Source organism: Mobula birostris, chromosome 9 (assembly GCF_030028105.1).
Source record: "Mobula birostris isolate sMobBir1 chromosome 9, sMobBir1.hap1, whole genome shotgun sequence".
NCBI classification, from domain to species: domain Eukaryota; kingdom Metazoa; phylum Chordata; class Chondrichthyes; order Myliobatiformes; family Myliobatidae; genus Mobula; species Mobula birostris.
In genome coordinates this window covers 53,207,361-53,269,854 of record NC_092378.1, presented here as the reverse complement: position 1 = coordinate 53,269,854, position 62,494 = coordinate 53,207,361, and the positions used below count along the sequence as shown (strand labels likewise).

The following is a 62,494-nucleotide window of genomic DNA, read 5'->3' as shown; positions in this document are numbered from 1 at the left end:
TAGCCCCTGCTCACCTCCCTGTACTGTCCCACCTAGGAAATGGGTCTCACATGGCAGACTGCTGTTTATAGATGTCAGTTCAACATTCAACACAATCATACCCCAGAAACTAGTGGGAAAGCTATTCTTGCTGGGTCTCAACACCTCCCTCTGCATTTAGATAATGGACTTCTTAACAGTAAGGCTGGGCAGCAACGTCTCTCATCCCATCACGCTGAGCACTGGTGCTCCCCAAGGCTGCATGCTCAGCCCGCTGCTGTTCAAATTGCTGATACATGACTGTGTCACAGATCCAGCTCAAACCGTGTCGTCAGGTTTGCGGATGACACAACAGTGGTTGGGTTTATCAAGAACAATGATGAGATGGAGTATAGCGAAGAAGTAGAGCTGCTGGTGGGTTGGTGAGAGAAGAACAACCTCAGCCTGAACATGGAGAAGACAAAGGAAATCATTGTGGACTTCAGGAAGGAGTAGATGAACCATCCCCCTCTGCAAAAAACATGGTTCCTCTATAGAGAGAGTTAAGTGCACCAAGTTCCTGGGAGTTCACGTCATGAATGACCTCACCTGGTCCCTTAATATCACCTCCTTGAAAAAGAAGACACAGCGGCACCTCCACTTCCTAAGAAGACTGAGACAAGCAAGGCTCCCATCCCCTAATCTTAACTGCGTTTTACAGGAGCACTATTGAGAGCCTCCTGACAAGTTGCAAATCCATCTGGTATGGGAGCAATCGAGAATCGGACTTCAAGTCCCCACAGAGGGCTGTGAGAACAGCTGTGAGAATCATAGGAGTCTTCCTACCATCCATCGGGGACACTTATCAGGAGTGCTGCATGGCAAGGTCCTTAGTATCATTAAGGATCCCACCCACCCATCCAGCATCCTCTTTGACTTTCTACCATCAGGCAGGAGACTACAATGCATAAAAACAAGAATGGTCTGGATAAGAAGCAGTTTCTTCTCCCAGGCCATTAGGCTTCTGAATTCCTGCTGCATTGTATTCAAATTGTCACTGGTTAATCTGTTCCTTATTTTCCAATGTTTAAAATTTATGCACTTTAGTTTGTAATTTATGTGTGAGTCATCTGTAGGTTTTATCTTTACCTTCATAAGTTATCGTGTGTTATGTGTACTACTGTGCTTTACACCCCGGTTTGAAGAAATGTTGTCTTGTTTCCATATACATGTATATAGTTAAATGACAATAAAATTGATTTGACTTGAAACTCTTTCCCATACAAACTGATTCACACCCCAAACCAAACTCAAAGCTTCTCTGTCAATCTGTGTGTAGTTTTTCTCTGCAATGGTAAGGGGCCAGATGCAAAAGCTATGGAGCATTCACTTCCATCACTCATAACATAATACCTGTACATGACTGCACCTAGCCCATAAGAAGAGGGGTCACAGGCAAGCTTCACTGGACAATGGGGATTATAATGTGGGAATGCAATGTCTGATGTCATCATTTCCTTTAACTTTTTGGAAAGCTATTTCACACTGCTTTGCCCATTGCCATTACTTCCTGATCTGTAGTAATGAATTCAAGGGGTGGAACACAGTAGCCAGGTTTAGTAATGACGAACTCAGGCTAGTGAACCCAGGCGCGGTGTGACGGAGTCCTGAATTACCCCTATGAAGTGCTCGTTTACCTCTATTAACTGTGCTTTTGAAAAGAGAGAGAGAGAGTTATTTAACACTGACATGTTGTTTTGAAAGAGAGAGAGAGAGAGATGAAGACTGCTCACAGGTTGTTTATACTTTCTTCAAGGACATGGCATGCTGGTGTATTTCTTACACAGACAAAGGAAGGAGGAGTTATTTGAGTGACAGTTGATGCTCAGCACGGGAAGATAAACTAGAAGGTCAGAGGATAGACCTCAGGCACGTGTTTGTGGACACTGAATGAGCTTTGTTGTGCCCACAGAAAAAGTGGGTTTTTGGAGGATCGATCAGTGGCTCTTGCAGTGAAAAGGAAAGAGGTTGACTGGTGGGGAGTTGGCCATGTGTCCACCCTTGCCTGGGTGATAGCTCCACCACAGAAAACCGGTCCCCTTTGTTGTGGTCACAGTCGGTGACTTTTAAAGGATTTCAGAGGACAACGAGAAGATCGAGGGCATCAGCTCACCTGAAGACTCAAATCTCTCCCTCTCTCTCCATCACTGCTCAACTCAATACCACAAACTGAACTGAACTGAACTTTACTTGTCATCATAAGACTGTATCTTTTTACCTTAGACTTAAAGAAGCTTGGTTTTTCACATATATTTCCACACTTACTGACTTACTTACTTATATACAATCATTGCTAACCTGTTTGATTTATCTACATTTATATTACTGTATTGCATAGTTACTAATAAATATTATCAGTTAATAGCAATACTGGACTCCAAGATGTTTTCTATTTCTGCTGGTTCTTTATTCCCGTCACGGGGTACGTGACAGTGGAATAACCGGAGACTCGAGTGTAAAACATGGATGAGAGTTTATTCAGAGAAGAGTCGATGAAGATACACAGGTCACTCGAAATGAACATCATTATGGAAAGGCTAGTTCAAGACTGAGCAATGAGGTAGTCACTGTTTATGAACCCATGAATTCATCTGTTTTCTGCCTTTTTTTAAAATGTGACCATTCCCCTCTGTCCTTCCAAAGAGACACCATGCAGTGCTGCTTTTTTTTACTCAAATGTCTCACTGCACTTCAACAGATTATCTTAGTTTCTTTTAAAGCTTCCTCATCACCACTGTTATGCTTTGTAACTCCAAAACATAAAACTAATTGAAAGAAAAACATAGGATCCAGGACAGCATGTACTCTTAGTTTCATTTTGACTTTAGTGATGCGCAAATATGACTTTAGTGGCATCATGATGTATGCCATTCACATACCTTTACATATAACCCGTAATGAATACTGTAAACAACAAAGAATGCTTAATCAAACAACACAATTACAATATTACTCAAATATTACTAAAATATTAAATACACAACACCCACTACCTCTTTGAAGTAAACAAACCAACGCCCTTGTGCCATCACAACTACTTGGAGCTGAATGCTCTCAAATCCTGGAGATGCATATCAACTGCAGGAGAAATACATTTCCTCTCCACTCAATTGTCATCAACAACTCTACGGTTAACACTTTCAACATTTGGGCGACGTTTTGCAGACACCTCACAAAACTGCGAGATATACTTACTGTGACCTGCTATCGCTGCAATCCACAGACTGCAATTTCCCTTTAAGTAATGTACTTTTGAACCATCAAAATGAACTAGCAATTTTACAATCTCCTGAAGGATTCAGTTGACTGGACCCTCAGTAATGTAGGTACGGTACCTTCAAGCGGGCGAATGTCCATTGCCATGGCCAGAAGAGAGGTTGGAGGGGAGGACTACGTGCCAGACCACAACGTTGGGGTGTAAAACTTCCTCTACTCGGTACAGTCACTAGAGAGCAAGATTGAGGATCTAAGGGCAAGGTTGCTGTGTTGGAGGGAAATGAAGAATTGCTGCATTATCTGTTCCACAGAGACATAGCTCACTCCAGACAAGCCAAATACAGCAGTCACACCCAAGGGCTTCTTGATCCACTGGACGGACTAAACCATTGTTTCAAAGAGGGCAAAAGGTGGGGTCTGAGTTTCATGATAATATCTTTGTGGTGCTCAGACGTAGTGGTCACGTCACACTCTTGCTCTCCCGACCTGGAACATCTATGATTAACTGCTGTCCATTCTACTTACCAAGAGAATATTTCTCCGTGATCCTGACCACAGTTTACATACTCCCAAAGGCTGATGTTAAGTAAGGGTTTTATGTAACGAGTGCCACGATTAGCAAACAAGAAGCAGCCTACCTAAGCGCTTTTCAAATTATTGCCTTCAATCAAGCTTGCTTGAAGAAATCTCTGCCTAATTATCAACAACATATCACATGCAGTACCAGGGATCTCAACATACTTGACTACTGCTACACCACCATCAAGAATACCTACTGTTCCTTTACTAGACTGCATTTTAGTACACTGATCCTGATTTCAGAGGTTGTCCTCCTCCTACCTGCATACAGACAGAGGCTGAAGAGGTCAGGACAACAAAGATGTGGTCGAGAGGGCAAGAGGAACAGCTACAGGATTGCTCTGATCGGTGGGCTTGGGCATGTTCAAGGACTCAGAGGATCTGAACAAATCTGCCACAATTGTCACAGAATTTGTAGAGTCAGTGTGGACGCATGTGTCCCTACAAAATCACTCCGAGTTTTCCCCAACCAGAACTCCTGGATGAACTAAGAAATTAGCAATCTGCCGAGGGCCAGATCAGTGGCATTCAGGTCTGGTGACCAAGTAAATCGCAAGAGGTCCAGGTATGGCCTCAAGAGAGCCATCTCACAAGCAAAGAAGCAGTTCTGGACCAAACTTAAATCACAGAAGGATGGTCAACATCTGTCACAGGGCATGAATTATATCACCTCCCACAAAGTACAACCCAGCAACGCACAGTATGTGACAACAAGGTCAGCATTGGTCCTGGGCCCAGGAGCAAAATACAAACTGATATTTGGCCATTCCTGGAGCAGACTTGGGGCCAGATCAAAGTGGCAGGGCCTGGGGACAAGAACGAGAAACAAGCCAATGTTTGGTGGATTTAAGCACCAAGCCAGATTAAAAAGATCAAGGCATCATGAACCAAGGGTGAGGAAGTTGAGCTCATAGGTTTGTTCATCTCAACGCCGAACTGACTTCGTAGATGTGGCCTGCAACCATCAGCACTTTCTTCAGTGCTGAACTGGCTCTGTGACTGCGCCCTGGAGCCATTGGACTCCTGGACCAGCTTCACTCGCTGTCGACTCACCCTTGAGGACTCTGCAGTTACTGCTTTTTGCTCACTTTTTTATTGTTTGCTCTTTTTTCACACGTTGGGGGTTTGGTGGTCTTTGTCATGTGAAGCTTTTTTAATGGGTTCCATTGTGTTTCTTTATTTTGTGTGTGGCTGCCAGCAAAAAGATGAACCTCAGGATTGTATGTAGAATCCATACTTTGATATTAAATGTACTTTGAAGATTTCACTCCCAGCTGAGCTCAGTGCCTTTTATGGTCACTTTTATCCAACAAAACATGGTCTCATGGCACCATGTTAAACATGGGCAAGGAAACCTCCTGCTGATTACCACTTACCGTCTGCCCTCAGCTGATGAATCGGTACTTCTCCATGTTGAGCAGCAAGGACACAGAATGGGGATTTCAATCTCCATCACCAACAGTGGCTCGGTGGTACCACCACAGACTGAGCTGGTCAGGTCCTACTGGACACAGCTACTAGACTAGGACTACAGCAAGTGGTGAGGGAACCAACAAGAGGGAAAAACACACTTGACCTCATTCTCACCAACCTGCCTGCCGCGGAAGCATCTGTCCATGACAGCATCGGTAGAAGTGACCACTGCGCGGTATTTGTGGAGACTAAATCCCGTCTCCACAATGAAGAAACTTTCCACCGCATTGTGTGGCACTACCACCGTGCTAAATGGGATAGGCTTCAAACAGATCTAGCAGCCCAAGACTGGGCATCTATGAGGCACTGTGGGCCATCAGCAGCAGCAGAATTGTACTCAACTACAATCTGTAACCTCCTGGCCTGGCATATCCCCCACTCTAGCATTACCACCAGGCCAGGGGATCAACCCTGGTTCAATGAAGAGTGCAGGAGGGCATGCCGAGAACAACACCAGGCATACCTCAAGATGAGGCGTCACCCTGTGAAACCACAATACAGGATTACTTGCATGCCAAGCACCATAAGCAGCAAGTAATAGACAGAGGTAAGTGGTCCCACAACCAATGGATCAAATCTAAGCTCTGTAGTCCAGCCACATCGAGCTATGAACGATGGTGGACAATCAAACAGCTCACTGGAGGAGGAGGCTCCACAGATATCCCCATCCTCGATGATGGAGGAGCCCAGCACACCTGTGCAAAAGATAGGGCTGAGGCATTTGCAACAATCTTCAGTCAGAAGTGCTGAGTAGATGATCCAGCTCGACCTCCTCCAGAATTCCCCAGCATCCCAGATGTCAGTATGCAGCCAATCCAATTTACTCCACATGATATCAGGAAACGATTGAAAGCACTGGATACTGCGAAGGCTATGGGCCCAGACAAAATCCCAGCAATAGTTCTGAAGATTTGCGCTCCAGAACTTGCTGCACCACTAGCCAAGCTGTTCCAGAACAGCTACAACACCGGCATCTACCCGGCAATGTGGGAAATTGCCCAGGTATGTCCTGTACACAAGAAACAGGCCAAGTCCAACCCAGCCAATCATCACTCTCAATCATCAGCAAAGTCATGGAAGGAGTCATCAGCAGTGCTATCAGGCAGCACCTGCTCAGCAATAACCTGCTTACGGATGCCCAGCTCCTGACCTCATCACCTCCTTGGTCCAAACATGGACCAAAGAGCTAAATACCAGAGGTGAGGTGAGAGTGATAGCCCTTGACATCAAGACAGCATTTGACCGAGTATGGCATCAAGGTGCCCTAGCTAAAATGGAGTCACTGGGAATTAGGAGGAAATCCCAGCGCTGGTTGGAATCATTGGCACAAAGGAAGATGGTTGTGGTGGTTGGAGGTCAATCATCTCATCCTCAGGACATCACTGCAGGAGTTCCTCAGGGAAGCGTCCTAGGAGCAACTGTCTTCAGCTTCTTCATCAATGACTTTCCTTCTGTCATAAGGTCAGAAGTGGGGATGTTCGCAAATGACTGTACAATGTTCTGCACCATTCGTGACGCCTCAGATAGTGAAGCAGTTCATACCCAAATGCAGCAGGACTTGGAAGATATCCAGACTTGGGCTGACGTGGCAAGTAACATTCGAGCCACACAAGTGCCAGGCAATGGAAGAGAGTTTCTAACCATTGTCCCTTGACATTCAGTGGTATCACCATCACTGAATTCCCCTACTATCAACATCCTGGGGGTTACCAATGACAGGAAACTGAACTGGTCTAGCCATATAACCACTGTGGCTACCAGAGCAGGTCAAAGGCTGGGAATCCTGCGGCATGTAACTCAGCTCCTGACTCCCCAAAGCCTGTCCACCATCTACAAGGCTCAGGTCAGGAGTGTAATGGAATACTTGCCACTCGTTTTGTTGAGTGCAGCTCCATCAACACTCAAGAAGCTTGACACCATCTAGTACAAGGCAGCCCATTTGATTGGTACCCCTTCCAACAAGCATCCAATCCCTCCACCATCGCCAAATAGTTGCAGCAGTGTGTACTATCTGCAAGGTGCACTGCAACAATACACCACAGTTCCTAAGGCAGCACCTTCCAGACGCATGACCACTACCATCTAGAAGGACAAGAACAGAAGATACCTGGAAACACTACCCCTTGGAAATCCCACTCCATGTCACTCACCATCCTGACTTGGAAACATAATACAGTTTCTTCATTGTCGCTGGGTCAAAGTCATGGAATTCCCTCCCTAACAGCGCTGTGGGTGTACCTGCACCTCAGGGACTGCAGCGGTTCAAGAAGGCAGCTCATCACCACCTCCTCAAGGGCAACAAGGGATGGGCAAATAATGCTTGTTTAGCTGGTGATGCCCACGTTCTGTAAGTAAATTAATAAATAGAATGTCCCCAACAACCCTATGATTTGGAGTCTCTGAGGCTGACGGGCAAGCAAGGAAAGCAGATGGGGTACCTAGCTGAGTACTGAAGACCTATACTAATCAACTGGCTGGAGTGTTCACTGAGATCTTTAACTTATCGCTTCAGCAGTCTGAGGTACCCAGCTGCTTTAAGCTGGCCCATGAATAATATGGTAACCAGCCTCAATGACTATCATCCAGTAACACCTACATCCATGGTGATGAAGTGCTTTGAGAGGTTGGTGATGAAACACATCAACTCCTGCCTGAGGAGTGATTTGAATCCGCTCCAGTTTGCCTACCATCACCACAGATCAACAGCAGATGCCATTTCATGGCTCTTCGCTCAACCTTGGAATAGCTGGACATTGAAGATGCATACATAGCATGCTCTTCATTGCCTACAGTTCTGCACTCAATACTAAAAAAAACTCTCAATAAGCTCTGAGACCTCGGCCCCAATTCCTTCTTGTGCAACTGGATCCTCGATTTCCTCACTTGCAGACCCCAGTCGTTTGGATTGGCTATTACATCTCCTCCACAATCTCCATCACGAAAGGTGCACCATAAGGTTGTGTGCTTGGCCCCCTGCTCTGCTCGCTTCATACTTATGACTGTGAGGCTAAGCACAGCTCTAGTGGTCATTTAAGTTTGCTGGCGACATCATTGTCATTAGCTGTATCAAAGGTGATGATGAATCAGCATGTAGGAGGGAGATTGAAAATCAGACAACAGCCACCTCTCACTCAATATCAGCAAGACCAAGGAGCTGATCATTGACTACAGGAGGAGGAAACCAGAGGCCTATGAGCCAGTCCCCATCAGGTGATCAGAGGTGGTGAGGTTTAGCAACTTATAAAACTACATGCCATCTTAAAAACTTTCTTAACACAGCAAGTTAATCTGCGCAGCCATTCTAGTTAGCCCACCTCACTCTGTCTATCACCTCAGTGACTGCACTGAGCTACAGGATTGTATTTACTTTAAACCACTTTTTATAATGCTGTTTACATAGTAAATACTTGTTTGCAGTTAGGTATTTATGCAAACTTGTTCCATATCCGTGCTTTAACCGCTAATTTTATCTTCTATGTAACTCTTTATTCTTGTAATGCTACGCTGTAGGTATTTTCTGCAAAGGCAGTGTGACCTGCTGGTAGAATGTTTTGGTTTCAGCCAGAGACAAGAGCCCTGCTGTTCCACTTAGGAAGGCTATGTCAGCCAGTCAGGATGGCGGAAGCGGGAGGGAGGTTTTGGTGACGGACTGTGTGGTTTGCGTGTTCTTTCTGGCGGGACCTGAAGTGAGGACAGGAGGGCGGATGGTTGAGGATGCCATGGGAAGGAGCGTCCTTGCTGTGTGAAGTGCTTTGTCCAGATGGATAGCTCCAAGGAGGAAGGGCCAATAATCCTGAGAGAGTCCGTTTGTTCAAGATGGATTTCAAGCGAAGTTCAGAATGTGGTGTGTGCTTTCACGTGGAGTGTGGGTCCAGCGCATGAGTAAAAAGGCAACTCCAGGATGAGCTCCAACTTTATGTGCTCATTTGGGTTGGTTTAACTGTAATGGAGCCTTTTATTTCTTTTCTTTCTCCCCACTAACTGCTCAATAAAGCCAAAATTTGTAAGTATACCTTCTTTATAATTGTATGCAGTGTATCATCTGTATTTCTTGCTGACTGACAATTGTGTATGGACAGTATTTACAGAGAATTCACTCAAATTGAGGTTTCTTTAATCGGAACAACACAACGTTCCTGTTTGGTGCAACCCCAAATTATACTGACCCTAGACGTATATTGTTTATGAAAGGTGATATTCTCACCGCTGAGTCATGTAGATATTAGCAGAGCTGGGCAACAAGCCAAGTTTTCATACAAGCCGGTGGTGGGGGCAGGGAGGCTACATATTTATAATTGTTGAACGTGTTATTTTTGTTGCACGTCATGCCAACACACCACAGCAAATTCCTAATGCATATAAATGCATATGGTCGATAAAGTTGACCATCAATCCTTGATGTTCTTCATATCCATCTTTATCAAGGAAGATGGTGCTGTTGGAGATTCTGTAAAGGAAGATGTAGTATTGATTCAGGATGGAATAAAAGCTGATAAAGAAGAGATGCTTGAAAGGCAGGCTGTAATTGAAGGGGATAAATCACTGGTTCTAGATCAGGTACATCCTTGGTTGCTGAGGAAATTAAGGAATGGAAATGCAGAGATCCTGACCATGATATTCAACCAGGATACCAAATGATATTCAAATGAAAACAACAGAAACAGGGCTGGTGCTAAGGACTGGACGGTTACAAACATCATATGCAAAACAACATACACTCAGGAACTCAGCAGGTCAGGCAGTATCCATGGAAATGAGATATATTTTCCCTCCTTTTTTTACTCTCTCTCTTTTTTCTCCCTCTGTCCTTCTCCCTCTGTTACTCCTTGCTTGCTCTCCACCCTCCGGGCTCCCCTCCCTGCTTCTCTCTCTCCCTAGGCTTCCCATCCCATGATCCTCTCCCTTTTCCAGTCTGGTATCCCTTTTGCCAATCAACTTTCCAGTTCTTAGCTCTATCCCTCCCCCTCCTGTCTTCTCCTATCATTTTGGATTTCCCCCTCTCCCTCCTTCTTTCAAACCTCCTTCTATCTCTTCTTTCAGTTAGTCCTGACAAAGGATCCCGGCCCGAAACATTGACTGTACCTCTTCCTATAGATGCTGCCTGGCCTGCTGCATTCCACCAGCATTTTTTGTGTGTGTTGCTTGAATTTTCAGCATCTGCAGATTTTCTTGTGTCTTTAAATGAATAACCAGTCAGCATTTTGAACTGAGACTCTTCATCAGGACTGGAAAGGAAGGAGGAAGATGACAAAATAAAAAGGAGGGAGGAATGGGAGGAGGGGGAAGAGGGATAGCTAGGAGGTGATAGGTGAAGCCAAGTGGGCTGGAGATAAATGTATTTAATAGGAGAGGAGAGTGGACCATAGGAGAAAGGGAAGGAAGGGTCTCGTTCAAATAAAATTGTGTAGGGATAAAATAAATAACAGCAGATCAGTCAGTTTAACATTAGTGGTGGGAAAAATTCTGGAAACAATTATTGAGGACAGGATGCACAGTCACTTGGAGAAATGTGGATTAACTAGAAAAATTGTCCATGGAATATTGCAGATAAATTGACTAACTGAATTATCAGGAAAATTGATGACGGAAATTGTCTACACGGACATTAGGAAGTCCTTTGACGAGGTTCCCCACGGGAGCCTGGTTGAGAAAGTTCAGTCACTTGGCATTCAGGATGAGGTAATAAATTGGACTCAACATTAGCTTCATGGGTGAAGCCAGAGAGTGGTAGTAGATGGCTGCCTCTCTCTTACTGGAGGCCCATGACTAGTGGTGTGCAGCAGAGATCAGCACTGGGTCATTTATGTCAAAAATCTCAATGATAATGTGATAAACTGAAATACACTCAGTGGCCACTTTATTAGGTATACCTGCTTCTTAAGCAAATATTTAATCAGCCAATCATGTGGCAGCAACTGAATGCATAAAAATATTCAGACATAGTCAGAAGGTTTGGTTATTGTTCCAAACACCAGAGAAAAGTGACATAATGGACTTTTAACATCATAAACCAACGAGTTGTTTGTTATGTCTCCCCGCTCGCTGGGAAAATGGAGACACCTCTTCCTCCCTTATTAGGGAGAGAGAGAACCTGTGGTATGTCAAATACTGGGTGCAATACAAAGTCTTTGGGGTAACTGCAAGTCTGCGTCTTTGCTATTGCTTTGCTCACTCTTGAGTGCCTAGTGGTAGTGCCGATGCTTTTTTTTTGCAAGTGTGGGGAGGGGGGATTGTTGCTTGCTGCCACTTATGCGCCGGAAGGGAAAGCTGGGGGTACTTCTGGTGTTCCAACATTTAACTGTCGTTCATTCTTTAGGGCACTCCTCTGTTTTCGTGGATGGTTGTGAAGTAAAAGCATTTCAAGATGTATATTGTAGACATTTCTCTGACATTAAATTGTACCTTTGAACCTTTGAATGGGGAAAGAAATGTGAACTAAGTGAATTTTACCATGGAATGTTTGTTGGTGCTATTCAGGGTGTTTGAGTATCTCAGAAACTGCTGATCTCCTGGGATTTACATGTACAACAGGCTCTAGAGTTTACAGAAGATGGTGTGAAAAACAAAAAAGCGTCCAGTAAACAGTAGTTCTGAGAGCAAAAATCCCTTGTAAAATGAGAGAAGTCAGAGGAGAATGGGCAGACTAATTCAAGCTGACAGGAAAGTGACAGTAACTTAAATAACCATGTATTACGACAGTGGTGTGCAGAAGATCATCTCTGAAAGTACAACACTTGAACCTTGATGTGGATGGGCTACAGCAGTAGTAAACCACAGATCTACATTCAGTGGCCAGGTTGGTGCACGTTTGGAACGAACTGCCAAAAACTTCTACTCAAAAGGTTCAAAGGAACATCTAAACAAGCCTGATGCATTTTGGAAACAAATCCTGTGGACTGATGAAGTTAAAGTAGAACTTTTTGGCTGCGATGAGCAAAGGTATGTTTGGAGAAAAAAGGGTGCAGAATTTCATGAGAAGAACCCCTCTCCAACTGTTAAGCACGCGGGTGGATCGATCATGCTTTGGGTTTGTGTTGCAGCCAATGGCACGGGGAACATTTACTGGTACAGGGAAGAATGAATTCAATTAAATACCAGCAAATTCTGGAAGCAAACATCACACCATCTGTAAAAAAGCCGTATATGAAAAGAGGATGGCTTCTACAACAGGATAATGAAACTAAACACATCTCAAAATCCACAATGGACTACCTCAAGAGGCGCACGCTGAAGGTTTTGTCACGGCCCTCACAGTCCCCTGACCTAAACATCATTGAGAATCTATGGATAGACCTCAAAAGAGCAGTGCATGCAAGACGGCCCAAGAATCTCACAGAACTAGAAGCTTTTAGCAAGGAAGAATGGGTGAAAATCACCCAAACAAGAATTGAAAGACTCTTAGCTGGCTACAAAACGCATTTACAAGCTGTGATACTTGCCAAAGTGGGTGTTACTAAGTACTGCCATGCAGGGTGCCCAAACTTTTGCTTCAGGCCCTTTTCCTTTTTTGTTATTTTTAAATGGTAAAAGATGGAAATAAAAAATGTTTTCTTGCTTAAAATCTTAAAGAAGTGTGTCATCTTTAACTTTATGCCTTTTGGAAATCAGTTCGTCTTTTACTCGCTTAGCTATTCACAGTAACAGAAATTTTGACCGGGGTGTCTAAACTTTTGCATGCCACTGTATGAACATAGATGGAAGGGGTATGGTCCAGGTGCGGGTCAATGGGACTAGGCAGAATAACAGTTCAGCACAGACTAGGTGGGCCGAATGGCCTCTCTCTGTCCTGTACTGCTCTATGACTCTGACTGCCAGTGAAAGATGTACAATGTATGTATCTTCAAAAAAAATTAACTCAATGGATCTAATAACAGGGAAGTAACTGGATTTGTCCTGCATTGTGCAGAATTGTCGAGTAGATATCAGTGGTATTATAATATTGGGACAGCCTACCCGGAAGCCTGACTAGTTTTGAAGCACAAGTTTTTATGCAAAACTGTGGTGTCACACTGCTACCTTAGTATCAATAATAATTGCACAGAATGAATTAATTTACAACCACTCCACCTCCCATTGGTAAATACCCATCATAATTTAAAACTGAATGAGGCAAGAATCCAGATTTCGCCATTTATGAGATTATTGAAATATCTATTCCATATTGCTTTAGCTCATTAAATGGCTTTAATCCTGTATTTTGTCTTCCACAGTTGGTTGCCTTACTCTTAGATACATTTGGTCTGTTCCGGCCACAATGGTACACAGTTAGGGGAAAAACTGCCTTGGGTTTTGAACTATTCAAAACTATAGCCCTGACATATTCAAAGCAAAGGGTGCTGTAGGAAGGGTGTTTTTTTTTGATAGGAATCAGTCCTGGTACTCCTTTTTGTAATATATTTTAATGAACTGGATGTGCTTATAAGTAGTATGATGAGTAATTTTGCAGGTGATACGAACAAAGAGTCATGCCTCAAGGATGTGTGCTTAGCCCACTGATGTACCATCTCTACGCTCATGACTGTGTGGGTAGGCACAGCTCAAATGCCATCAATAAATTTGCTGATATCACATCTGTTATTGGTAGAATCTCAGGAATGAGATAGATTATCTGGTTGAGTGCTGTCACATGGGTTCTGGATAGGGCTGTCCCATTGAGGCAGGCAAAGGATGATAGGGTAGATGAACCATCGTTGACAAGAGATTGGGAATGTCTAATCAAGAGAAAGGAGGAAACATTTAAAATTTAGGAAGCAAGGGTCAGTCAAGGCTCTTGAGAGTTGTAAGGTAACCAGGAAGGATCTTAGGAATGGACTTAGGAGAGCTAGAAAGGGACATGAGAAGACCTTGGTGAGCAGAATTAAGGAAAACCCCAAGGCATTCAACATGTACGTGAAGAACAGGATGACTAGAGTGAGGGTAGGACTGATCAGGAAAAAAGAGGAAATGTACCTGGAGTTGGAGGAGGTAGGGAAGGTCCTTAATGAATACTTTGCTTCCGTATTTACTAGTGAGAAGGATCGTGACAAATGTGAGGAAGCATAGAACAGGCTACTTGTTGGAACATGCTGGCATTAAGAAAGAGGATGCACTGGAACTTTTGAAAAGCATTAGGATAGTTAAACCTCCAGGCTTATGGTATATACACCAGGCAACTATAGGAAGCAAGGGAAAGGTAGCTGCGTCTTTGACTATCTTTGATTATTCACTGGCTATAGGAGTAGTAGCAGAAGATTGGAGGGTGGCACGTGTCATTCCTCTGTTCAAGAAAGTTAATAGGGATAATCCTGGAATTTATAGATCAGTGAGTCTTATGTCAGTGGTGGATAAACTATTGGAAAGGATGCTGAGAAACAGGATTTGAGCATTTAGAGGAGTGTAGTCTGGTTAGGGATAGTCAGCATGGCTTTGTGGGGACCGGGCTATGCCTCATGAGCCTGCTTGTATTCTTTGAGGAAGTAACAAAACAGATCGATGAAGGTAGAGTAGTGGATGTGGTGTATGTGGATTTTAGTAAGGTGTTGAAGCTTGCCTGCGGTAGGCTCATTCTGAAAATCAAGAGGCATGGGATCCAGGGAAACTTGGATTCAATATTGCCTTGCCCACAGAAGGAAGGTGTTGGTAGTAGATGGAGTGTTTTCTGCCTGGAGGTTAGTGTTCTGCAGGGATCTGTTCTGGCACCCCTGATCTTTGAGATTTTTATAAATGACTTTGATGAAAAACTAGAAGGGTGGATTAATAAGGTTTCAGATTATACAAAGGTTGGTAGTGTTGTGGATATGTAGCAGGTGTCTTAGGTTGCAATGGGATATTGATAGGATGTGGAGCTGGGCAGCAAGGAGGCAGATGGAGTTCAATCTGGAAACGTGTGAAGTGATTCACTTTGGAAGATTGATTTTTTTTTTAAAAAAGGTTAATTGTAGCAGCATAGAGAAACAGGGATCTTGAAGTCCACATTCATAGACCCCTCAAAGTTACTGTGCATATTGATAGGGTGGTTAACAAGGCATATGCATTGTTGGCCTTCATTAGTTGGGAGATTGTATTCAAGAGTTGTGAGGTAAATCTCCAGCTCTATAAAACTCTGGTTACCTGGAGGCTGCCTGGATCAGAGAGCAGGTCTTATGAGGAAAGGTTAAGCAAACTTGGGCTTTTCTCCTTGGAATAAAGAGGTGACTTGATAGAGGAGTATATATGATAGGAGGCATAGAGAGTGGACAGAAATGGCTAATGTGGGGTACATAGTTTTAATGATAGGAAGAACATAGGGGGATGCCAGAAAGAGGTTTTATTTTAATAGAATGGTAGGTGCATGAAAGTGGCAACACGGGTAGATAAAGTAGTGAAAAAGGCAGGTGGCATGATACCTGCATGGGACAGGGTATGGAACATAGAAGTTGGGATGTTACATTGCAACTTTACAAAACACTTGAATTGTATGTCGTTCTGGTGCAGAGGAGATTCTCCAAGATGTTGCTTGGACTGGAGCTCCAGTTATAGGGGGAGATTGGATAGGCTGGGCTTGTTTTTCCTGGAACAAGGGAGTTTGGAGTGGGGTGGCAGGTTTAAAGGAAAGGCAAGTGGGGCAGCAGTATGACTTGGCAGAGGTATATAAAACAAGCATACAGATAAATAGATTCTATTTCCCATGTGGTAAGAGGAAGAAGACTTTTAAAGATTTGAGGATTTTTTCCCATTGGGAAAGGTTGGTACCTACAATGCATTTCAAGGAAATAGTGAAGTACGATCACTGCATTTAAGAGACATTTAGACAGGCACGTACATAGGCAAGACATAGGATACGGAATAAGGTTGGCAAATGGAACTAGCATAGTTGGGCAAAGAACCTGTACATTTTTGTGCAGTACTACTCTAGTCAATATCAGTAATCATTGTATTGAATCAGCCTTCATGATGGATGGCTAAGTCCCCCCATTCACACTCTATTGTGTTATTGCTTTCTCCCAAGCAATGTTCAACAGATGAGGGTACTGATTCAGTTTGCTCCTTTTTGATCTGATATGATGAGTCTTCATTGGTTCCAGTCTATGTTAAAGATTCCTAAGGTAACACTACCAACTTCATAGTATGATACTGAAGTGAACAGAACACATCCCAGAATAATCATGCAAAGTTTGCTTTATGTTCTAACTGTATTGAATCTATTAAAATGAATATACTGCCCAGACTACTATATCTCTTTCAGACCCTACCAATAGAGATGAACCAAAATCAATTCAATGAATGGAACAAGATGCTATCAAGATACATATGGAAAGGTAAAAGGCCTAGGGTTCTTCTCAAAACTTTGCAATTAGCCAAGGAAAAGGGGGGGATGGGGCCTACCTTCTCTTAGAGATTATTATTTTGCAGCACAGTTGAGAGCTGTGATATGCTGGGTGCAATCCATCATATGACGCTCAATGGAAAAACATTGAGGAGAGAATACTTTCCATCCCCATACGGGCAATTTTGGCTGATAACAACCTACAAAGTTACATAAATACTATTGATAACCCGTGGGTGAAATGGACTCTTAAAATATGGAAAACTATTATAAAAGAACATAAACTAGAGTGACATGGCAATTCTTAAATGGCATGCATATGACTCAGATTTTACGCCAAATAAACAGGATGCTAGATTTAAGGACTGGACAGCTAAAGGAATAACAGCTATTTGCAATATAATGAAAGAAGGAACACTGTTCAGTTTTGAAATGCTCAAAGAGAAACACTTATTAGGAAAACAAGACTTTTACTGGTATTTACAGACAGTATGTTAATAGGACAGTTAAAAATGTAACCAAGGCAAGTACATGTCTGATAGCGCTATTTAGAAAAGCATATAATTCAGACAATGGTAGTAGAATCATTTCAAGCTTGTATAAGGGTTTGTCAAATCTTAAAACACATTCGACTTCATACATTAAAACAAAATGGGAGAAGGAAGGAGGGATAATAATATCTGAGGAAGACTGGACAATAATATGGAGGTATCAACGGAAGTGTACCAGTTCACAGAAATGGAGGGAGTTCGGGTGGAAAAACTTGGTATTTTATTACACCCTCTCAGAAATCCCATTATGATAGTAACCCCCCCTGTTTGCTGGAGAAATTGTGGAAATCAAAATGCAAACCATTATCATATTTTCTGGGAATGCCCCATTATCAAAGACTATTGGAGTGGGATACATAATGCCCTACAAGACGTCTTTAAATGTGCAATACTTTTAGAGAGTAAGACCATATATTTTGGGTAAATACCTCAAGAATGGTTGAAAAGAGATAAATATTTAATGAATGTACTGCTGGTGGCTGGTAAAAAGACCCTTACCAGGAAATGGTTATCACAGGAGAGCCCAACTTTAAATGTATGGATGGAAATTACAATGGACATTTACAAAATGGAGAAGATAACAGCATCTGTTAATCATAAGTTAGAACAATTTTATTCATACTGGGAAAAATGGTTTAATTACATAACACCTCATAGGCCTGATCTTATTCTCACAATTCAATGAATATGCTGTTAAAAAAAAGATCACTCCCTACTCTGTACATAGTTTTCTTCTTTCGATTGTTCTTTCTTTCCTCTCCTTTCTATAAATGTATACCTCAGATAAATATTATGTAGAGATCTGTGACAAATATGATTATATGATATATACGTACACTATCTGAAATACATCTTATGGAAATGTTTGTTTTACGATTAAATTCAATAAAAAATAAATTACAAAAAAAAGAAACAACATTTGATGTGCACTTAAAGCAAAAAGTTTTTCTATGTCACCATTTACAACCTAGAGATTCATTTTCTTGCAAGCTTAATAAACGCATAATAATAACAACCATAATAGAATCAATGAAAAACCGTACCAACTTGGGTGTTCAACTAATGTGCAAAAGACAACAAACTGCAAATACAGAAATAACTAGTAATAAAAAGCAATAAATATCGAGAACATGATAATGGAAAGTCCTTGAAAGTGAGTCTATTGGTTGTGCAAAACTTCCAATTATGGGGCAAGTGAAGTTACCTGCTTTGGTTCACAAATCTGATGGTTGAGAGGTACTAATTGTTCCTGAACTTGGAGGTGAGGGTTTGGAGGCTCCTATCATCTTCCTAGTGGCAGCAGCAAGAAGAGAGCATGACATGAGTGGAGCAGGTCCCCGATGACGGATACTGTAGGATTTTGCTGGAGTTGGTGCCTCCATACCAGACTGTGATGCAGCCAGTCAATATATGCTCCATTATATATCTTACAAGTTTGTCAAAGTTTTAGCTGTCATGCTGAATCTTCGCAAAACACTACCTGGAGGCACCGCCACACCTTCTTCGTAATTGCACATTGTGCTGGGCCCAGAGCAGGACCTCCGGAATAGCAACATGGAGGATTTTAAAGTTGTTGACCCTCTCCACCTCTGATCTTCTGATGTCTGGCTCATAGGCCTCTGGTTTCCTCCTCCTGAAGTCAATGATCAGCTCCTTGGTCTTGCTGACATTGAGTAACAGGTTGCTGCTGTGGACCCGCTCAGCCAGGTTTTCAATCTCCCTCCTCTATGCTGATTTCTCACTGGCTTTAATTCTGCCTATGACTGTGGTGTCATCAAATAACTTGAATATGGCTTAGCCATACAGTCATAAGTATAAAGTGAATAGAACAGGGGACTAAGCACACAGCATTTTGGTGGACCTATACTGATGGAGATTCTGGAGAGAATGTTGCCAGTCCAAACTGACTGGAGTCTGTAAGGAAACAGAGGATCCAATTGCACAAGGAGGTATTGAGGCCAAGGTCTTGAAGCTTACTGATTAGCTTTGATGGGATGATGCCATTGAATGCCTAGCTGTAGTTGTTAAAGAGCATCCTGATGTACGCATCTTGGTTGCCCGGATCTCGAGTGAAGAGCCAGTGAGATAGCATCTGCTGGGGACCTGTTGCTCCAGTAGGAAAAAAAAATGGGGATCCAAGTCACATCTCAGGCAGGAGTTGATATATTTGATCATGCACCTCTCAAAACACTTTACTATGGATATAAGTGCTACTGAAGAATAGTCATTGAATCAGAATCAGATTTATTATCACTGGCATGTGTCATGAAATTTATTAACTTAGCAGCAGCTCAATGCAATAAATAATATAGAAAAGGAAAATAAATCAATTACTGTATACATATATTGAATAGATTAAAAATCGTGCAAAAAACAGAAATGCGTATTGAAAAGGTGAGATAGTGTTCAAGGGTTCAATGTCCATTTAGGAATCGGATGGCAGAGAGGAAGAAGCTGTTCCTGAATCACTGAGTGTGTGCCTTCAGGCTTCTGTACTTCCTACCTGATGGTAACAGTGAGAAAAAGGCATGCCCTGGGTGCTGGAGGTCCTTAATAATGGACACTGCCTTTCTGAGACACCATTCCTTGAAGATGTCCTGGGTATTTTGTAGGCTAATACCGAAGATGGAGCCAACTAAATTTACAACCCTCTGCAGCTTCTTTTAGTCATTTGCAGTAGCTCCCCACCATCTCAATATGAGACTGTAATACAGCCTGTCAGCTCTCCACAGTACATCTATATAAGTTTTTGAGTGTATTTGTTGACAAACCAAATTTCTTCAAATTTCTAGTAATTGCTGTCTTGCCTTCTTTTACAACTGCATTGGTATGTTGCGACCAGGCTAATTCCTTAGAGATCTTGACACCTAGGAACTTGAAACTGCTCTCTCCACTTCTGACCCCTCTATGAGGATTGGTATTTGTTCCTTTGTCTTACCCTTCCTGAAGTCCACAATCAGCTCTTTCATCTTACTGATGTTGAGTGCCAGGTTGTTGCTGTGACACCACTCCACTAGTTGGCATATCTCACTCCTGTATGCTCTCGTGTCACCATCTGAGATTCTACCAACAATGGTTGTATCATCAGCAAATGTATAGATGCTATACAGCTGTGCCAAGCCACACAGTCCATGGGTATAGAAAGTAGAGTAGAGCAGTGGGCTAAGCACACACCCCTGAGGTGCGCCAGTGTTGATCATCAGCAAGGAGGAGATGTTATCACCAATCTGCACAGATTGTGGTCTTCCGGTTAAGAGTCGAGGATATAATTGCAGAGGGAGGTACAGAAGCCCAGGTCCTGTAACTTCTCAATCAGGATTGTTGAAATGATGGCATTAAATGCTGAGCTATATTCAATGAACAGCATTCTGACATGGGTGTTTGTGTTGTCTAGGTGGTCTAAAGCCATGTGAAGAGCCATTGAGATTGCATCTGCTGCATTTTTCTTGAGCACCTGTACAAGTTTGCTTGAAGCAGGTGGATACCTCAGTATGACAAAGTGAGAGGTTAAAGATCTCAATGAACACTCCAGCCTGTTGATCAGCACAGGTCTTCAGTACTTGGCCAGATACCCCATCTGGGCTGGTTGCTTTTCACAGTCTCACCCTGAAGGCCACTCACACATCAGCCTCAGACTGAAATCACATGACTATGCAGGGAAGAGGGAGCCATGGGGGGTTGCTTTGGGAGTTCATGATGGTTCCTTCATGTTTTGACATCAAAGCAAGCATAGAAGGCAATGAGTCACAAGTCCATAAGATAGAGGAGCAGAATTAGGCTATTTGGCTCATCAAGCCTGCTCCAGCATTTTATCTTGGCTGATCCACCTTTCTTCAGCCCCTGTATCCTATGTTCTCTCTGTATTCTTTCATGCCCTGACTATTCAAGTATCTATTACCCTCTGCCTTAAATCTACCTAATGACTTGGCCTCCACAGTCACCTGTGGCAATGAATTCCAGATGCACCACTCTCTGGCTAAAGAAATTCCTTATCTCCATTCTAAAAGGATACACCCCTATTTTGAGGCTGAATCCTGTGATCTTAGACACCCCCACCACAGAAAACATCCTCTCCACATCTAGGTCTTTCAACATACAATAGGTTTCAATTATGTTATCCATCATTCTTCTGAATTCCAATGAGTACAGGCCCAGAACCATCAAATGCTCCTCATATCACAAACTTTTCAATCCCAGAATCATTTTTATTACTCCTGTGCGAAGACACCCAAGCCCCTTTGCACCTCAAATTTCTGAATTCTCTCTCCATTTAGATAACCCTTTTATTTCTTCTACCACAGTGCAGACTATATACTTTCCAACACTATTCCACCTGCCACTTCTTCACCCATTCTCTTTTCTCTACTTTCTCAATCCTACTTGCCCCTCCACCCATCCCTGTATCGTCCACAAACTTGGGACACAAAGCTATGCATTCTATTACCCAAGTTATTGACATACAATGTAAAAAAGCAGTCCCAACACAGAAACCAAGTCCTATTGTCACCTATGTCACTTCATTTTACTTTAAGAGGTCATGGCATTCAAGCCTGGCCACAACAGTTGAGCATCATTCATTGATTAGAGTTGAGACTGGAATTGCTACTTTATCCGTGAGATGGCTTTCTAGAGATCATACTTAGTTACTCCTCCATATTAAACTTGCTTCCTCATGTAGGGCAGGTGCATACAAAGCTGACTGTGCTGAGTGTGACTTTGTCTTTCCAGCTTTCAGAGAGACCATTTCACAGGTTATTAACAGTCATCTGCATTGTTCAGACCATGATGCTGCATTAGCCAACCCTGTGGAAGGTCATCAGATTTCCTTCAAACAGGAAATTAGAATTTAACTTCTACATCCCTCTGGAAAACCCAGTGATTATAATCTGCAGTAATGGCATGATGTTTCTTCGCTTTATTCAATTTTACCAGTTTGGTGAAGTTTTATTTATTAATATCAGCACAGGCCTCTGGATTATCACTATGGTAATACACCAACATAATGCTAGCTCGTTACAGAACTCATGTACAGCATTTTCTGAAATTGTGAAATGGGATAAACTCCTAGCAAATGTTTTGAGTGAAAAATTGTCAATGGACAAAAAGCATAATCTATTACTGGAATTTTTGATAGTTTCAATTGCTAAGTTGCACACATTCAAAGGTATGTGTCTCATGTCAAACTTATATTCCTTTCAGTGAGCAATTTAGCAGTTTCAAGCTCTGTGACCAAATGGAACCAGCTCTGAAGAAACAAGTAGTTACATGAAGTTATTCTGGGATTACTACAACCTTTAAAATGTAACACTAAACAGAACTATCATGTTGCAAGGTGATACTGAAGATTTGGACTTCAGAATTATAAATTTGTCTACTGTAAATTGGTTTCATAAATCCTGTGAAAATATTTTTCCTGCAATCAGACTTTTAGTAATTAGGTAAAGGCAAATTTTCTGAAGCCAAGAACAGAAAATTGTTTCTGGATTTGCACAGAAAGAAAATAGAGGCATCGCAGCAAGAGTGGCAAATTCTTGTGAATGTTTATTCATATCATTGATGCAATCAGAAAGTTACACTGCTAAAGCACATCACCGTAGTTAAAGACCTTATTCTTCAAAATATCACATTAATTCTGCTGTTCCAGGTCTACAGATAGGAGAGCTATTAATTTTCAGATAGCTTGTTCCATTTGAAGCAGTTAGTTCATAATCTCAAAAAGGATAGTCCTTGTGGTTAACACACCTAAAAAGAAAAAAAAAGTTAGAGATCCCACTTTAAAGGCAGGCATATAAACACCAACACATGCCAAGATAACTTGCCTGCAATTTTATTAAGTTTTATACTTTAGCCATAAACATTATTCAGATTAGTGTTCTGCACAGACATTTACTGCAACTCCATTGCCTCAGAACCAGGCACTACTGATAGCCAACTCCAGCACACTGCACACTCCACTGGCCAATGCCCCACCCTTCCTCCAACCAGACCCACAAACTCCAAGGTAAAGCACATGTGCACTGTTCCAAATGATTGGTACTCTTGTATTTCGAATGTAATTAACAACCATTAACATGTACAGCATACTTTCATAATTGCAATTCCTTTCTACAAAAAGCTACGTTAAAAGCTGATCTTTTGTGGATTTCAAGGTAACAGCTTGGAGTCTCATATTTCCTCAACTTTTTTAAAATCAAAATTTTGCTACATTTCCAAGCATATTTTTAGTTAAATTTGGGTCAGAAGCATTTAAGGGACCGGAAGTGTACAAATTGGGCTTGATAAGGATATAAAAATACTCGGCAATTCAGTCAGAGACATTTTTCTCTACAATGAGCTTGTACTTCTGCACATTTTCCATTGATTTTACTTTTGGCTGAAAGGAAGATTGGTTGCCAAAGTGGCAGGTGAAAGGCAAAAATTATGAAATGGACAAGCAACTGCATGTCACAAGCAAGAGAAAGTCTGCAGATGGTGAAAACTTAAGCAACACACAAAATGCTGGAGGAATTCAGCAGGCCAGCTGAAGAGGGGAGAGAGAAACATCAGGCAATTGGTGAAACTTGGAGAGGGAGGGATGAAGCAAAGAGCTAGGAAGTTCATTGGTGAAAGAGACAGAAGGCCATGGGGGCGGGGGGGGGGGAGGGAAGAGGCGCACCAGAGGGAGGCGATGCGCAAGTAAGATGATAACATGAGAGGGCGGCAATGGAATGGGAAATGGTGAAGGAGGGGGTAGAGGCATTACTAGAAGTTTGAGAAATCTATGCTCATGCCATAAGGCTGGAGGCTACCCAAATGGAATACAAGGCTCCTCCAACCCAAGTGTGGCCTTATCCTGACAGTGGAGGCGGCCATGGATGGAAATACTGCAATGGGAATTGGAAGTGGAATTAAAACGGGTTGCTACTGGGAGATCCCGTTTGTTGTGGCAGACAGAGCATAGATGCTCAGTGAAGCAGTCTCCCAACCTACATCAGGTCTCACAGATATACAAGAGGCCACACCAGCCGTACGGAACACAGTATATGACCCCAACAGACTCACAGGTGAAGTGTCACCTCACCTGGAAGTATTGTTTAGTACCCTGAATGGTAGTGAGTAAGGTGGTGTAGGGGCAGGTGAAGCACTTGTTCTGCTTGCAAGGCTAAGTGCCAGGAGAGAGATCAGTGGGGAGGGACGAATGGACAAGGGACAAAGGAATGCACAGGAAGCAATCCCTGCGGAAAGCAGGAAGTGGGGGTGGGAGGAGATGTGTTTGGTGATAGGATCCAGTTGGAGGTGGGGGAGGTTTCAGAAAATTATGTGCTGGGCACGCAGGCTGGTGGGATGGTATGTGAGGAAAGAGGAATGCTATCCCTGGTAGCGTGGCGTAAGGATGGGGTTAGAGCTGATGCGCATGAAATGGAAGAGATGCGGTTGAGGTCAGCGTTGATGGAGGAAGGGATGCCTTTTTTTTTTGGAAAAAGGACATACCCTTCATTTTAGAATGAAAAGCCACATCCTGAAAGATGTGGGGGAGATTGAGAGAAGGGGGATGGCGTTTTTACAAGTAGCAAGATGGGGAGAGATATGGTCCAGGTAGCTGTAAGAGTCTGTTGGTTTATAATAGATATTGGTGGATAAGCTGTCACTGTAGATAGAGAAAGGGAAGGGAAATGTTGGAGATTGACTAGGTGAATTTGAGGGCCGGGTAGAAGTTGGATGCCAAGTGCATGAAACCGACGAGTTCAGCACTGGTGTAGAAAGCAGCACAAATGCAGTTGTTAATGCAGCATAGGAAAAGTGCAGGACAGTCACCAGTCTAAGCTTGCAACACAGACTGTTCCATGTAGCCAACAGGCAACATAGCTGGGACACATGTGAGTGCCCATGGCTACCCTTTTTATTTGAAGGAAGTCGGAGGACCCAAAGGAGAAATTACTTAGAAGGAAAAGTTCCACTAGGCAGAGGCGAATCGTGGAGAGGAACTGGTCGGGTCTGATGTCCAGAAAGAAAAAAAGAGCTTTGAGGCCTTCCTGGTCGGGGATGGAGGTGTATAGGGACTGGACATACATAGTAAAAAATATGATGGGGGCCAGGAAACCTGAAATCCTTGAAAAGATCAAGCAACTGCATGTCATTATCAGATTAAATCCACAAGGCTCAATCAGAATCAGGAAAATTGCACCTTGAATTCAAAAGACAAATCAGATACAGAAAAGCCAAAACGTACAAGAATTTGGTATCAGAAGTTATATGGTGATGCTAGAGGTATTTACACTTGAATAAGCAGCTTCAATGTAGTTGAAAATGTAATTTGTACACAATTTAGTACAAATCTTCCAGCAAGAAGCTATTATTGGACAGAAGGAGGAAACGAGCTTTTGACAACAGTTTCTTTGTTTTCATCCTAAAATTGCAAATATCAGTAACTTAGGAAACAGAAGTTTCACCCTTCGAAGATTTGAAACCTCAAAAGCAATACTCACTGCTCTAAAAGCCTCATTTTAGTTAAATGACAGCTTTTTCAACTTTTGAAGGCAAAATTGGACAGGACAATTTGGCATCAGGGGAGTCAAGGTCACCCACATTAATAAAGAATGGCTTAACCAAAGCTCCATTGAAATATTCCCTTAGTTCCAACTCTGCTGCTGGGCAAATAGAAGCTATGCTCTCTTTCTTTGGACGTCTGCAATCTACCCTTGCTTGGACATTAATTAACCTTTGCCGTGCTACCTCTTCCATAGTGACCACCACTCCGCTTCAAAGAGGATCAGGGTCTCCTTTATCCCCATTTCTGACATTTACCAAGAGCGCTGCTGACAAAGGACCCTAAAGCATTGAGGATCCATCCCTACCACCCATCCAACAATTTCTGACTCAGTACCAACTAGAAGAGGAACAGAAGCATCAGGACTAGGACTGCCAGACTGGGTAACAGTTTCTTCCATCAGGCTGAGTCTAATGAATACTCTGCCACCACCGAGGTGGCGTCACTCATACTTTTGCTGCACTTCACTACTATATTTTAAACTTATTTATAGTACAATATTTTGGTTTGTGCTGTGTGTGTTACACGTGTGGGTGCTCTGCAGTCCCAAGGAACATTGTTTCATTTGGTTGTACATATATAGTCAGATGACCATCAATTTGAACTTGTTTTCTTCATCCCACCCCCTCATTGGTGAGGCCCTAGGTGGCTGAGCTGGAGATGGTCTTGATTCATTCATTCCTAGGATACATTGTTGGCAATAATGACATTTAATGTCATTCCTCAAATGGCCTAAACTAAGTCAAGTTGGTCAGTTCAGAGTCACTTTTTGGCCACGGTGCAATTTTCTCTCCAAAGAGCATTATGGAACTAAGGTTTAAGCTTGGCAACTATGGAGAGCTGAAACTGGAGAACCTCTTCAAAATTATGAAAATATACAAAGTATACTTAGAGAACTAAGGAAGACCTGAGAGAAAGAGCATCATATGGGGAAAATTGAAGAAAAATATTTAAAAACTAAAGGCAAGAGGATAATCAGGGAAGAATAGGGACAAGATAGGTTTGGAGTCAGAAGATATAGGTGATGTTTCAATTAATACAGGTAAGTAATCTAGGTAGAGATGGGCATTGTGGTTGGAGAATGCAAGGAGGTATATCTTGGTGGAATTAAAGGCAGCTAAATCTTTAGGGCTTGACAGAATGTATCCCAGGCTGCTGAGGGGGGCAAAAAGGAAATCTTCCTTCATTCAAGATCAGCAAGACTAAGCTAAGCAATTACAGCCTGGCAAATTTGGTATCAAGTGCACTTCAGATAGAGCCATTACCTTCTAAACACCTTCCTGTACTTTGACATCTAGCCAAGCAAAAATCCCCAATATCCACAACACCAGCTGGAGTGCCAACTTAGACAAATGTGTGTTTTCACAACTAATTATGTAATCACCAGACTTGTGGGATTTAAACTTCTGCAATTTTCACTGATCAACAGCCTTTCCTCTCTACAGTCCAGAGGCCCAGAACTTGACTGGACCAAGAACATTAGAAGGTATAGCTGCAAATATAGGTCAGAAGCTGGATAGCCTCCAACAGAGTAACATCTTGTAACTCAATATCTTTCCAGGTTACAAGCCAATTTATGGATGCTACAGAACATTCTCTATTTACATCACAAGACCAATAGGCTGGTCCTGGACTTATTTCCATCTGGCATAGTGTGCATTTTGTTGTTTGATTGTTTGTGGTTTTTGTATTGCTATATTTATGCTCTGTTTTTGGTTGGTGCAGCTGTAATGAAACCCAATTTCCCTCTGGATCACTAAAGTATATCTATCTATCAATATGGAAGCAGAATTGGGCCATTTGGCCCATCTAGTCTGCTGCACCATTTCAACAAGGCCGATCCATTTCCCTCAGCCTTCACCCTATATCCTTTCATGTCTTGACTAATCAAGAATTCATCTACCTCTGCCATAAATATACCTAATGACTTGGCCTCCACAACCACCTGTAGCAAAACATTCCATAGATTCACTGATTTTTTTTTTTTTTTTTTTTTGAGGATGTAACTATGAAAATGGACAAGGGAGAACCAGTGGATGTAGTGTACCTGGACTTTCAGAAAGCCTTTGATAAAGTCCCACATAGGAGATTAGTGGGCAAAATTAGGGCACATAGTATTGGGGGCAGAGTACTGACATGGATTGAAAATTGGCTGGTTAACAGAAAACAGAGTAGCGATTAACAGGTCCCTTTCGGAATGGCAGGCGGTGACCAGTGGGGTACTGCAGGGTTCAGTGCTGGGACCGCAGCTGTTTACAATATATATTAATGATTTAGATGAGGGAATTAAAAATAACATTAGCAAATCTACCGATGACACAAAGCTGGGGGGCAGTGTGAAATGTGTGGAGGATGTTATGAGAATGCAGGGTGATTTGGACAGGCTGGGTGAGTGGGCAGATGCATGGCGGATGCAGTTTAATGTGGATAAATGTGAGGTTATCCACTTTGGTGGTAAGAACGGGAAGGCAGTTTATCTAAATGGAGTCAAGTTAGGAAAAGGGGAAGCACAACGAAATCTAGGTGTTCTTGTACATCAGTCACTGAAAGCAAGCATGCAAGTACAGCAGGCAGTGAAAAAAGCTAATGGCATGCTGGCCTTCATAACAAGGGGAATTGAGTATAAGAGCAAAGAGGTCCTTCTGCAGCTGTACAGGGCCCTGGTGAGACCACACCTGGAGTATTGTGTGCAGTTCTGGTCTCCAAATTTGAGGAAGGACATTCTTGCTATTGAGGGAGTGCAGCGTAGGTTCACAAGGTTAATTCCCGGGATGGCGGGACTGTCATATGTCGAACAATTGGAGCGACTGGGCTTGTATACTCTGGAATTTAGAAGGCTGAGAGGGGATCTTATTGAAACATAATATTAAGGGATTGGACACGCTGCAGGCAGGAAGCATGTTCCCACCGATGGGTGAGTCCAGAATCAGAGGCCACAGTTTAAGAATTAGGGGTAGGCCATTTAGAACGGAGTTGAGGAAAAACTTTTTCACCCAGAGAGTGGTGGATATATGGAATGCTCTGCCCCAGAAGGCTGTGGAGGCCAAGTCTCTGGATGCTTTCAAGAAAGAGATGGATAGAGCTCTTAAAGATAGTGGAATCAAAGGTTATGGGGATAAGGCAGGAACTGGATACTGATAATGGATGATCAGCCATGATCACAGTGAATGGCAGTGCTGGTTTGAAGGGCCGAATGGCCTACTCCTACACCTATTGTCTATTCACCACTACCCGACTAAAGAAATTCCTCATCTGTTCTAAATGGACATCCCTATATTCAGAGGCCGTGTCATCTGGTCTTAGACTCTACCGTAGGAAACATCTTCTCCACATCCACTCTATCAAGGCCTTTCAACATTCATTAGGTTTTAGTGAGATCATGATTGTTCTGAATTCGAGTACAGGCCCAGAGCCAAACACTTGAGCCTTTCAATCCTCAGATCATTTTTTGTGAATATCCTTTGAACATAGGGCCCAAAACTGCTTGCAATACTCCAAATGAGGCTCACCAATGTCTTAAAGTCTCAGTATTACATCCTTGCTTTTATATTCCATTTGCCCGAATTATGAGCTCATTCATGATTATTAGGAACAAAAATTACTCATCTTAACTAAATCCCTTTGTTAACAGCTCCCATCAATTGATGCTATGCAAATTAACTAGATCCATTGAATGCACTAAGGTTTACTTATCAGGACCTTTCAAACAAGTAACTTCAGTAATCTAGGTGAACTTTGACAACACACGTGCCCATCATCTGCAAACTCCCTTCCACAACTACCATCTTATCCTGGAGACATCACTTTCAGTTAGGTGTCAAAATCATGCAATTGTGGAGTTCGTGGTGGTTCAAGAACCACCTTCTCAGGACAATTACATACAATAAATGATAGCAACATCCACAATAAATCAGTAACTGTTCAGAAAGATCATGACTGCTAGTTTACAATTTACAGTGTCCGGGATTATGGTTTCAGAGTTTTGTAGACTGCACATCAATTACAGGATTAAAATGGTGGTACCAGAACCACATTGGACAGAAGTGCTGGAAATAGTTAACAGTTGACGCACCATTCTTTCATTCATGAAATACGTGTTGCAGGAGATGCCAGCTTTTCTGTCCCTTTTATGTAATTATTCTTAAGGTGCGAGCTTAAATCAAATCACATGAAGATTATTCAACAGTGGGAATAATCACATTTGTTTTTATTCTTGCCTTGCCAGTCATGACAGGAGTTCTTAATCCTATATGGAAGATCAACTCCTTTTTAAAATACGATTATGTTTTGGATGATATGACTGAGGAACTCAAACAGAAGCAGTTTCCACATCCACATGAATTTTGGCAGATAATGGAAAGGTTGAGATGGTAGAGAATGGAACTGAATCAAAGTACTGGAGGAGCACAATTTCCGTCCAGCTAATTACTGAGCTCTGGGTCAAACTTAATCCTAAATTTCCAACATTATTCTCACCAAAATAAACACTGTACACAAACTACATTTCATCAAGATTAGATTTAAGCAGCTTACACATTTAACCTCAAACATCACTTGAAACTGCTTACATTTCAGTTAATCTGCTCTAACCTTCATCTAGGCACAAATCATATACAACCTTTACTGTTATAATAGTTTCATTTCTTCCCATCATTTCATCTTGCTTGAATTTAAGGTTATCTAAATGACAATAAAAGAGGACTGCGTGTCCTCAAAATCTAATCTAATCTAACAATGTGCATATTTTTCCTTGAGTTCCTTTCACCTGCTACCAAATTTCACTAGCTTCAGCGTCTTGCTCAGCGTTACTTCAAACCCATGACATCTTTGTCTTAAAAGAAACCTCAAATGTGGAGAGAGTGAACATGCAGAAGTATCAAATTATTCGAAGCACTCAGAACAGGTTGAATAATGCTGGATTGTTTGTTTTCTGTAATTTCATTTAGAAAAATGGGAAGCTTTTCAATACTATTCTAGTTCATCACTTAAGAAATAGTTAAGCAAAGTAACAGTCTGGTAACTCAAGACAGAACACATTGCCTGTTCAATTATTCAAAATGGAATTGCAGCATACTCACAAGTGGAATAGTCAAAGCCATGCAACAACTGTTGGAAAATCTATTATGCACATCAGAAGTTCTAGACGTTCATTGGTCAAAGCTTTCCATGAGAACAGCAAGATGTGAAAAGTAGCTTTCAAAAATAGAGCCAAAAAGCAGGTATAAAAAAATCTCTAATTTATGAACCAAAATAAAAACTAAGGAAAAATGAGAATGTGGAAAAACATCAGTACAGAGAAGATTCAAGATCTAGGAACATAAGCGGAATTCGCAGGTAGATTTTAAGGACCGATATTACCCAGTCAGCCTGGCACCAGTAAAGGACTCTTGGCCAAAGTAATGCAAACACTTCTCTTTTATTTCTTCATGTAATGTGCTACTGGGGACAAATCAGCTTTTATTAACGGGCTTTCAAAATAGATTAGTTCAGGCAGGCAGATCAGAGTCAAGCACACTTATTTGAGTCTAGGCTCAAAACAGCAAATTTCCATCTCTTCGATCTCGATGGCTTGACCACCATAAGAAAAAAAATAGCAGAAGTGGTAATGTTTGAAAAACAATGCTCAGCTTTTACTTCTGCTACACAGCCTGAATGGACACGTGCACACAACTCACCATTCCATTGGACAGCATCGCCAATTCCTGTTGAATGAAAGAATACTCTTCATTTCCTCATCACTCAACTGAAAATCAAACACCTGCAACAGCAGAAACACATTTAGATGGTGAAATTAAAACAGTGAAAGATTGGTGAAATGACATACATGACATGTAGAAATAATCTTTCCATGAGCTTTTCAGCTGGGATTTAACAAGGGGCTGAAAAGTAACTATAGCATTTGATCTTTCACAGACAAATCAGAAGCCTCAAGCTAACTATCATAAATTTAGTTTTTTCCCCCCCACCCACCCCTAAAAAAAAAGCACTAATAAGCACTAAATTAAGTATGAGCTGGTGCAATGCATCATCTTTTGATCTCCTCTTCCTACCCCCTCTTACAACCTTGGCTCAGGAAGTAACACAAAGGAGTTGGGCCACGACAGGAAAACAGAAGATTTTTGTTAAGGTAAGGGAAGAAGGGTGATGTGTGATGTGGCTGCAGAATGGGAGAGAGGGAGAGGGAGTGGCCTCATTTTAAAAGCCGTCCCCAGCTGGTGCTGGCAATGGAAGGCTAATTGCAGGCGTCCCAGAGAACTGCAACACAGGTTAAAGAAGATACACAGGCCAGGAAATGTACAGGACATAACCTCATCCTTAATAAGTTTGCTCTGGTGCAATTTAAAGCTACCCCAGTGGCAGGGATATGATGTAGAGGAGCAACAGGGATCTTCTGATTAAGCTTACCAACAACCTGACACACCTGGCATGACTTACGGTACTGTGCTACATCAGGCCTCACACCAGGCCAGAAGAAATGTCCAAGTGCACAAGAGTTTTCCTAGTGCCCAAATAATCAGCGAGGTTATGATTGTGAGCCAAATGCACTATGTCCGATCGGTAAACATCAGGGCACTACTCAAATTGTCCTGAACGGACACTTTTGGAGTCCTCTTTCTCACTATCAACCCATTGCTAATAACCACACAAAGCCTCTAAATTGTCTCCTCTGAGACCACCTCTCCAGAGGAGACAGAAGGGTCTTTTCCTGTTCAAGTACTAGCTGTTCACAAGAGGAAACTCGTGGCCAAACCCTGTTAGATCTACATCACCTTAGGCCATCAAAGTGTCACAGAGGGCAATATAGGGAGATTGTCAGAGCTCTTGCCTTTGCTTTAATCTTTCTTAGACATTGCAATAAGTAGTAACACAAACAAGAAAGTATTGGGATAGTCAGCTCAAGCTGATCTGCACCACAGGATTAGAGGTTACTTCAGAAGTAGGGAGCACTACTACCCGCCAAGTTGTTCCCTAGAATGAAAGACATGCCTTCAATTGGTATCTGGGAACAAAGGGCAACAACTTCACCAGAAACTGAACCTGAGTGGAGACAAAAGTTATGCAAAGGCATGGATAAAAAACCTGTACCAAACTCTTTCACAAGTGTCTCTGAACCCAAAGCAGACTCAATGGCAAAACATCGTGGAGAATCAGACTGAAAAGCTCTGTTCCTCCAGATCTTAATGGGTTGCTTTGACTCAAGATCAGAGGCAGGAGAAATGAAATATCCATTAGGAAGAGCCAGCCAGCCAACTCATATTCCTTGCTTGAGATGTCACCAAATGAAGACAGGAATTTGTTACAGTTTTCTCAAAAGTTACAGGCTTCACAGATTTCTGATTTTTATTAAGCACTGAGCATTCAGTAATTAGATGACCAGGCTTGTTGCAGTAGAAACACGGTGGAATGTAGCTTTCTCAGATGTAAAATTCTTAGTCAAGGGTGAGGTGGGGTACTGGTTTTAAAGATGGTATTTGATAGGATAGGCCTTTTTCCCCAGCATGCTGTTTACAGATAACACCGACTTTGTGGGTCAAGACATACTCATCTTCCAATATGGCAGCTTGCTCAAGGGGTGATGCCTTCTGTTCATTTAAACAGACAGATACAACATCGGGCAGACAGGCTCTTAAACTCCTCAAGCATGGTGAGCTGACGAAGTCGTTCTTTAGCTCAAGTAGAAATTAAACACCACTGGTCAAACAGACTCTCTCCCCTCCCCACCAGGACAAACTCAACACGTTTTCCTGTCAAGCTTGCTATAGCTAATAAAGTGTTGCCGATAAGACTCAGGAACTAATTCATAAGATTTCAAGATAGCCACTTTGACCCCCATCATAATCTGAGCTCTTTTCAGTGCTTGGAGCAGAATAGGCTTCCGTGGCTTTACCCACGTTTAGGCTACTTTGAAGTGGCAGCCACACATTCAAAATGAGAGTATTTTGGCATCCTTCTCTGCAAATGGTAGAACTTCCTTACAATGGCTACCTACATCAAATACAGAAGGATTAATCTAGGAGACTTCTTAAACTACAATTCCATAAGGAAACGTTCATGTTCTAAATGCATTTGGTGTTCCTTGTGCCTGTCCACTAATTGCTTTTCTTGCAGCACTATCTATCTCGTTTAGCCGCAACTCAATGACAGCCTCTGACAAAGGAATAGGTTTGGGCATCCGGCAGGGGTGGGAAGCTAATTTCAAGAACCCCAGTGTCTATCAACACTTACCTGATGACAATTTTTACACTCCTTTCAACCATTTTCAGTGTTAGTAAGCTCAATTTTGTAACCAGAGGCCAGCTGCAAAAGTTGATCTTTTGTAAACTGCTTAAGCAGCTCCTGAGAAGGAGCTTTAATGAACTCTTCAACAGATGCCATATTTAAAAGTTTCCCTACATTAAAGTTCTGACAAGGTATAGAAATAAGCACAAACCTACAATTGGGGCGTTTATTACAAAGCAACAGTGTACACAACACACACGAGGGCCCAATACAGCACATAGCGACCTAGATACGGCATGTGGCAAATTTTGCTCTAGAAAATAGCCATTAAGACCATAATTACAAAATTAAAACTAGATGTTACCTCTCAAATACCAGAATAGCATAGAATGGATTACCTACCCCAGACAAGCATAATTCTTCAATGGAGACTGCCAGTCATCCTAATTAACAAAACTCAGGATAGTAGTTTACAAACAAGTTCAAAGGTAGAACTTCACAGAAGCCAATTATGGACCCACCACAAAAGTGCCTAAAATTTAGTCACTTTAACTCTCCCAACTTAACCTATTCACTTAAGCTTTCTCTCATTCCCCCCTCCCCATCCCACACACACCAAAATGAGAATGGCGTTTGAGTGCTAATCTAAACACACAAAAAAGTGCAGATCTAAGAATCAAATGAACAACCCTACTTATCTTCTGAGGTGTACTGGACAAGAGGTGACTTTAAAAGCAAAAATTCAGGAAGCATAGGCCATCAGCCTATGGTCATGCAGTTAAGAAATGCTCATCTTATCAGATAACGTCTCTACCTAGGAACACCTTGAAAACAATGGAGTGACCCATAGGAAAAACTGATTTACTCAGTTCAGCTGGAATACATTCCCTCTCTAACCAGCATACTCGTGCACTAGCTAACTTAACAGCACTCAAACAACCACACTCACCCAGCAGTTATACCAAAAGGAAGAAAAATGGCAAAACAGCAGCACACCACAAGAAGTCCCCAGCAATAGAAGGGTAATTGCAGGTGTTCCAGGGAACTGCAACACAAGTTAAAGAGGAAACAGGCCAGGAAGTGTACAGGACACAACACCTCAAATCTTACTTACCTGAAAGTTTTTCTTAATTCGCTCTGGAGTGACAGACTTTGGAATTACAACCAGCCTTCTTTGAATCTGGAACCAGATCAAAACCTGAAACCAAATCCACTATAGTTAGAGCCAATAGCCTGCTGTAGAATATTAATGACGATTGCAGATTTGCTGCTTCAATATAGGGTGGGTTCCATTGGCCAAATGTTTTGGAATGCCGACCATGTGATTTTCCAAAGTGAGATTCCAAGTGAGGAAGTGACTTTGATTTCCTATATTAAAAGGAAACTAGCCAGGTCATAGAAGAGGCTGCTGAACTTTAATGTTGGAAATACCTTTTAACACGAGGGCTTGTACACAGGAACTCCAAACTTGCCATTCAGCCCCAAAATTCCTTCAAATTGTAGGACGCTACAATTTAACAAATCAGGAACAACGAAAGCAGTGTTAACTTAAAAAGTGGGACATCCATCCATTGAGCAGAAAGCAGCTTTAGTCAAGGCCCTAAGCACATTGCTGACAACAAATCAGACAGAACCTACCCCTTTCTTGCTCAGACCACCAGAAGTGCCAAGCACAACACTAAACCTGGTAGTTTCTGTAAAAAAGTTACATGCTAAATTAAAGAACAGATTTCCATCCTTCCAAACTTTTTACACTAATAGGTAAGGTACTGGAAGGAGAATAAACATTCACCCAATGTATCCAACCAATTATGGAGCTCTTCTTTAGTGAACTAACCAGAATGAGATTTGAATTACAGCTTTTATAGATGAATAATCAAAATATTAAAGAAAATCAAGAATCAGTTCTTCGGAAGTTACATTAAAAAGTTTCAAACAGTGGATTCTGGTTAATCGGGCCATCAGTTAATAGGTGAAGCCACTTATTTTGGACAACACTTAATGAACAAAAACTAAATCAAGGAAGTAGCCAAGGTTCCCTTAATTCATTTGGGACACAATGTCACTTAATTAGGCAGCAGACGGTTGGTCATTGGCGCTTTTGTCACTGTTAAGACTTCACCGTGCTTGGAACAACCAGTTTACATATGCTTGTGTGATGTTATGTTATCCACTTGAATGGACAGATTCAAAATGCAGCAATTTTTGATGATTTTTTAAAAAGTTGTCTAATTGTCTTTTAAAAAAAAATTGAGACCTTTGCCAAATAAGCACCAACAGATTTGTCAATAGCCGAAGAAAATTACCTAGACCAAATTAAAACCCATCCACCCAACACCACTCATTGTTGGCTGGCAGAGATAACTGAGTGCCGAAATTGACAACTGCATCAGCAAGTTAAACTGTAAGAATGGGCATGACAAAAAGGAAAGGGAGCATTCCAAAAATAATGTGTGAAGGTGTTGGAGGCTCTCAATGGTTTTCCATTATAACTGGACAAGATGTGCATGATAAAGGACCAAATGTTAAAAAAGACAAGCCAGAGGGAGTAGCTAAGAAGCTGGGTAACGAAGAATTTAAATGAACAGATGGCTGGTTATCTCAATGAAATGTCAGCACATTAAAGAAAGCACATGGTGAGAAACGCAAAGCTGATGTTGCATATGTAGAAACGAGGAAATCTACAAACCTTCAAATTCAGTAATTTTACAGACAATATCTGTAATGTCAATGAAATAGTTCTTTACAGTGTAGAATGTTTGAGAAACAGCCTTCTGGAATTTGTCTGACAATACAACATCCTTGGTGTAGCCAATAGATATGTGAATCAAAAAATTTAAAGTTAGTGAACACATTAAAGAATTTGAAGAAAATCAATGACATCTTCAATAGCCAAGGAAGTGAGAGCAAAGTTTAATCTTTTACAGGCAGTATAATTTGTCAATAGAAGTTGGCAAGAAATAAGCAAGACAATTCAGAACTGTTTTGCTCAATGTAGTTTCAAGTGTTCAGGCTTAGAGATGCCAGAAATAGCTAAGAGTGAAAAGGAAATGATTTCACTACTTCAAGTTAGAAACTACAAAGAATTTGAAGGCATCAACAATCATCTTGAATATTCTAAAGAAAATGAAGATTTGGAGGATGCAATCATTGAAAGCATTATATCAGAACACCAAGTGGGGAACGTTAAGACTAGGAAAGTGATGAGAATGACACAATTGAACCTGAGCTTGACTACACAGGCTGCCAGGAAATTATTTGGATTACAACACTGCTTCATGCAGGTAGACAATGAAGGCAGTCCATTAACTGCATAGGTGTCTGCACTGATTTTGCTCAAAGAACATGCCAGCGTACACTGACGAATTCCTCCATCTTTAAAGTAGTGGTAGTGTCCTAATTTGCTCTGTATTTAATTTAAACACAATCTATTCTTCAGTTAAACAGTACTTGGTCTTTTTTGTACCTAACTTTTCCATGAATCTTCTGCCAATTGGGGCAGCCACTCAACTGGGCCAAAACATACTGGTCTCAACATGTCCGAATGGAATCCATTGTATTTGAAATAAAATTAAAGTACACATGGTACAGCTACACGTAATGAACCAAAAAGCTAGAATTTGACACTGCTGCAGAGATTTAATAAGAAAAGTTCCTACTTGTGCAACTGATTTCTTATGGCGCTGTGCTATTTCCTGTAGCTTAGGATCCTCAAGGAGATTGGGTTCATTTGGCTTTGCCCTGAAATTAATGAAAGGAAACGGAATTACTTGTGCAAAATCTCCTAGTAAGAACTTTCAGCAGCAATATATGATGCATATCAGTAGAAGTGGCATGGAGAAGCTTAGCACAGAGGTAGATTGATTTTGAGACCCTCTAACTTTCCCAAAGGTCACACCCACTCTCGACATTCTTCTCCCCTCTTCCATCAGCCAAAAGATAGCACAGGCCTGAAAGCACATACCAGAGTCAAGGACAGTTTTTACCCTGCTCTTGTAAGACTATAAAATAGTTCCTTAGTACTACAAAATAAACCCGACTTCACAATCTACCTATGATCTTGCACCTCATTGTCTGCCCTACGCTTTCTCTCTAGGAGTTACATTATTCTGCATTTTGTATTGTTTTACCTTGTTCTTCCTCAAATTGATCTGTATGATTAGTATTCAAGACAAGTTTTCCACTATACCTTAGTACAAGTGACAATAATAAGTGTGCAAAAATTGTAGCATGGTTTAAAAAAATTAGGGATCAATTACTCAAAAATTCATCATCTAATAAGAGCAAAGCAGAGATTATTTTTTGCAAATACATTATTTCTTAATGTACCAAGGATGAATCAATGGATGATCAGGTTTTGAAGAATATGGCAAATCAGATAGACAGTGTCAGGTAGGCACATGGGAAACAGTAATAATATTGTTTAGATTTAATAGAGAAGGACAATGGTCTTTCCATTATGTGTCCTCAAGATACACAGCTTTGCAGTTTGATTCTTTCATGTCAAGAGGTTGGCCAGATTACACTGGAAATTTACTACAACTCTTTCTAAAGATTTGCAAAGATCTCTGAAGACCAGACCAGATTTATTAAAAATCATTATTCTCATTTTAACATTCGTTGTTTACTGAATGTTATTTATTCTCCCTCTAAAGAAACTTTGGAATGCGTGATTTCTTTGGATGCTGAGAAAGCCTTGACTGGGTAAAATGGAATTATTTTTTTAAAATATTAGAAAAATTTAAATTTGGGTAAGTTTTAATCGATGGATTAAATTACTTTATTCATCTCCCAATGCACAGGTTCTTATTAACTCTCAGAGCTCCAAACTATTTAATCTCCAACGTGGAACCAGACAAGAATGTCCTTTGAGTCCTTTGCTTTTTGTTTGGCTTTAGAGCTTTTAGCCATCGTGTTTCGTGAATCCATTGACGTTTCAGGTATTTTAAGGAGGGGTATCACTCATAAGTTGTCACTTTATGCTGATGACCCTTTGCTCTACATCTCTAATGTGGAGTCCTCTCTACCCTCAATACTCTTTACTTTCTGAATTTAGCCAGTTCTCAGGATATAAACTAAATCCTCATAAGAGTGAACTTTTTCCTTTGAATAATTTGGTATCAGTCAACTCTGACCTTCCTTTTAAAACTTTGAGAAAGCAATTTACTTATTTGGGTATAACAATTACTAGGAATTACAAATTTCTTTTTAAAGAAAACTCTCTCTTTTGGAATATATCAAGAAGGTACTATCAAATTGGTCTCCCCTTTCTTATCGCTGATTGGTCGTATTAATTCTACTAAGATGAATATTTTGCCTAAATTTTTTAGTTATTTCAAGTCCTACCTGTTTTTATTCCTAAATCCTTTTTTTGACTCTTCAGATTCGATTTATATCTTCTTACTTATGGTAGAATAAAAACCCCCAATTAAAAAAAGTTCATCTTCAGAAAACTAAAAAAAAAAATGGGGGATTAGCCCTACCCAATTTTAGGTTTTACTACTGGGCAGTCAACATACGCCACTTTACGTTTTGGTTATACTACATTAATTGTGAAGACTGTCCAGTTTGGGTTTCTTCAGAAGTTAATTCTGTTAATAAATGTTCTATTATTTCTCTTCTTGGTTCTTTAATTCCTCTATCTTTACGTAATTTAACTGATAATTATGTAGTTAAACATTTTTTGAGGATTTGGTTACAATTTAGAAAATTCTTTGGGTTATTTGGTTTTTCACTCCCATTTTTTCTAATTTTTTTATACCTTCTTTGACCCATGTAGTTTTTCAAAAGAGTGAAATAGACTAGGTATTAAATGTTTTCAGATCTGTTTGTTGGAGATGGTCATTCCTCATTTGATCAACTATTAATCTTCGTAAAGCTCACTTTTTTAGATATTTACAAATTAGATACTTCTTGCATTCTCAACTTCATACATTTCCTAAATGTCTAGATAAGAACTTAATTGATACAATTTTTACTTTGAAACCTTTTCATAATGGATCTATTTCTAATATTTATAGTATGTTGTTGGTAATGAGAAACATTTCGTAAGACAAAATTAAAAACCTCTGGGAACAAGACCTACAGATTTCAATTGATGAGGATACTTGGAATGAAACTTTAAAACTTGTTCACACCTCTTCGTTATGTGCTCGTCACTCTCTTTTACAATTTAAAGTGGTTCAAAGAGCCTATATGACTAAAGATAAGCTCTCTCGATTTTACTCAAGATTTTTCTCCATACTGTAATAGGTGTAATGTCGAAGAGGCCTTTCTAATTCATATGTTTTGGTCCTGCCCGCGGCTTGATAAATTTTGGAAAGAAGTATTTCAAACTTTCTCAGAGCTTTTTAAAGTAAACTTTAAACCCAACCCTGACTGCCTTGTTTGGCATTGTTGGAGGAAATGATTTTACTCTTAAATCGAATGATTTGCATATTTTGGCTTTAATTTCTCTTGTAGCCAGAAGAGTTTTGTTGCTTAAATGGAAAGATGCCACTCCGCCTACTCATGTCCATTGGTTGATTGATGTTATGTCACGTTTAAATCTGGACAAGATTAGGTGTTCTATTTCTATACCTAGACAAGATTTTTTCACATTATGGGGACCTTTTTGGAACTACTTTCACAATTTTCGATTTGGCTATTATAGCAATGATGATGGCTATTATATGTTTGAATTTACAACTATATGGCAGAGATTTTTTTTTTCTTTTAACCAAATAGCAGTTTTTTCCCCTCTTTTTTGGTTTGTTATGGCATTTTGATTGTTTTAGATTAGAATAAAATATACCTTTTCAATATTATGGTTAGTTACTATACATAATTATGGGGCACTTCAATCTTGTTTCTGTTTTCATAATGTATTTTGTATTCGTCTATGTAAGTAATTAATAAAAATATTGAAAAAGAAAGTTGTCTTTATAAAATAAACTACAATATTAGCAATTTCTCATTACTAAAATAGGAGCAAATTACGTTAGTACCATGGTCTGTCTGGAGATCCCAATGGACTATAGGCTGTCACAACAATATTGTTAGAAGTGCAATAGGAGATCAGATCTTCTTGAGTTAGATAAGGGTGGCACTCAATCTAGTAAAACAAAAAAAAGAACACAATAAAACTTCAATGTTGATGAGAAATTTTCACAGAAAAAGGTAGTGTCAATAAATGCCATACTGAAAATAAGTGAAATTCTATAATGCCAAATTTTAAAAGTGATCAATTACCTGGTTGACAGCCGGTCTGTATTTCAAATTTTTTTTATTAAGGATGTGCTCTATCTGCTTACGATTAAAATTGGACACCCCTATAGCTTTAACCATATTTAGATCCACCAAGTCTTCCATTGCCTGTAAATGGAAAATGATTAAAATTTAAATTGATCTGACTGTTAATTATTATAGACTGAAGACCATCCAGAATAATGTTTCAAGCAACTAAAGTCAAGGGACCAATCTAACAACAAGGGCTTTAAGGAGGAAACATATTACAAGTTTAATTTCTAGATAAATCTAGTAACAATAAACTTAAGATTCTTCAGTTACATACTCACTTCCCAAGTGTCAACAAAATCCGTGTCACTTGGTATTACCACCCCATTCCCATCAAGAGGAAGGTTCTCCGGGCCAGCCTAAAAGGAGATATTTTAGAAACAAGAACAAAAAGCATGACTTAAATTACTGAGAAAGGATGTAGACCCAAGTAGGTTAATACATGCCAACATTTAAGAGCTGTTTGCCAGTTTGCCTTTGGTTTGTTTTCATTTATATTACAGAATATACTTCATGTCCAAGTCTTATCAAATTGTATTCACTACATATTCCTTGACATTACTCAACAAGAGGAACACATTGGCATGCAAGGGCAGGAGTCCTGTGTTTCTTCTAACGGGGCCAAAGAGGCTGCTCTGCATTGTATATTCGATGTTCCAGTATGGCTTGCTACTACCTAGCAATGTTCCTATGAGTCACTTCAATGTAATTCAGTTGGCTTAGATTTCTCACAAATGAATGTTAAAAAACCTCAAGTACAGTACCTGACCCCCAAAATTTACTCATTTTAAACAACCCACTGAGTACTTGGCTATCTAAGGGTACAAATAATTTAACTCGAGCAGTGTGCAAATTAACCTAGAGAAAGATATACAAAATTGTTTTGCCAGGCAGTTTACCTTGAATCCCATAGGGAAATGAATAAGGTACAGATCCAGATAGTCCAATTTCAGGTCACTTAATGTGTTAGAACAGGCATCCTTCACCATGTCTTTGGCATGAAATGTACACCACAGCTAGCAGGAAAACAAAACTATTCATTAGTGCATTGATATTGCTAAAGTTAAATTATACTTTAGCGACCTGGCAGCACCCCAAATCCTTTACCTTGCTAACAATGAAAAGATCTTCACGCTTTACAGTTCCATCCTTGATCTTCGCCTGAATAGCATCACCAACTTCTTTTTCATTTTCATACAGAAATGCACAATCAATGTGACGATAACCAGCTTCAATGGCCGTTTTCACTGCTGCTATCACTTTACCTGGCTCAGACTGAACAGAAAAGTGATTCTAATTAAAATTCAAATGGTAAGGCAAAGCCAAATGAAACAAATATAAATGGCACTCAATTCAAATTTAAGCATTTCAAAACAGCAAAGCTAAAAACATTCTTCCAACATCCTCTTTAGCCTAGAATTTAACCAAGCTCTACCACAGAAGATCACACAAGTAAGAGACAAAAAGGCAAAGGACAACTGCATTTACACTTGGGAAGCTTGACATTAGTGGTAGCAGACAATGACTTCCAACTCATTCACCAGTCTAGACATGCCCAATCCCACCAGCACTGAAATGCAAAGTATCCATAAAATAGTTAAGTCTTCTAGGTCACTCCATCAGCACCTCTCTAAAGCACAAACTTTATCACTGAGACAAGGACAGCAAGTGACGAGAACATGGCCAAATGCAAGTTCACATGGAAAAAAATTATATCCCCTCCCCCCCCACACAGTCACTGGGCCTTGAACTCTAACCAAAAGAACTATTTGAAGTACCTCTCCAGAACAACCACTGAGCATCAAGATGGTGGATGATCATCACCACTAAAGGCAACAGGCTGTCTCTGCTACTACAACCAACAAGCCATAAAATGGGTGAAATCAGGACTGTTGAAGGGCCTCAGCCCAAAACATTGACTGTTTACTCTTTTGCATAAATGCTGCCCAGCTTGCTGCATTATCCAGCATTGAGTGTGATTTCTAGTATCTACAGATTTTGTGTTTGAAAATCCTAAGGATACTGCTTACAGCAAACTTTAGGTTCTGTTAGTAATACAGCAAATCTGCCCTGCCATACACCAAACTTTTCTAGCACAGTCTTAATCCTGACACTCAGCCAACCAAAAGCATTACCAAGTACCAAAAGGATCCCTTGACAATGCTATCAAGTGCCATTCTAGAAGCAGCAGGTAAAGTGACTCAAGTCTATTCACCATTTGAAGATAACAGCTCAATGGCTGACCAGATTATTAGCTTGACCTCCAATTTGCTGCCCAAACCCAATTCCACCAGAGCCCAGAAATCTGTTTCAGGCTTAAACATATCCAATAATGCAACCTTCTCAGTACTCTGGAAAGTAGGATGCCAGGGACTTACAATCCTCATACAAGATTCCTCATTGTAATTTTAAATGGTTTTTCCACTTATTCTGAACCTTTATCTCTGCCCAATCAGTTTTTCCATAGAAGGCAACATCTTCAGTATCTACCTTCATAACTTCTTCAGCATATTATTTCACTATCACCTCCATTTAGATCCTGACTGCTCAATACTTCTTCATAAGACAAGCTCTTCATTCCAAGAATCCACTTACCAATACTTTTGCACCATCAGAGCCACTTGTTTCAGAGCTAATTTACAATCTTGGTCCTAATACAGAGAAGATGGAAAAGACAAATTCCAGAGATAATACAAGAGATTTGACACAATAGATGCAACTGACTAAGTGCAACATCAAGGAGTCCAAATAAAATTGCATCAATGGGAATGAAGGCATGAACTCTTCAATCTCTATTCATATCTGAAAGAAGCTGGTTCTGATTGCTAGAGGTTAATCATTTCAACTCCAGAGCATCATTTCAGGAGGCCCTCAGAGCTATCTTCAGCTTGCTTAGTGACATTTTCTTCACAAGGTCAGAAGTGAAGATTTTCTTTAACATTCGCTTAGTGTGCAGTTCCATTTGTTACTCCTCAGCTAATGAGGTGGTCCATGCCTACAGCCACCATGACCTAAATGGCACTGGGTATAAATGGCCAGTAAGGTTTGTGCCACACAAGAATCAGGCATCAACCATCAGCAGCAAGTCTGACCACCTTTATAATTTCAACTGCAATATTATTACTGCATTCCCTTCTCAATATGCTGAGCATAAGCCCTGTCCAGAAACTTTCTGACCAGATACAGCAAGTTTAGTTATGTGAAGTGTCATTATCTTGGATAGTACTTTGATAATCTGACAATTACCAATTGTGGCCAGATTCGAGCAGAGGTTGGGCACCCTATGATCACCAAGTGACCACCTGACTCCTGAACACCTTAATAACTGATTAATAACAGGTGAAATATGTGGTATTTGCTGTTTTCCTGGATAAATGCAATTGTAGCAATATCCATGGAATAGGTCAAGCAGTAGGGCAAGACCCCAAGCCTGTTCTGCCATCTAAATACCTAGTTTTCCCACCCAATTCCCCCATCTCTCTCACAATAGAATTCAGGAACTTACAGAATCTTAACCTTTGAATGTTCAACAGCTACACAGCCACAGCTCAAGAGTATAATCTTTTATTTTAAGAAGTCAATCCTCAAGTGAGGAACTTCCAGCTGACTTCATTAGCCAGTCCCTAATCCCAAAACAAAATCTCAGATTTAGTAATCCCAGCCATCAGAAAGTACCAAAGGAAAAAACCTATCAACATTGACAATTTCCTTCCTAATCATATCTTAGCATTTCCTGGAATCATAAAAATTCTGCTCTATGTCTCCTCATGGAACAGCTTTCTCATCCCAACACATCTTAAGATCCTTTGTTGCATTGCTTTCAAGCTAAATATGGTTGAGATAAGCAGGCAATAAATCATACCGTAATCATGCCATACAGCTTAACTAATTCAATTGCTTGCTAACCAGACAAAAACATCTCATTTCACTTAACCACACTCAATTTTTTCTAAAAACTGAGCATTCTACAAGTGAGTGGCTTCTTCAAAATCCTCACATTAAACCACTCTGCCACATTCTTGCCTATCCATCTGTATCCTCTTCTAACTTGTGTACTTTGTAACTTAAACTTCCTTACACAAGTTTTACATCACCAGTACGCTTGCATATATTAAGATCAGGTATCCAGTTGTAGACAACAAATAACCAAAGATCAATTACTGATCCTGACAGGTACCCAGTAATTATTTTTTGTCACTGTTAAAAATCTCCCTTCAGCTTTTATTCTGTAATGTCTAACCATGTCAAAATATTTACCTCAACCTCATGACCCCTTTCTTACATAACACCTTTACCTGACACCTTATCAAAATTCCTTTCAAAAATTTCTTTCATATAACCAAGGTCACTGTACTACCAATGTTATTCAAGTATTTCAATTAGATCCTTCAAAACGAAAGTCAAGATGTTATACAACACAGAACAAGACCCCACCCCCCAACATCACATCCACACTAAATTTATTCTCTCCACCGCCACGACACAAGGATTTTGTTAATCAAAAGCTAGAGCAATTCACTATAGCTCATCTATACTGCCAATTCAGGGAACACAGTTTTGACTTTGAACTTTTAATAATTTATTGAAAATTACTGACTTGCTCCCACACTGTCCAATTTTGCTTTGATGCTTGTATATGCACATAGCAGTTCAAACCTACAACACTTCTCACTTCGATTTCATTCTTTCCTCTATTACTTCAACTTTCAAGGCTGACATCCCTATTGATAAGCCTCAATTGGGGTGCTTGCTACTATAAGAAAATCACCAAGCTCTTCTGTGCAAGACTCAGTGGCTCTAACATCCATCTTTTGTCTTCATTTCCTCTTCAAAACAATTATTTGCTGCCACTTGCATATTTCTCTCTGCACGTCCACAGTTCAATTTGCAGAGGCTTAAGCCTTTCTTCAGCATAAATTGCCATTACAGTCAATACTTGTACCTTCATTTTCTGCACTCCCCTCCCCTACACTTTTGCCTGCTTCTTCAACTCTTTCATTTGTGCATGACTTACTCTTGCAAGATACATCTACGATGTACAAACAATCCTCCCTACATACAGCACCAAAGCCTAATGGAATAGAAAGCCATTTCATCAATCTTGCCCATGCCAGTAGGAAAAGATCCACCCATTTGAATTCCACATGTCAGCAAATGATCAGTTTAAGTGTAACAAGCCTCTATCATCTGTTCAGGTATTGTTCTATATCAGTACCATCATCATTTGGGTTAAAATTAATATCCACTCAATGTACTTTAAAACTATTCTCTTGGCTTTCATCCCTGTTGTCAAATGGTTCTATACTGTCCTAGCATCTCAAATAAAAAAAAGTTTCTTCCTAGCTTCCTCAGTGCCAAATAATTTGAACCATCTGATTGAACTTGGCCTTTTTTCCTTGGAGCAACGGAGGATGAAAGGTGACCTGATAGAGGTGTACAAGATAATGCAAGACATTGATCATGTGGAACGCCAGAGGCTTTTTCCCTAGGGTTGAAGTAACACGAGGGGCACAGTTTCAAGGTGCTTGCAAGTAGCACAAGGAGGATGCCAGAGACAAGTTTTTCCACGCAGAGTAGTGGGTGCATGGAATGCACTGCCAGCAAAGGTGGTAGAGACAGATACAACAGGGTCTTCTAAGAGACTCTTAGATGGATATACAGAACTTAGAAAAATAGAAGGCTGTGCGGTCGGATACATGGGTGACACAAGATTGTAGGCCAAAGGGCCTGTAATTGTAGGACTAATGTGCTGTAGATTTGTGTTCCATCACATCTTTCCTGTGAAAATGACACCAATCTATATGCATTAAAGTTGACAAACTGGAAATTTCATATTACAAGTGATACTGGAATATTCAGGTCAAGTGGAAACTGAGTAGTTCTGATGAATGACACTGGGCTCCACTGTTCATCATTTTCATTCTACGAAACCTGCCTGACTGAATGTATCCTCAGTATTTTTCACTTCCATTTTCCAGCATCTACATGCTTGTTTTTGCTTTGATTTTGTTTATATAGTTCTGGCAATATCAGCATTTTATATTCCATTCCTCAAAAACCATCACATACCATACTAAGCCATACTCCTTTCCTTGTTAATCTTCTCCACCCTTCTATACTAGCAAGGGCATGCTCACATGGTTTGAGGAAATAGGAGACGACCACTCAGTAAGCTCACCAGTTTCTGCCCCAAACAGCTTTTATCCTGCTCATCTCCATATCTTAGTATCCAGAGATCTTTCAATCTCAGTTTTGTATGGCATCAAAGCCTTTATCCTTCTAATGATAGCCCATCAACTCAAAGTAAATGCTTCAATTACTACAACAAATGAAAATGGAAAATTCCAGATGAATTTCAGATTAGGCAGTACTTGAAAAACTGAGGGTTGCAGACACAAAACATTGCCCCACCTGTTAAGCTTTTTCCTAGCTTTTCCGTTTGTTTCAGATTTCTAGCATCTGCATTTAAATTTTCCCTTTATTCCTTTCCTTCCAACCAACATATCCATGCTAGTACTTTATCACCAATGTCCAACGTGTGTGGACCTTATCACAAGCTTTCTGAGAATTAAAATACATAATTTGTACTCGGTCCACTCTCCTCAAAGAAATCCAATGCATTGTCATGCACAATTTCCCTTTTATAAACCCATTGTTCACTATTCAGTCATTTGACAGCTTTCCTCCTCTTTGGCTCTCAGTGTTTTCCCTAATTCTGATATTATGCTAAAGAATGTTATCCTTTACTGACAATATGCATGGGCTGTTGGTGTATACCCACCCAACACCAGACATCTCCCCCCCCACCCCCCCCGTAATCCATTCCATCCTCAGAATTTGAACGCTTTCACTATTCATGTAATGCCTTCCATTTGCTTCATTCAATCTTGATTTCTGCCACTCTGAAAAAGTTGCTTTCAGTCTACCTCAATGAGAAAGAATGTCATCAAGCTGTAAAAACAATACACCTGAGGTCCCAGTACTTTCAGACAGGCTCAAGGATTCAAACTGTATCACTTACCTGTCTTAAACACAGGAATTATCACTGGATAAGCTGTGATGTGACAGCAGGCAGTCACCAGAAAGACCTGTGGTAACTTTAGGTTGAGTATGGGATCTGTACTTGGCGGCATTGAGACTTGATCAGGCAACCAAGGTCGGTAACATCAAAACTCATCATTGGATAACCATGTAAAGTGGCATTCGGAGTTTTGAAAGAATTATTGTTTATTTCCCTTGCATAGAATGTTGACTGATCACACCCACCTCTTTCTCCACTTACTGGTTACTTTCATCTTACAGGCTTAATGTTAAACAGTGAATTTCCTCCAATTGATCATGAAAATTACTTAGCTGAAAACATGACAAAATTCTCAATTCAAAAAGTATAACTCATCCTAGCTTTCCAAATCAAAATTGTTTGTAATGTGAGTAGGTCCAGCCAATCTTTGCTCACCTTTAAACACCCTCCCTGGTTATTCACAATACTACTTAGCAAAGTTTTAAACCCTACATCCCAAAAATTATCAAGATTTCTTACACCCTTTGCATCATCACAGCTAACACTACTACTGCTAGAATTCACATCTATGGTAGTTCCAAACAGCTTTGGTACCCAACATTCTCCATAAAATATTTAAAATACTGTATTTGCCCCATTGAACTCAACAAGTCAAAATAATATCGTTTCTTTTTAAGTAAAAAAAAAAGCAGAATAGTTACTTTTGGATAGAACTATTTGCACAATTAAAAGCTCCTGGTCATCAAAAATTGGTCAGACCTCAGCACTGCAGTATGAACACTCACTGGCCAAGAAATTCTAGTAGTGTACACTCAGGCAATGGGTCAATTGAGTAGCAGTCCAAACATTCAGAGCAATCAAGAGACAAGGAGCACAGACTGGAAATAGAGGATTCAGCAAGAAGGAATACCAGGACGAATACTGTACAAAATGGAGATGAGATAAAACCTTAAGATATAGGAGCAGAAGGCGGCCATTTGGCCCATCGAGTCTTGTCCGCCATTCAATCATGGGCTGATCCAATTCCTCCAGTCATCCCCGTTCCCCTGCCTTCTCCCGATACCCTTTGATGCCCTGGCTAATCAAGGACCTATCCATCTCTGCCTTAAATACACACAAATGACTTGTCCCCCACAGCCACTCGTGGCAAATTCCACACATTTACCACCCTGACTAAGTTAATTTTTCCGCATCTCAGTTCTAAAAAGACATCATTCAATCCTGAATTCTCTCCCTATCTAAATGTCTGCCTGTTTATTTTTTCCAAAGTGCATGACCATACTTTCCAACATTGTATTTCATTTGCCACTTCTTTGCCCATTCCCCTAAATTATCTAAGTCTCTCTGCAGCTCTGTTTTCTCAATAGTACCCGTTCCTCCACCTATCTTTGTATCATCGGCAAATTTAGCCACAAATCCATTAATACTGTAGTCCAATTCATCGACATACATCATAAAAAACAGCAGTCCCAACACCAACCCTTGTGGAACTCCACTGGTAGCCAGCCAGAATAGGATCCCTTTATTCCCACTCTGTTTTCTGCCAACCAGCCAATGCTCCACCCACACTAGTAACTCCCCTGTAATTCCATGGGCTCTTACTTTGCTAAGCAGTCTCATGAGTGGCCCCTTGTCAAAGGCCTTCTGAAAATCCAAGTACACCACGTCTCCTGTGTCTCCTGCTTGCAATTTCCTCAAAGAATTGCAGTAGGTTTGTCAGATAGGGTTTTCCTTTCAGGAAACCATGCTGGCTTTGGCCTATCTTGTCATGTGCTTCCAGGTACTCTGTAATCTCATCCCAGAAGGCATTCTAGTCCAGCAGTGCTGACCAGAATTCGGTGACTGAAAGTCACCAACAAACTGCAATCCAGTTTCACACATCAAAGTTGCTGGTGAACGCAGCAGGCCAGGCAGCATCTCTAGGAAGAGGTACAGTCGACGTTTCAGTTAGTCCTGACGAAGGGTCTCAGCCTGAAATGTCAACTGTACCTCTTCCTAGAGATGCTGTCTAGCCTGCTGCGTTAACCAGCAACTTTGATGCACGTTGCTTGAATTTCCAGCATCTGCAGAATTCCTGTTGTGTTCAATCCAGGTTTCCCCATTATGCTCAAAACGGCGTGTTGTCTGGAAACGATCTCCCCAAGCACACATGGAACAAATACTTTGGAGATGAAACTGTGAATTCAGATTATTTTCAACTGAAGATAAATGAAGACATAAATCTAAAAAGAAAATTAAAAAAACTAGTTTATAATAAAGAGCACCTATTGGCTGTTTATTCGTTAGATTAGATTCACTCTTACACTTCAAACAGATATTTACATTCCGGTGCTGGATAAAACAGATACAAAAGCTCAATTCTACCCGGGTATTTGTCCATTAGTGAAAACAGAACACTCGAACTTCTTTCTGGCTTAGTCTGCAAGGCATCACATTAGTACGTTGACACTGGACCTATAGATGTAAACATCAACACCCTCCCCAACTCCTATCTCCCACTTGAATTTTTTTTGTTCGGGGTTATTCTGGATAAAGACAGCGCTGCGGATGCAACTTATGTTCCTTCAGATAACGGCGAAGGAGAATATGACAAGTTGAAGTTAACATATCACACACACACTTGTTTATTAAGGAATGGCTTGCACGCTTTCGCTTTAAAGACGAAGTTCCTTTGCGAGAATACCGTCCCCCCCACCCCGCGCACATCTGTGCGAGCAGTAACGCCCCTACCTCGGGGAGATTTACAGCACTGTCCGGTCCCAGAACTCGGGCACCCCTCACTCAGTCTCGCCTGCGCTGCAATAAACACCCCCCCCCCCAACACAGCGTGTTAACCCGCGTCTGAACAACTCTCCCCCACCCCACACTATCAGTTCTTCACTCGACCGAGAACGAGTCGGCTATGCGCGCCGCAGATGGTGATCGCGCGTTCCCCCACCCCACCCCATCACCTCAGCGCTTGGGGGGCAACCCCCGAACCCACGGTCCGGCCCGCAGCTGGGTGTGGGAGATGGGGTAAGGCCCGCATGCTCTTGGGGCACAGACCGCTACCCCATTCCCCCCCCCCACCGCGCGGGGAGTGACATTGACCAAGCGCACAGAACTCCGGTGAGGTTTAACTTTGCCGAGTGCCCATCCTTCGAGTCACTGAACGGAACGACGGCAACTACCTCACTTACTCACTTTCCAGGTCCCCAGCCCAACAACGGGCATGTGAGCTCCAGTGTTGAGGGTAATAGTGAAAGCGCCACCACCAGCCATGACGCACGCTAATAGAAGATTCTGTCTGTATCTTGTTTTACGGTGGTTAGCATCCACCTTAACAGTGCATTACCACCACATAGAAGATTCTAGCAAGCACGTACGTTTAAACGGCAAAAATAAACTCGCACCTGCCCCCACCCCGCTCCTGAAGCTAATTCCTCCTCTGATTGGCTCGTAGTTGCTGTCGCTCAAAGGTGGGCTTTGCACACCGCTCTCCTTTACCCTTCCAGCCTGCCTGCTGACGCCAGTCCTTTCTCCGATTGGCTAACAGGCGCTGTCATTTAAAGGGCGCCCGCAATAGACCCCGCCCCTTCCAAACCGGTTATTTGCCCACATTCCTCCTCCCTCCACCCCACCCACCGACTGACTATCGGGTCTACGGACGCTCTGAACGGGAAAGAAAGGGCTGGTAGTAATCTCTCAGTACAGTATGCGAGACAGGAGGGAAAACATCAATTTTGAAGTTATTTTAACAATTTTTATAAGGACTGGAAATGATAGTGATAAAAGGTTATTGGGAAGAACAAAATGAAATCTGGGTGACTGGACGGAAGACAGATTAAATAACAAAAGATATTAATCAATAGCACAGGGAAAGGAACAAAAGATTGGTAAAATGGATAACGATAAAACAGCATATAATAACATCATTTTGTTCAAATCATTGGTCAAAGTTGAAATGTGCTTTGTCAAGGTATGTACTTTATTTCTCAGTAAGAATACAAAGAAAAAGTATTTCTTCAATATACTCGATGACTGAACCTCCTCGGCTTTCTTGGATAGAGAATTCCAGAAATTTCATTCATTCGGTGAAGGGTTTTTCTTTCCCCTTCGTGTCCCGAATGGCTGAGCCTTCATACTGAGACTGGTCCCTCTTAAAAGTAACTTCTACCAGGGAATTAGTCATCCTTACCAAGTTAAGTAAGAACTTTGATTACTTTAACGAGAATGCACCTCATATTCCTGAACTCGGACACAGCCTGCTTTGTCTTCATGTGACCTCCATTCCAGATAGGCAGTTTTGGATGAGTAAGAACTTTGATTGCTTTAACGAGAATGCACCTCACTTGGACACAGCCTGCTTTGTCTTCATGTGACTTCCATTCCAGATAGCCAGTTTTGCTCTGCTGATTAAGCAGTGAGTTGAAATGTCTAGTCAGTATTCTGGGTTGGACCTTATCAAGCTATTGTACAATTTCAGTAATTTGTGATAGGAGACTAAAAATTCTGGAATTGAAATAAATGTTCCTTATTTCAGTATGAAGTTGATGGTGTTGTATGAGATAAGCATGCCACATTTTAGTTCCTTTATAATTTTCTTTCTGAGCATACAACTATAAAGGTTGAATCCTGAACCAGTGGGCAGGATTTTACAGTCACTGCCAGCTCCTAATGACTTAAACTGCATTTAAACTTGCCTCACTGGATTCTTGACTGCTGGGGAAATCCTGCATCCACAGTGCATGACAGCTTTGCAGGAGGAATGATTAATTGAAGGCTAATCTATGACATTCCAAGAGGACCACAACCTTGGTTCCCCGGTCCTCCAGGTTCAGGGGTTCGGTTCAGGGGTTCAGCTCAGGGCTAACAACCTTGATTGGTAAAACTAAATTGTTATGGAAACAGCAATGAAGAGTCCTTCAATATCTGACTATGACGGTATTTCTGAGCCTCCACTCAGAACTTCCATGATTGACTGTGGTGGAAACCGAGCTACTGACACAATGAAGGATACCCTGAGCACTGCCAGTGATGGAAGACCTTCATTGCTTTCCTAAATACCACCAATATAACTGGCAGTGGGGTATCTATGACAACCAGCTTTCTTCTCCATTCTCTGGAGACTTCTGCATTGCAATGCCTCGACGCATTCCATGTTGAATTGCCAGATAAAACAGAAAATGCTTCGGGTAACTGCCACAGTGCAGGAACAGGATAAGGATAATACCTGCGCCACATACAGCAACATTGAGAGTACTTCTCACCTGTTGATCAGGTTCTTACCCGCCAATGTGGGGAAGGCCACTCCTATAGTCCCAGTTTTTGTTTATTTTTGACTATTCTTGCTGTATTCCCCCCCCCCCAGCTCCTCACTTACCCAACTATCAAAAGACTCGCTTTTAATATCTTACTGCCAGTATAGAGAGAAGAAAATGGGAAGAGAAAGAGGAAGAAGATGGGGTAATCAGGGAAGAAGTAGAGAGATACAGGACAGAAGTAATGATGCAGGAGGAAGGAGGGAAGAACAGATGAGAAAGAATAATGAGAGAGATGCACAAAGATCAAGTGACAGTCTTGAGATCTGTAATATTATCTCAAAGCAATCCTATTAGGAAGTGCTTTAGAAACTACTGAATTCCTAACTGATATGGCAAACATGACCTGCCCAATTAGGCCCTCCAAAACAAGCTGTAGCCACAACTGTTCTTTAGTTTTGAAATACATTAGTTGTAACAAAGGTTAGCATATGTGAGACTGAAAATGAAAAGTAGTAGAAAGAGGAAGCTCAGAATCACTCTTGGAAGACAAATTATGCTCTGGATGAGGCCATTCTCAGGGTGGAGGGGCAACATCTCATTCCATCTGAATAGCCTCCAACCTGATGGCATCAATATAGATTTCTTCTGGTCAATGTTCTTTCCCTTCTGCTTCCCCCTTCTATTCCCCACTTTGTCCTCTTGCCTCTTCTTATCACCTCCCACTAGTGCCTCCCCTACTTCCCTTTCTCCCAAGGTCCACACTCCTCTCCAGTCCTTTCGCTGTCTTACCCACCCAACTTCACCTATCACTTCATTATCCTTCTTCCCTCCCCCACCTTTTTATTCTGGTGTCTCTTCCTTCCTTTGAGTCCTGAAGGATAAATATATAATATAGCTTAAGTAAATTGATTGTATGTCTATAAAGTGGAGCTAAACAAGGGAGTGTCTGTATATAAGGTGACAGGCAAGAAATTATAAAGTAGTGGTGGTTGGGGCTGTGGAGGGTTGAGTTAGTGGGTGGAGGTATTGATTAGCCTTACTAATTGGGAAAAGTAATTGTTCTTGAGTCTGGTTGTCCTGATGTGGATGCTATGCAGCCTCCTTCCTGATGGGAGTGGGACAAACAGTCCATGAGCAGGGTGGATGTGATCGTTCATGATGTTATTGGGCCTTTTCCAGCACCTTTCTGGATATACAGTACATTCTTGATGGCAGGTAGGTTCGTGCTGGTGATCCGTTGGGCAGTTTTGACTACCCATTGTAGAGCCTTCCTGTCTGCCACAGTGCAGTTTCTGTACCCTGCAGCAATGCAGCATGTTAGGATGCTGTCTACTGCACATCTGTAGAATGACCTGAGCATAGATGTGCATAGTCCAGCTCTCTTCAGACCTCTCAAAAAGTTTTCCTGATTGTGGTCTGGAACCAGAGAGATTGTGCGAGATGTACAATCCCAGGAGTTTGATACTGCTCACAGTTTCCATAGCAGTGCTGTTGATATTTATTTATTTATTTGTTTATTGAGATATGTACGATCTTGTTATAGGCAGTGGTGGGAATTGAAACTTGGTCGCCGGTAATGTAAACCATTGTGCAAACTACTACACTACCTGATAGAAAAGGGTATAAGTGGTGTGAGTTCTGCTGAAGTCGTAACAATTTCCTTTGTCCTGTTGACATGTAAATAAACTGGCCATTACGTGGCTGGCATTTAGGGCAGTAATGAAGGTCTTCTATCTCTGGTGGTGTTCAGGGCTTCCTTCTTCCTGATAGTAGCTTCTTGGTTTTCACTACTGCCAGTCATGCAAGTCCCGGGTGGAGACTCAGGAATACCGTCACACTCAGATGTAGAAGGATTCTTCATTGCTGTTTCTGCAACAGTTTTGTTTTACCAGTCACAGTTGTTAGCTCTGAGCTGAACCCCCGAACCTGGAGATCCAGTGGACCACTCTTAGTCTGGCCTCTGCCCTTTGACCTGTTTGGCATGGGTGAGCCTACCAAGAGCCAAAGCATAAAGCCTTGATTCCAGCCAACACGGTCATTGAGGCACACAGGCCTGCAAACAGCAACAAGGTTGTCCTCTAGGAGGATTTAAATAAGTTATATGAGTCATCCTTTGGAACACCATGAAAAGATAGAACCTCAGCACGGAGGGACAGTTGGAGCCTGACTTTAGTTGCAAGCACAGCATAATGCAATTACATACAAAGGTGGCCATCACTCTATGCTTTCTCCTTCGTTCTCTGGAGACTTGTGCATTGCAATGCCAATACATTCCATTTTGAATTTTCAGATAAAACAGAAAATCCTTCAGGTAACTGCCACGATGCAGGAACAGGATAAGGATAATACCTTTGCTGCATGCAGCAACATTGAGGGTACTTCTCACCTGTTGATCAGGTTCTTACCTGCCAATGTGAGGAAGGCCACTCCTATAGTCCCAGTTTTTATTTATTTTTGGTTATTCTTGCTGTATCCCCCAGCTCCTCCAAAGCAGATTCCCAGCACCTACAGGTATTTAGAGGTCATGGAAAGGAAACAAAGCATTGCTAGGATCAGTTGCCAAAGAAGATGGCCTCACCCTTCTTGTAGTTGAACTCTGGCTAAAATATATATATATGTGTGTGTGTGTGTCTAAAATGTGTGAGATATATATATATACACACACACACACACGTGTAATATTCCTTAAAGCAATTTATAGTTTTTTTTAATATATTGCATTGAATTGCTGGTGCAAAACAAAACAACAGATTTTGCAACATCTGTGTGATAATAAACCTGATTCTGATTGTGGTTGCATTTCAAAAATGCACTTTGCCATATATTTCAAAGTTATATCAGCATAATGTCAAAATTATATAAAAGAAAACTCCAGCTGTGCGGCAGTAAAGGTCATGTGTGCGGGAGTATTCCAGTTACTGTGCAGCTTAGAGGGAACACTGATGACGACCCTGTGATCTCTGCCTCGGAAGCTGACGTCAGAATACCTTTCAACAGGGAGAACCATCACAAGGCATCAGGCCATGATATTGTACGTGGTAGGCCTCTGGAAAATCTGTGCCAACCCTCTGGCACGAGTGTTTAAGGAGATCTTCAATCCCTCACTGTTGCTATCAGAGGTTCCCACTTGCTTCAAAAGGGCAACAATAAATCCAGTGCCCAAGAAGAGCAGGGTGAACTGCCTCAATGACTGTCACCTAGTGGCATTCTCATATGCTGTGATGAAGTGCTTTAAGAAGTTGGTCGTTGCTAGAATCAACTCCTGCCTAAGCACGGACCTGGACCCGCTGCCAACTTGCCTATTGCCACAATAGCTCTACTGCAAATACAATCTCACTGGCTCTTCACCCAGCCTTGGATCTCTTGGTCAATAGTAACACCTACATCAGACCACTATTTATTGATTAGAGTTCAGCTTTGAATACAATCATATCCTCAGTTCTAATTGAAATGCTCCAAAACCTGGGACTCTGTACCTCTCACTGCAACTGAATCCTTGACTTCTCCACTGGATGACCACTGTCCATACGGATTGGAAATAACATCTCCTCCTCAATGATAATCAACACTGGCGCACCACAAGGTTGCGTGCTTAGCCCACTGCTCTACTCTCTCTACACCCAACACTGTGTGGCTGGGCACAGCTCAAATGCCATCTGTAAATTTGAAAAACCACAAATCTACATTTAATGGCCACTTTACAGGAGGTATATGAGGGGGAACCTCTTCACTCAGAGATTGGTGCGAGTGTGGAACAAGCTGCCAGTAGAATTGGTGGTTACCGGTTCAAATCTAAGATTTCTTTCTTTCTTTCTTCAATCTTTTTATTAAGTTTCAAGATTAATAAACTTAACAGTAATGATTTACAATAATAACAGTTAACATGTACAAGCACAGATTCCAAGTTTCTTCAAATTTAACTGAAGGATCCATAGTACCATTCCTAATCTTTTCCAAGTTTAGGCATGCTATCATTTGGGAAAATCACTGAAGTGTAGTGGGGGGATTAGAATCTTTCCATTTAAATAAAATGGATCTTCTGGCTATTAATGTAACAAATGCAATCAGATGACAAGCTGACAAGGATAAACGACTAGAGTCTATCACTGGTAGTCCAAGATTTAAAAGAAGTTTAGATATGTACATAGATGGAAGGGGTATGGTGCAGGTGCAGGTCGTTGGGACTAGGCAGAATAACAGTGCAGCACAGACTAGGTGGGCCGAAAGGCTTCTCTCTGTCCTGTACTGCTCTATGACTCTGACTGTCAATGAAAGATGTACAATGTATGTATCTTCAAAAAAAATTAAGTCAATGGATCTAATCACAGGGAAGTAATTGGATTTGTCCTGCATTGTGTAGAATTGTCAAGTAGATATCAGTGGTATTATAATATTGGGACAGCCTGCCCGGAAGCCTGACTAGTTTTGAAGCACAAGTTTTTATGCAAAACTATGGTGTCACACTGCTACCTTTGTATGAGTAATAATTGCACAGAATGAATGAAGTTCACAGGGACTCCACCTCTCATTGGTAAATACTCATCACAGTTTAAAACTGAATGAGGCAAGAATCCAGATTTCACCATGTATGAGATTATTGAAATATCTATTCCATAAAAACATAGAAAACAGAAAAGCCTACAGCACAATACAGGCCCTTCGGCCCACAAAGGTGTGCCAAACATGTCCTTACCTTAGAAATTACCTAGGGTTACCCATAGCCCTCTATTTTTCTAAGCTCCATGTACCTATCTCGGAGTCTCTTAAAAGACCCTTTTGTATACAGTACCGCCTCCACCACTGTCTCCGGCAGCCCATTCCATGCACTCACCACTCTCTGCGTTTATATAATAAAAAAAATGTAACCTTGACATCTCCTCTGTACCTACTTCCAAACACCTTAAAGCTGTGTCCTCTCGTGCTAGCCATTTCAGCCATGGGGAAAAAGCCTCCGACTATCCAGATGATCAATGCCTCTCATCATCTTATACACCTCTATCAGGTCACCTCTCATCCTCCGTCGCTCCAAGGAGAAAAGGCTGAGTTCACTCAACCTATTCTCATAACATAAGGCATGCTCCCCAATACAGGCAACATCCTTGTAAATCTCCTCTGCACCCTTTCTATGGTTTCCACATCCTTCCTGTAGTGAGGCGACCAGAACTGAGCACAGTACTTCAAGTGGGGTCTGACCAGGGTCCTATAGAGCTGCAACATTACCTCTTGGCTCCTAAACTCAATCTCACTGCATACTGCTTTTGCTCATTAAATGGTTTTAATCCTGTATTGTGTCTTCAACAGTGTGTCCCTGATCAGTCCTATCCTCACTCTAGTCATCCTGTTCTTCACGCATGTATAGAAGGCCTTAGGGTTTTCCTTAATTCTGCTCACCAAGGCCTTCTCATGTGCACTTCTCCTAAATCCATTCTTAAGCTCCTTTCTGGTTACCTTACAATTTCCAAGAGCCTTGACTGGCCCTTGTTTCCTAAATTTTAAAGTTTGTTCCCTTCTTTCTCTTGATTAGACTTTCACAATCTCTTGTCAACCATAGTTCCTTCAGCCTACCATCCTTTGCCTGCCTCAATGGGACAACCCTATTGAGAATCCCATGCAAGTGCTTCCTAAGCAACCTTCCTATTTCCATAGTGCATTTCCCTGAGTACATCTATTCCCAAATTACTCTCCCAAATTCCTGCCTAATAGCATCATTATGCACCCTTCCCTGAATTAAATACTTTCCCATACAGTCTGCTCCTATATCCCTGGTAAAGGTTAGGAAGTTGCAGTGACTGTCTCTGAAATGCTCACCTGCCATTCTGTCACCAGAGCAGGTTCATTGCTCAGTAGCAGATCCAATCTAGCCTCTTCTCTAGTTGCCATCTGCATATTCTCCACTTCCTGAAGTTCACAGTGAATTCCATACTCTTACCGATGTTGAGCACACGTTGATGTTGTGACAGCACTCAACCAGATAATCGGTCTCAGTCCTGAGATTCAACCAATAACAGATGTGTTATCGGCAAATTTATTGATGGCATTTGAGCTGTGCCTACCCACACAGTCATGAGTGTAGAGATGGTACATCAGTGGGCTAAGCACACATCCTTGAGGCATGACTCTCTGTTCGTGTCACCTGCAAAATTACTAATTGTACCTCCTGTATTCACATCCAGTTCATTAAAATATATTACAAAAAGGAGTACCAGGACTGATTCCTATCAAAAAAAAACACCCTTCCTACACCACCCTTTGCTTTGAATATGTCAGGGCTATAGTTTTGAATAGTTCAAAACCCAAGGCAGTTTTTCCCCTAACTGTGTACCATTGTGGCAGGAACAGACCAAATGTATCTAAGACTAAGGCAACAAACTGTGGAAGACAAAATACAGGATTAAAGCCATTTAATGAGCTAGAGCAATATGGAATAGATATTTCAATAATCTCATAAATGGTGAAATCTGGATTCTTGCCTCATTCAGTTTTAAATTATGATGGGTATTTACCAATGGGAGGTGGAGTGGCTGTAAATTAATTCATTCTGTGTAATTTTTATTGATACAAAGGCAGGCAAAGGATGGTAGGGTGAAGGAACCATAGTTGACAAGAGATAAGGAATGTCTAATCAAGAGAAAGAGAAAACATACACTAGGGATAACCCTGGAATTTATAGACCAGGGTTAACCTTGTCAGTGATGGATAAACTATTGGAGAAGATTCTGAGAAACAGGATTTGAGCATTTGGAGAAACAAAGTCTGGTTAGGGATAGTCAGCATGGCTTTGTGGGGACCAGGCTATGCCTCATGAGCCTGCTTGAATTCTTTGAGGAAGTAACAAAACAGATTGATGAAGGTAGAGTAGTGGATGTGGTGTATATGGATTTTAGTAAGGTGTTGAAGCTTGCCTGCGGTAGGCTCATTCTGAAAATTAGGAGGCATGGGATCCAGGGAAACCTGGATTCAATATTGGCTTGCGCATAGAAGGAAGGTGTTGGTAGCAGATGGAGTGTTTTCTGCCTAGAGGTTGGTGTTCCGCAGGGATCTGCTCTGGCACCTCTGATCTTTGAGATTGTTATAAATGACTTCTATAAGAACTAGAAAGGTGGATTAATAAGGTTTCAGATTATACAAAGGTTGGTAGTGTTGTGGGTATGCAGAAGGTTGTCTTAGGTTGCAACGGGATATTGATAGGATGCAGAGCTGGGCACTTGCTGGAACATGTTGGCATTAAGAAAGAGGATGCACTGGAACTTTTGAAAAGCATTAGGATAGTTAAACCTCCAGGCTTATGGTATATACACCAGGCAACTATAGGAAGCAAGGGAAAGATAGCTGCGTCTTTGACTATCTTTGATTATTTACTGGCTATAGGAGTAGTAGCAGAAGATTGGAGGGTGGCACGTGTCATTCCTCTGTTCAAGAAAGTTAATAGGGATAATCCTGGAATTTATAGATCAGTGAGTCTTATGTCAGTGTTGGATAAACTATTGGAAAGGATTCTGAGAAACAGGATTAATGAGCATTTCGAGAAGCGTAGTCTGGTTAGGGATAGTCAGCATGGCTTTGTGGGGACCAGGCTATGCCTCATGAGCCTGCTTGAATTCTTTGAGGAAGTAACAAAACAGATTGATGAAGGTAGAGTAGTGGGTATGGTGTATATGGATTTTAGTAAGGTGTTGAAGCTTGCCTGCGGTAGGCTCATTCAGAAAATCAAGAGGCATGGGATCCAGGGAAACTTGGATTCAATATTGCCTTGCCCACAGAAGGAAGGTGTTGGTAGTAGATGGTCCGTCAACTGTACCTCTTCCTATAGATGCTTCCTGGCCTGCTGCGTTCACCAGCAACTTTTATAAGTGTTGCTTGAAATTCCAGCATTTGCAGATTTCCTCATGTTGGAGTGTTTTCTGCTTGGAGGTTGGTGTTCCACAGGGATCTGCTCTGGCACCCTTGCTCTTTGTGATCTTTATAAACGACTTGGATGAGGAACTAGAAGGGTGGATTAATAAGGTTTCAGATGATAACAAAGATTAGTAGTGTTGTGGATATGTAGATGGTTGTCTTAGATTGCAACGGGATATTGATAGGATGCAGAGCTGGGCAGCAAGGGGCAGATGGAGTTCAATCTGAAAACATGGAGTAATTTACTTTGGAAGATTGATTTTTTTTTAAAGGAGTGTACAAGGTTAATCGTAGGATTCTGAGCAGCATAGAGAAACAGGGATCTTGAGGTCCACATTGATAGTCCCCTCAAAGTTACTGTGCATGTTGATAGGGTGGTTAAGAAGGTATATGCAGTGTTGGCATTCCTTAGTTGGGGGACTGAGTTCAAGAGTTGCAAGGTAATTCTCCAGTTCTAAAACTCAGGTTAAAGCAACATGCACAATACGCTGGAGGAACTCAGCAGGTCGGGCAGCATCCTTGGAAATGAACAGTCAATGTTTCAAGTTTCTGCTTCAGGTTTCACTGATGTAGAGGAGGCCGCATGGGGAGCACCGGATGCAATAGATGACCCCAACAGACTCATAAATGAAGTGTTGCCTCACCTGGAAGGACTGTTTGGGGCCCTGAATGGTGGTGAGAGAGGAGCTGTAGGGACAGGTGTAGCACTTACGCTTGCAGGTATAAGTGCTGGGTGGGAGATCTGTGGGGAGGGTCATGTGGACCAGGGAGTCGTGGAGGGAACGATCCCTGCGGAAAGCAGAGAGGGGTAGAGAGGGAAAGATGTGCTTAGTGGCGGGGTCCTGTTGAAGGTGGCGGAAGTTGTGGAGGATAATGTGCTGGATCCAGAGGCTGGTGGGGTGGTAGGTGAGGACAAGGGGAACTCTGTCCCTGTTGTGGTGGCGGGAGGATGGGGTGAGGGCTGAAGTGCGGGAAATGGAGGAGATGCGGGTGAGGGCATCATTGATGACGGCAGAAGGGAAACCACGATCCTTAAAGAAAGAGGACATTTGAGATGTCCTGGAACGGAAAGCCTCATCCTGGGAGCAGATGTGGCGAAGACGGAGGAACTGGGAATAGGGAATAGCATTTTTGCATGTGACAGTATGGGAAGAGGTATAGTTATGAGAGTCAGTGGGCTTATAGAAGATA

The 62,494-nt window shown here is 41.4% G+C and overlaps 1 protein-coding gene across 1 annotated transcript; it reads right to left on the bottom strand.

Moving 5' to 3' along the window:
* Positions 1-22,642: 22,642 nt before the first annotated feature.
* Positions 22,643-51,550, bottom strand: LOC140202757 (aldo-keto reductase family 1 member B1-like). Its single transcript, XM_072268054.1, has 10 exons — positions 51,348-51,550; positions 42,251-42,418; positions 42,043-42,159; positions 41,425-41,502; positions 41,099-41,221; positions 40,855-40,961; positions 37,528-37,609; positions 34,983-35,066; positions 31,324-31,406; positions 22,643-22,863 (listed from the first exon to the last, which is right to left on the bottom strand). The coding sequence occupies exons 1-10, from the start codon at positions 51,423-51,425 to the stop codon at positions 22,833-22,835; spliced, it is 951 nt and encodes a 316-aa protein (XP_072124155.1). The 5' UTR covers positions 51,426-51,550; the 3' UTR covers positions 22,643-22,832.
* Positions 51,551-62,494: the final 10,944 nt, after the last annotated feature.

What these genes read in the sequence shown, in the direction of transcription:
- LOC140202757 (XM_072268054.1), bottom strand. Translation starts at nt 51,425, where the DNA reads ATGGCTGGTGGTGGCGCTTTCACTATTACCCTCAACACTGGAGCTCAC. An exon ending in GGATCTCCAGACAGACCATG is followed by an intron (nt 37,610 to 40,854) that starts GTACTAACGTAA and finishes CATTAATTTCAG; the next exon opens with GGCAAAGCCAAATGAACCCA. An exon ending in GAATTAAGAAAAACTTTCAG is followed by an intron (nt 31,407 to 34,982) that starts GTAAGTAAGATT and finishes CTGCTGTTGCAG; the next exon opens with GTGTTTGATTTTCAGTTGAG.